The sequence below is a fragment of the Peromyscus eremicus genome, chromosome 16_21 (assembly GCF_949786415.1).
Source record: "Peromyscus eremicus chromosome 16_21, PerEre_H2_v1, whole genome shotgun sequence".
Taxonomy (NCBI): Eukaryota; Metazoa; Chordata; class Mammalia; order Rodentia; family Cricetidae; genus Peromyscus; species Peromyscus eremicus.
Genome location: NC_081432.1, coordinates 2,632,577 through 2,702,993, shown reverse-complemented (window position 1 = coordinate 2,702,993; position 70,417 = coordinate 2,632,577). Strand labels below are relative to the sequence as shown.

General features: G+C 50.6%; 3 protein-coding genes and 1 long non-coding RNA gene across 44 annotated transcripts in view; 2 read left to right on the top strand and 2 right to left on the bottom strand.

Annotated features, from left to right (window-relative positions):
• Tsbp1 (testis expressed basic protein 1) overlaps positions 1-10,482 on the top strand; it is a 74,949-nt gene extending 64,467 nt beyond the window's left edge. For all 40 annotated transcript variants that reach the window (XM_059281369.1, XM_059281366.1, XM_059281365.1 and 37 more), the window contains 2 exons: positions 1,443-1,457; positions 9,613-10,482. In XM_059281369.1, coding sequence (XP_059137352.1) covers positions 1,443-1,457; positions 9,613-10,244 — 647 coding nt within the window. In that variant the 3' untranslated portion in view covers positions 10,245-10,482. The remainder of the gene's footprint in view (positions 1-1,442; positions 1,458-9,612) is intronic.
• Positions 10,483-19,475: 8,993 nt separating this feature from the next.
• Positions 19,476-28,206, bottom strand: LOC131893803 (butyrophilin subfamily 3 member A2-like). 2 transcript variants are annotated; one of them, XM_059243895.1, is made up of 9 exons: positions 28,122-28,206; positions 25,490-25,840; positions 24,059-24,340; positions 23,745-23,945; positions 23,521-23,541; positions 23,411-23,437; positions 21,627-21,653; positions 20,486-20,512; positions 19,476-20,131 (listed from the first exon to the last, which is right to left on the bottom strand). In XM_059243895.1, the coding sequence occupies exons 1-9, from the start codon at positions 28,204-28,206 to the stop codon at positions 19,476-19,478; spliced, it is 1,677 nt and encodes a 558-aa protein (XP_059099878.1). The 2 variants fall into 2 exon arrangements, with proteins under 2 accessions (XP_059099878.1, XP_059099877.1); XM_059243894.1 differs by lacking the exon at positions 23,521-23,541 and having other exon boundaries at positions 23,411-23,475; positions 23,741-23,945.
• A 15,084-nt stretch (positions 28,207-43,290) lies between these two features.
• Positions 43,291-69,488, top strand: Notch4 (notch receptor 4). Its single transcript, XM_059281373.1, has 31 exons — positions 43,291-43,359; positions 43,657-43,662; positions 44,096-44,175; positions 44,317-44,612; positions 46,256-46,603; positions 46,701-46,823; positions 46,923-47,159; positions 47,279-47,434; positions 48,266-48,460; positions 50,821-50,934; positions 51,546-51,659; positions 51,727-51,849; positions 54,838-54,997; positions 56,487-56,632; positions 56,879-57,031; positions 57,607-57,724; positions 57,950-58,037; positions 58,486-58,636; positions 59,050-59,234; positions 62,740-62,992; positions 63,220-63,332; positions 64,116-64,639; positions 65,073-65,456; positions 65,556-65,731; positions 66,113-66,338; positions 66,476-66,557; positions 66,662-66,800; positions 67,353-67,648; positions 67,954-68,101; positions 68,548-68,645; positions 68,801-69,488. The coding sequence occupies exons 1-31, from the start codon at positions 43,291-43,293 to the stop codon at positions 69,410-69,412; spliced, it is 5,913 nt and encodes a 1,970-aa protein (XP_059137356.1). The 3' UTR covers positions 69,413-69,488.
• Positions 53,715-62,407, bottom strand: LOC131926084 (uncharacterized). Its single transcript, XR_009383439.1, has 4 exons — positions 61,708-62,407; positions 57,490-57,628; positions 57,207-57,285; positions 53,715-53,947 (listed from the first exon to the last, which is right to left on the bottom strand). It is a non-coding gene; the product is annotated as an uncharacterized LOC131926084 (long non-coding RNA).
• Positions 69,489-70,417: the final 929 nt, after the last annotated feature.

The following is a 70,417-nucleotide window of genomic DNA, read 5'->3' as shown; positions in this document are numbered from 1 at the left end:
TGAGACAAAGCCACCCTGCTGAACCCCTCTTAGTTAGCTTGCAAGACTCATGCAGGGGGGAGGGGTTAAAAAAAAAAGACTCATGCAGAAGTCACACACGTGGACAAATATTTCTATTTAATCAAAAACTATGCTAATTTTTTGCCTTTTTCCTTAAAGCAAGACCTGGACCACCTGTAATAGGAAAGCTCTGTGTAGTCAAAAGTTTCTCTGGTCCTGCCCAGCCCCACGGTCCCATGTTCCTCCGGCTCCGAGGTCCCTCAGCCACTTATAATCATTCAGAGGCTTAATATTGTTTACAAACTGTATGGCCTATGGCAGGCTTCTTGCTAACTAGCTCTTATAATTTAAATTAACCCATTGCTATTAATCTATGTTTTGCCACATGTTCTGTGGCTTACTAACCTGATGGCATGTTGTTTTTGGGCAGCAGGCTGGCGTCTCTCTCCAGACTCCGCCTTTCTCCTTCCTGTCTGTCTCCCTGGATTTCCTGCCTGCCTCTAAGCTGCCTTGCCATAGGCCAAAGCAGCTTATTTATTAACCAATGGGAACAACATATATTCACAGCATACAGAAAGACATCCCCCAGCAGTCCTGTGTTCTCTTCAATTGTGTCATCACTAACTTCCTGCGGACGAGTCCCAGTGTTAATACTATGAACGTACCAAGACCCAACATTTCTATTTCTGACTGTGTTTATTAGCTTTTCAGAATCCCTTGCTCTCCAGTTTCCTGTTTCCCTACTCCTGTTCCCAGCAGCTGGCTCCATTCTTAGCTATCCACAGCCATTTGGAAGTGATAATTGAAATTGCTTAGTACCTGGTGTGGTGCTGTAATGATAACTATTCATTGGGTACTTACCTTGTGCCAAGCAGTGAACTTGCTGCTTAACATGCATATACATTGTATCAGATAAGTCGTTACTTACTCCTAACATACACAGGAGGAATTATAAACTAACATATTGTACCACAGTTACTCATACTAGGTCTCCGTAGCTGACTGTCTGAGAAATAATGGCCACCATCCCTCCTGCCCCCACGCAAGATTTATGCTTATGGAAGAAAAAAGAGAGTGTGCTCTAAGAGGAACCTAAAAACAACTGAGCCATAATAAAAATATTACAGGTGAACACAATTTTTCCAAAGAGGTAAATAGGAAGAGGGATAAGAAAAGAAATGTAAAAATGTTAACTTGGAATTTTCAAATTTCTAGGGAGTCTGGGGAGAAAAATCTGGAAAGGCAGTGGCCTCTCCCAGAGATACCCCTCTCTCCAAAAAGGTGCCCCAGTTAAGAGCTGCCAGCGAATGTGGTGGATTCTGAAGAGAATGCGGCAGTCCCTCCCAGTCCTTCTGCTAGAATTTGTTGCATAGTTTAAGAAGTAGCTGTGTTCTTTGTCTAGAAACTGTGTGGTCGTTTATGTATCTGTTTCTTTTTCACAGTCAGACAAGATCCGGGTAAGTGCTGTGTCTGCTCGATGATCCTGGGGTTAGTTCCTGCACCTGCTGCCTCTCTGACCCTCAGACCTTCAGTCTCTCTTATTTTATATTGAACAGCTTCCTCTAAAGTCACTGGTAAATATTTTAGAAACTGAAAACCCTACAGATTACAAGTCAGACAATGTGCTTCCTGAAGGTACCTTGAAGTCAGATGTGCTCCTTTTGAATATTTTTAACTGGGTTATTTTATTTTTAACTTATTTGCAGTGACACAATAATGTTCGCATTGATGGGCTACTGTGTTACTTTGTTGTATGTATATGTCATGTTGTCAGCACATCCAGCTGGTCAGCACCTTCGTCTCTCTATGCAGCATCCTTTCTTCGTTTAGTGCAAGCCTGTTATCCTCTGCTGGCTCCTTCTAAAATACATAACGCTTTGCTGGAAGTCCCCCTACTACAGGATGCCAGACATACTCCTGCTGTTCTGAACAGTTTTCAAAATTGTCACCTATGAAAAAAATGTCATCTGCTGTTTTTCTTGTTAGAGTTTATGGGTAATTGGGGTTTAAAAACAAAAGAAAGAAAGTAAGAGATGGTGAAATCAAATTGAATTAGCAAAGTTAAGTCAACTGAGATGTTACTCTTTTACTAAAAAATTTTTTAAAATATGGCAAGCCAGGAGAGATACAGCAGGGCCAAGAGAGAAAAAGACTCATCCCTCCAAGAGTTCACTCATGCAATTGAACATTTCTGACATGTTTCATGTCCAAGGAAGTTGAAAGGCAGAAAGTAGTTCACAGCTCCTACTTCTGACCACTAACAAAAACCTCTTAGAACTTGAATGTGTGTTTCTACCCTCACTGAAGAGGACCCATGAGCGTCGCACTCTCTGAGCTGGCTTTACCGACTGCTGCGATTCTAAGAAAGTCCTGTTTGTTAAGTATGGCACCTGCTCAGTGCAGGCTTGTCTGTCTCCATGTTAGGGTAGATTACAAGGCCTCCCGAGTATCAGAATTTCTTGGTTTTTAAAGCATAGGGTACAGTGGACTATTGGAAACATCAACATGATGGTATTTTCCTGGCAAGTAAAGTGTCTTGCTAGAAGCAAATAAGTTTTTACATACTTAAGAAGAATTACACTCCTACAAAATGTCCTCTACCCCACATGCATGCCATGGCACACAAGTGCTCAGAGAGGGGATAAAAAGTAAAAGGGGACTTCTGTAAGACATCACAGGTCACCTGCTGGTGCCAGGCAGGCTCCCCAGCCCTGCACCAGAGTGGCCCAGCTTGCTGGGCCTCTGCATGTAATTCACAAAGTTCTGCCTCATTTGGCCAAAATGGAATGAAACTGGCAAACAGAAGTTAGAGCTGGGCAGCATCTCCTGAATTTGCTCTCCTGACTCTTCCACAAAAAGACGCATTTTCCAATAATAGAGGCAAGAGATGAGAGGGGAAGCAGAAAAGTCCTGAGAGACAAAGTAACACAACAGAGCAAAAGCCCAAGAAATGGAGTTTGTCCAGCTTCTGCAGTACTTCATTTTCCAGAGGAACTGGATACCAAAGGGGAAGGGCTTGTCTCTTTTTCACCCTTTCAAAATGACTACATCAGTGTAAGAAAAAACATACTGCAGCCACTTGTTATGAAGGGGTGGGAGGGCCTCTCCTCAGCCCAGAATCCTTGTCTGGAAAGAGCTTATCCTCAGACTTCTGTCATCGTTTCTGCTGCCGGTGTCAGTCCACACTAACTGTCTGTGTTTGGATCTTAGCCCATGTAGCAGTGCCTATCTGTAAGTGCATTTTCTTTTCATCAATCTGGTAGAATTAGGGATCCCAAAATGGGGAGAATGCTGACCTAACCGATCTCTATTCAGTGGAATGCTTCTATTTGTGAATGCCCCAGCATGTCCTCTTAATGAGCAATCTGTTATTAGAAAGGTAAACAAACACTGAAAGACTGAAGGGAAAAAATCCCCAGAACAAGTTGCTAACAGCTTTGCTTTTCCTATTTTTTTTAAATTATTTAATTTTATGTGCATTGGTGTTTTGCCTGCATGTATGTCTATGTGAGGGTTTAGATCCCCTGGAATTGGGGTTACAGATAGTTGTGAGCTGCCATTTGGGTGCTGGAGAAGAGTCCTCTGGAGAGCAGCCAGTGCTCCTAACCACTGAGCCATCTCTCCAGCCTGCCAACAGCTTCCCATAAGAAACAGAAGTTTCCACGCTTCTTTCAAGAAGAAAAGCTATGGAGGATGATACACCAGATACGGAGATAGCCAGTGAGGGGCACAGGGCACACAGACTGAAGGAGGGAAAGGAGGCGGATAAGTGTGGCCAGCTCACTGACTGCTCCACATTAACGTCCTACTGGGTGGGAAAAGGGAGCCTTATACAGGGCCGTCAGTCACATCAGACTAGCCCCTCCCATTAGAAAACACCCCTGCTTCCGGGGAGGTCTGGCGCCAGCAGAAGCACTAGCAATGGTTAGCTCTAGGGAAAAAAAAAAAAAAAAAAAAAAAAAACAAGGAAAGAGATTGGAGCCTTGTTCAAATGTTCTGCTAACATGTTTTTGTTTCATGTTGTCCTGCCAGTTACTCTCGTGCCTTTTGGTAAGTTCATTATTCATCTATTTCTACATTTCAGTATCGTTTAGAACCTTTCCCAGAAGTAAAGGATTTTAGATACACGCTTTCCAACTCCCTTTCCTCTCTGTTGTCTAGACCCCTTAAGTACTGAAGAATTGACTGTCTAATCTGCACAGTGACTAGCCAGCAGCGAATAAATGGAACGGAGACTAAAGATGGACATTAGGGCCCTGCGTGGTGCTGTTCGCTTAATGCAAAGAGAATTCAGGAATAATTAATGCTGATGCAGTTTTGATAGAGATCTTGCTTTCACACATGGCTAGCCCTTTAGAAAACAAACGTGCCACGTGCTATTAAGTACATTAGAGTACAGGGTCTTAATGATTCCAGTTGTAGAAACATGCTCTATGGAGTAATCCTAAATATGGGATATGTCTCTCTGGGGCCTCCTTTAGCATAATTCCTAGTAGAGAATTTTGAAGAGAAATCCTTCACCGCTGAATGCGGAGTCTGTTTCTCCTTATTGTTTCCTGAGCAATGTGTGTTTTTACACTTTTCTATCATCTGTCTCTCCCAACGTAGTCTTAGCTTTTCATGTGACAGTTAGGTCAAGGTGACAATCCCACCACTCCATTAGCAGGGGAGTTGGTGTCGTTCTGCTCTCAGCAACGCTTTACACACTGTGGTGCAGGGCTCCTGATACCGCAAGTCGTGAGTCCTTCAGTGGGCAGCATTATGCTCTCTAGGTAGACATTAACTGCTGCAAGCACTTTGTGAGGGAACTGGGATTTTAATCAAATGATAAAATCCTCGCCTATTAGCATTAAGTCAAATTTTGTTTAGAACACTAGGGGGAGCTACGACCCCAGCCCGGGTGACGTTCTCTCTCTCGTGAATTCGCCCACCTTTTAGCAGCTCTCGCTATCCTCCCTAAGCCCATAAAAAGCGCTTTTACCAGATGTTTGTATTTCAACTCTTCCCTAAATGCCCTCTGAGCAAAGATGAAACCGACATTGCTCATAACTACTGCACACGCCCAGCTGAAGGTCAATTCCTGCTGCTGCGGTTCTGGTTTCACACAGTTCTTATGAAGTTGTGGGGTTATTGAGTTTTCCTCAATCGTGACATGAGCTTATCACAAAACCCAGAGAAATCTTAGAGACAATTCATGCAGTTTTGAATTAAAGATAAACTGAACTAAGCAGTGGGGACCTTGAAGGACATGGTGAAAGGTAACGAAGAGGCTAGCCAGCCAGCAGGCTGACCCCATGAATGAAGGAGCTTGCCACTGAGACTGCAGCCCAAGTTCAATCCCTGAAACCTAAAGGTGGGAAGCTTTTAGAAGGCCCAGTGACTCCAGGAAGCTTTCATCTGACCTCCACACACACCATGGCACATGTGTGCCACACACACACACACACACACACACACACACACACACACACACAGACATACACACCTAATTAGAATTTTTTTTTAAAAATCATTTTCTTTCTTAATTATATTCTCATCCTAAAATATCTGGAGTATTCTTCCACAACTCTTCCCAAGCCAGCTTTAGAATTCTTGTTAAACTGTAGCTAGAGTTTTCCTGCCTGGCCCACGGTCAGGGCAAATCTCTCTCACCCGCCAGTCCCACAGCCATTCAGACCCGATCAAGTAAACACAGAGACTTATATTAGTTACAGACTGTATGGCCGTGGCAGGCTTCTTGCTAACTGTTCTTATATCTTAAATTAATCCATTTCCATTAATCTATACCTTGCCACATGGCTCGTGGCTTACCGGGATCTTCCCATGCGGCTTGTCATGGTGGCGGCTGGCAGTGTCTCTCTGACTCAGCCTTCCACTTCCCAGAATTCTTTTCTTTGTCCCGCCTATACTTCCTGCCTAGCCAATGGCCAATCAGTGATTTATTTACTGACCAATCAGCAACACATTTGACATACAGACCATCCCACAGCATTAAACCCCAGAGATTGCCAAAAAACAGAAACTGTAACCAAAGTTTAGAGACATGAGCTTAGGTTACAAATGAGCTCCCTGTAAGTGTACAGAGAACACAGTGATGATGTTCCTGAGTACGAAGAAAGAGAGAAGCGCTCATGTTAGGAACCTGTCAGTCTCCTAAAAGTCATGACACTTCACTTTGCCTTGGCCAAGAATTTTTTTTTTTTTTTTTTTTTTTGCATTTTATGAAGAAAAAAAAAATGGCCATTACTCCTATAACTGATCCCACAGGCCATAAAGATGCTGTGGGCTCCTAAGTCATTCACAGGGGTTCAGACTGGCTATGAGATCATAGCATATTCTTGGAGGATAGAATGTCTCACTAAGTCCTTCCTCTAGTGTTACAAGTGGGGTCTTAATGGGAACCTAGTACGTAATTTGTTTTAAAACTAATCCATTTTCTTTTCCTTTTAAGTGTTTGCACCGATAGGCTCCGGTAAGTCCAGGTCTTCTCTTTTAAGCTTCCTCTGGTGTGGGTAGCGTCCTTGGCCTCCAAGTGCACTGGCGCTTTCTGAACTGAACCACTGAGCTCAGAGACACAAATAAATTTCCATCCCTTTCCCTCCGTGTTTGCTAGTGTAAGTTTAAATAATTTTATCTATCTGTCTCCCCTGACCGTGTGTCTCTCCCATCCCTCCACCTTCAGTATTCTCTGAGACACAGTCTTGAAGTTAAGCCAGGGGAGAACCTCTACGCTAGCCTAGGGATCTCCCATTTCAAATCAAAACTGAGACGTAATTAAGGCTAGTGAAGACAGGGGGTGCAGCCTTTTATGCCAAAGAGCTGAGCTGCTCAGGCATCAGGCACAGGAAACCAAATGTCCCCCATCTCACCCAGCGGAGCTCAGACAACAGTGACATGGATTCCGTCAATGCAGGGGCCCAGGGTTTGGGAAGGAAGGAACACCCAACATCAACTGATGATGTGTTTGCCTTTATCTCTTTCAGTTCACAGTCGGGGACATTCAGTAAGTTTGTATCATTCCCTTGTCTTCCTGTTTCTGTGATTATCACCCTTGAGTTTCTGTCCCCGAATCTTCTTGAATTGCAAATCCTTCTATCTGAAAGAGTCATTATGTCTCAAGTGGCTCCTTATTGTTTCGGTTTTGGATCCTTCTTGTCTATTTTCCTTTTGTAGTAAGACACACGATCTTGTCGCTGATTCAGTTACTGTGGAAGACTCTGGTGGAGCACATGCCAATACACAGTTCAGTGATTCTCAGCCTACGGTCACCACCCCTTTGGCAACTCTCTATCTCCCCCAAAAAATTACATTACAATTCATAACAGTAGCAAAAATACAGTTAGGAAGTAGCAACAAAAATAATTTTATGGTTGGGGGTAACCCCAACATGAGGGATTATGTTAAAGGGTCGCAGCATTAGGAAGGTTGAGAACCACTGATACAGTCTGTTATAATGGGAGCTGCTTTCTCTGTGCTGTGCCATCAAACTGATTGTTTTTACTTAAGATGAAAAATACTCTCAGACTGACAAAACATGTCTGTCAAGACACGATGATGATTGTAACCACCAATCAATTAGAAGAATGGGATTTTAGAGTAACTTGTGGAAGAGTAAGGGAAGGCAGGAAATGCATTCAGGTAGGACTGCATCACTAGCCTGAGTAGGTGGACCTTAGCTCAGTGGGACAGAGTAGTCTTCTCTGTGAGCGGAGGATGGAAAGAAAACACAGAGGTCAAGGACTCTGGTTGCTTTTCAGAAGGCTTGAGTTTAGTTCCCAGCACCCACACCAGGCAACTCCCAGCTGCCTGCAACTCTACCTGGCCTCCTAGAGCACACACACACACACACACACACACACACACACACACACACACACGGCACATGCTTTCACAGATGTAAGCACATAAACAAAAATAAAAAACAATTTTCTAGAGAAAGGCTGTTGGAAAGTGGGTTCTCCTGGAGTTTGAAAATCTCCCCTAATGTCTCTTATGTGTTTTGTTTTTTTAGCACTGCCTCCAATGGGTAAGTTCTTTAACTATTCTCAACTTAGATATTTGACGTAGTTCACATACTTTCTGGACTGGACAGTTCTACTCCCAAAATTGAGGCATATAATCCTCAAATACCCTCTTGTTCAAAATCTCCTAAGACTTCTAGTGTCTGCTTTGCTGCGCGGGGGAGGTAAAGTCCTGCAAAAGGGCTGTAACACCTGCACCCCAACCACCTTCCGAGAGTGAGCGCCAATGAACATCTCCTCACTGGCCTCGAGCACAGCGTGAGGAAAACTCATTCCGCATTCCGAACCCCAATAGCTGTTAGAGCTCCTCTCTTTTTGACAGTGGAGGCCCTCCCTTCTTCCTCCTGCCTTCTAAATGACTTTATTGGACAGGCAGGAGGTATTGGGCCCCTGTCCACACTGCGCCTTCCTTCTCCAGCAAGAATCCTCACGGTTTACTTTGATAGCCTAGATACTTCTTTTTTCTTGATTTAGGGAACCAAACCACTAAAGAGAAAAAAAAAGAAACAAACAAAAAAAAACCCACAAAATTCTTACCCAAAGCTAACAAGTTGAGTTCTATAAGAACACAGAAATGGATGCACAGGAGAGCTGGCTTACCCACACATCATTAAAGGGACCTGAAATTTTGACAAATGAGCTAGCATATATTTCAAGTAGTCTAAAGTGATATTTAGAGCTGAACTCTGGAATCTGACTAGCAGGCTCAGTTCCCAGCTCCTCCGTCAGCAACACCTAGACACTCTGATTCCACCTTCATCTGTAGAACTCTAACAACAACAGGGTCTGGCTTGTCTGGCTGTTGTGAAGATGGGACTGTTTTATTTAATGCTCAAAAAAGTGGGTGCCGGGCTGAGCTGGAGAGAACAGCTCCATGGTTAAGAGCACTTACTGCTCTTGCAGAGGACCTGGTGCCCTGAAGCTCCATGGGTCTCACAGCTGTCCCTGACACCAGATCCAGGGACTGGCACTCTCCTCTAGCTTCCAAGAGCACTGATCACATGTGGTGTGCTTTCATCAAAAACACACACTTAACACAAAATAAATAAATCTAAAAATGTATGGAGAGTGGGTGCTTGGAATGTGATAAAGGCAATAATTATCAGCTAGTACTATTATTACTTTTACATGATGAAATATGCTTTTTGTCAACAGGGACAGCACATTTGAGTTTTCTTCCATTTTAAAAGATAATCGTTTCTTCCCACAGTAAATCTTATCTGATTTCTTCCCAAGCTACAAGCTCATTATCCCCCTTACCACTATTCATTAGTCTTAACCTACCGAACAAACAGCCATCTCCTTCCCATTACATTTTACCTTTCTCTCACTGGCCTTCCAATTTACTGAAAAGAATCCAGAATTTTATCAATAATATCTGTATTTTATTATTAGTTATCAATACCTACATTATCTAATATCTAGGTCACATTAATAACTATACTATGTAATTTCCACCATTTTATATTTTGGGGGAAATCTTCAATGACCCTCAGTTTGTTGGTTTTAAAGTCAGTCTTGGGGGAGGGGGAAAGGAATTACTGGATACCTGAATCACACGCTTTTGCTGTATATTCAGTTCTATTCCTAGGTTGTGATGGACCGGAAGAGGGACTCTTGCTAGAAGGATGCAGGGACTCACTGAAAAAGAGAATGATTGGAGGTCCTAATGAATCCTACACAATGCTGCACAAGAGAGAGATCAAACGAAGGGTCCGGCCGGGGATGGGGCTGCAGTGCGAGGGCGAGGTTCCGATGATGGATCAGATAGGAGCGTCAAGGAGGCGGGACTCGCCAAGAGGACAAGACTCTCAAGTGAGGTTTGACCCAGGCCTTCCACCCGAAACCATGTGGTCTGAACCACCACGGTACAGAAGACCTGAGTCCAAGATGAGGAGGACCAACGACGCCATGCTGAAGAGACAGGGATGGCAGGGCGAGTGCCCAGTGACCGAACATGAATTCGAGTACCAATACATGAAGACTGCTACGCCTCCTGCCTCGTGGCCGCCCCAGAGAATGGCCTCAAATGCTCCACCTCCCGCAGCAAGGCCATCCAAGACAGCGGCCCCAGCTCCTGAAGCACAACAACCCCCCGCAGGAGGGGCCCCAGCAGAAGCACCCGCGGCACCACCACCTGAAGGAAATCCAGGAGGGGAAGAGGGTGATAAACCCAAGACAGAGAAGAAGAGAAGGAAGAGCCAAGGTGGAGAAGAAGGTTAAGAATAGCGTAAAGCCGGGCCACCACCGTGATCATCGGGCATAAGCTGTGTCTCAGCCCTCGCCCCAGAGGATCATGGTTATAAAATCCTCAAGACATCTTTGTTTTCTGCTATTCGGTTTTTCATTATTAGACTTCCCCGCCACAAACTTCATCTTCCAAATTTTGCTTTATAAGTCAATATATTTAATCCAGTGAAGAAAGATGGTGTTTTCTGAAATAAAACGTCTTTATTAAATATCTAATAAGTTCCTTTGACAGTGTTCCATCTCTAGCTTACCAAGTTGACCTTATGATCTTGATGGCTACAAATGCTCTATTAGCCATAAAAAATTATAGAAAATAAAAATCAGAGTTCCTGCAACCAAGTAGTTTATGACAGAGACGGTGACAATGTAAGCATAATCATTTTTAAGAGTCAATTTTAAGATGTCCAAAAGTAGTTTAAATAGACAGTCTGGTAAGAGTTTAGAAATAAGAGGGTCAGAAATCTCAAAAAAGAAAAAAAAAATCTGTCCCTTTGATGGGGAGAAAGCAATGGCATGTTACAAATTGACAAACAATGGATTAGATGTAGGTACGAGAGAGCAGAAGAAAGGCAAGGGGGTTTGAGGCACGAGGCTATGCCCCCCCCCTCCCCGGGCACACACTTGTGTACAGCTGAGACTCACGGGGCACCTGAGGTGGGGTTCTGAAAACGATGGTGGAAAAGGAGTTTCTAAAAACAAACCTGAGTTTACACTTTCCCCTTTGGACAACTGAAAAGCTTCTGGGGTATTTGAGACAAGCGACTCGGTAAATCTGCTTTGCAAGCAGTGTTAATCTGGTGACTGTGCAAAAGAGATGGGAAGACGTGGCACGCAGGTAAGTGATGGACAGCTCGCCACAGGGGCGGTCTACAAATGAATGGCGTGGGAAACATGCCGGAATAGTACCATCTGATCAAAAGGCGTTCTCTTCGTGAGACTAAGGGGACTGATGAGGGGCACTGTGCAGGCTTACTGTGAGAAAGTGGTGTGGTTAAAATAAAAGGAACACAGATTGTTGTTTGTTTTTTTAAATTCTTAATCTACGTAGATCACACAAAGAGGCTAAGATATCTATTGTGACCCTAGGCACGATTATTCAGCCATTCAATAACCTTACTTTTGAGACCTCTGGAAAAGGGAGACTCTTTTGTTAGCAGTTAGAGCAGCTTGGTTGCTCATGTGAAAATTCTTTCTTTGGGGGCTGCTGAGGAGGCTCAGCAGTTAAGAGCACTGGCTGCTTGTGCAGAGGGCCCAGATTTGACTTCAGCACCCACAGAGTTCACAACCTTCAGTAACTCCAGTTCCAGGGGATCCAATGCCATTCATGAAATAAAAGGTTCTCTTTTTTAAATAAATAAAAATAGAGCCTGTGTAATGGCATGTTTTTAATCCCAGCACTAGAGAGGCAGAGGCAGAGTCAGGCATAACTCTGACTCTGAGGCCAGCCTAGTCTGCACAGCAGTTCTAGGCAGCCCGATATACATAGGGAAACTCTATATCACTAATAATCATACTCTAAATAAAAAATTTAAAAGTACTTACCTTCAGCAGGAGACATAACCCAACACAGAGCTGTGAGGGGCTCTTTCCTTTTCTCGTGTCCTCTGAATTTCTGTCTTCCTGTCCTGTTTCAGAAAGAGAGTGAGTAGTTGGCTGGTAAGATGGCTCACTGGGCCAGGGCCCACATGATGGAAGGAGAGAACTGACCTACACACACACACACACACACACACACACACACACACACACACACACGCACGCACACGCACACACGCGCACACACACGCGCACACACGCACACACACGCGCACACACACACATGCACACACACATACACACACACATATGCACACACACACATACACACACATACGCACACACACACGCACACACGCACACACACGCACACACACATGCACACACACACATACGCACACACACATACGCACACGCACACACACACACACACACACACCAGCAAACAGCTGTGACTGGAGCCGGAAGAGGCTGGAGTCGGGGTGCAGGGGGTGCAGGGGGCACGTGGAGAGACACGCCGCTGGGTCAGACCCCGGCGACCCGCACCAGCGCCCACCCCCAGCTGGCCACATCCCTGAGTCCTCCTCCTGAGTGCCATCCTCCAGCTAAGCCGCTGCCCGCACCAAGTTCTCCCGCACATGCTGCCCATCATTGTCTTCTGCTCTTTTCCCTTTTGTGCCCACCGGTGCCCCCTCAATACCTTCTTCCAGGTTCCCATCACCGCCTTCTTCCAAAGTTCTCTACCTTCTCAGTAATTCTGTCACTCACTGCCTTCCACCCAATTCCTTCCCATCCTGGACCTAATTCCCCCTCACCACCTTCCCGACTCAGTTTCCCCTCATCTTCTCCAAGTGTCTTTCCACACCCATTTCTCCCTCAGCTTAAGTCATTTCCTCCCCTCACTTCCCTCCAGCTACCCAAGCCCCCCTTCACCCTCTCCCTCCCTCAGAGGCCCACCTCATCCTCCTAATCTTCCTGATTCTCCTGCCAGGTTCCCCTCAGAACTCCCCACATCACAGTCTTCTGCTCTGGTTGGTGCTTTTTATGAACAAATTTCCCTCAGTTTGTTTCCCCTGGTGTCTGCTTATACCCCTCCTCCACCATGGCTAGCTCCACATTCCCTCCTCAAGCTCACACCATTCTCAACCCAGGAATCCCACTGAGTCAATCCTCTCACCAGCGACCTAAGCGACATGTCCAGCTGCTAATGGCCTTTCTCTCTTCCCTAATACAGACCTGCAGTCTCCAAGACTCTCACCAGAAACCTCATTTACATGAAAGGACACATACCTAACCCCTGTCCACACTATTGTCTTCTGCTGTTCTCCTCCAAGGAATCTCAGAGCCACACTATAATCTCACTTATCAAAAGGAGAGGGTGTGAGCCGGGGAGATGGCTCAGTGGTTAAAAGCACTTGTTGCTCCTGCAGACCTGAGTTTAATTCCCAGCACCCACATGGTAGCTCACAACCATGTGAGACTCCAGTTCTAAGGGATCTGATGCCCTCTTCTGTCCTCTGTGGGAACTGCATGCACATGGTGAGCACACATACACACAGGCGAAACATTCATACACGTAAAAATAAATCTTGCCTGGTGGTCACACCTTTAATCCCAGCACTCAGGAGGCAGAAGCAGGTGGATCTCTGTGAGTTCCAGTCCAGCCTGGTCTACAGAGTGAGTTCCAGGTCAGCCAGAACTGTTACAGAAAGAAGCCCTGTCTCAAAAAAAACAAATAACTCTTTAAAGAAAGAGAGAGAATGGCCTGTGGGGAGTGGGGGAGAGGTTGTTAGCAACCTTTTAAGATGTAACTTGAGAACCAAAATGCTGAACACTGAGACAGTATCTGACTGCTTTCAGGAGCCAGAAATTAGGCATGCCTCACTTCACATCGCTCCCTAGAGGAGCCAGCACGTGTTTGGGTATGTCTTACTTTCTCTCTTGGAGAAGCCCAGGCCCACGCATTTGAAAGTGCCTTAGTCTCTTTCCCTGCATGCCTCTCTTTCTCCTAACCCTCATGACTAAAGCCTATACTAAAAACATTTTTTTTTTAAATCTCCAACTCTGCTTCAGAACAGCTCACCCGTGATCCTGACCTGGCCTGAATCGAGGTCCCGTGTTAGTCAGGGCTCTCTAAAAGATGAATATATACAAAGAGAAAGGGGATTGATTGGCGGGGTTTATGGGCTGTGTTCTAGCTAGTCCAAGAATCCTACTGAAAGTCCAAGAATCCAGTAGTTGTTCAGTCCACGAGGCTGAGTGTCTCAGCTGGTCCTCAGTATGCACCAGAATCCCGAAGAAGTGGGCTCTAAGGCCAGTGAAGGAATGGACTTGCCAGCCAGAGTGAGAGCAAGCAGCAAAAGAGAAATCCTGTTTACATAGGCTACAGCAGAAGGTGTGGCCCAGATTAAAGGTGGATCTTCCCACCCTAAAAGATCCAAATTAAAAGTGGGTCTTCCCAAGCCAGGGCGGTGGTGGCACATACCTTTTAATCCCAGCACTCGGGAGACAGAGGCAGGCAGATCTCTGTGAGTTTGAGGCCAGCCTGGTCTACAGAGCGAGATCCAGGACAGGAATCAAAACTACACAGAGAAACCCCATCTCAAAAAAAAACAAAAAATAACAACAAAAAAAAAAAGTGGGTCTTCCCACTTTGGGATTTGATTAAGAAAACACTCTACAGGTGCACCCGATGCTTGGGTTTTAGTTAATTCTAGTTGTAGTTAAGTTGAAGACCAAGTGTAGATGTCACAGTCCCCAAAAGATTAGAACTCCTCAGGTAGCTAAGGGTGAGAGCATGGAGCCACTGTGTGGCAGCCCTGTCCACTGCTGACAATCCACCCCTCTCCTTCTCCTCACTCCCACGTCCTCCTCTGCACACACAGCCTCATTGAGACCCAAGCCTCCCCCACCCACTCCTCATCCTTCCCCTAGACAATGACCCCAAAGCTCCTCCCTCTCTCCAAACCTCATTTCCCCACCCCTCTCCTCCCTCCATCTTGCCCTCTATTCCCTCATCTTCCCTCACCCTGAAGTCCCCTCCCTCTCACAGCTACCCAAAAGGACTAATGGGGGAGGCTGGTGGACACTGTGGTCAGCCTGAGCATCTGTAGGAGGAGACGTTGGGGTCCAGATGTTGTCCATACCTTACTCTACACAACCATGAAACCAACTTTCCCACAACACCAGTTTTTACTTTAAAAGGCTCAGTAGAATTACTAAATAAAATAGTTACTTTGTAAAGGCCAGTTAACATTTTCTGTAACAGAACAAATTATATTCCATCTCAACAACTCAATTCTGACTTCTTGTTACCAAGGCAGTCATACATATTAAAAAAATGAGTTACACCACTGTGTTCCAATATAACTTTATTTATGGGTAATGAATTTGAATTTCATCTTTTCTCATAGCACAAAGTACTATTTGACATTTTGCAACAAATAAATGTTCACATCAGTTCACAGCACACACACACACACACACACACACACACACACACACACACGACAGTCATATTAAATTTGGCTCATAAGAAATAATTTTGCAAACTCTGCTTGAAGAAACAACTATTAACAAATTAGAAATGTAATTAAAGGCTGGGCGGTGGTGGCGCACGCCTTTAATCCCAGCACTCGGGAGGCAGAGCCAGGCGGATCTCTGTGAGTTCGAGGCCAGCCTGGACTACCAAGTGAGTTCCAGGAAAGGAGCAAAGCTACACAGAGAAACCCTGTCTCGAAAAACCAAAAAAAAAAAAAAAAAAAAAAAAAAAAAGAAATGTAATTAAAGAGAAATTATTTAACTTGATAAATGCTGCTTACTTTGGGTTGTTCTTGGTTTTGTTTTAAAATACTAAGCATTGGACCCAGGGCCTCATATGGATGGGTCAAGTGCTCTACCATGGAACTATGTTCTTGGTACTTAAATTCTGGACTCTCCAACACATTTCCCAAAAAGAGGTGATATGCACTCTGTCTCAGTTAGGGCTTCTGTGCTGTGGTAAAACACCACAACAACCAAAGACAACCTGAGGAGGAAGGGTTTATTTCAATTACACTTCCATATCACAGTCCATCATCAAAGGACGTTGGGACAGGAAGTCAAGCAGGGCAGAACTGATGCAGAGGCCATGGAGGAGGCTGCTTCCTGGGTTGCTCCCATGGCTTGCTCAGCCTGCTTTCTTACAGCACCAGGGACCAGCAGTTCAGTGTTGTGGAGTATTATTTTAACTACGTAAAGGTGCATTGCATTTGTTCCACTTTGCCTGTCTAAGGCATCTGATTGGTCTAATATAAAGTTGAATGGCCAATAGCTAGGTGGTAGAGGGATAGACGGGGCTGGTGGGCAGAGAGAATGCTCAGAGGAGAAGGGGGAGAAGAAAGGGAGACACCTTGGGGCAACCAGGCAACCACCAGCCAGACACACACACACACAGAGTAGGAGATACAGAAAGAAAGAACGGTAAAAAGCCCTGAGGCAAAATAAAGATAAAGAGAAAAAAATTAACATAAGTTATAAGAGCTAATGGACAAGCATAAGATAAGGCCAAGCACTCATAACTAATAGTAAGTCTCCATTTCATGATTTGGGAGCTGGTTTGTGGCCCAAAAGAAAGCCTGCTACAGTCCAGGGATAGCACCACCCAAAACAGGCTAGGCCCTCCAACATCAACCATTAACTAAGAAAATGCCCTTCAGGCTTGCATATAGGCAAATACGGGGGCATTTTCTTAATTGAGAGTCTGTCCCTCTTTCAAAATGACTCTAGCTTATGTCAAGTTGACATTAAAAACTAGCCAACACACACTCTCATTAAATTTGGAAGAAAATAGACCCCGCAATTCTAGCATAAACTTCCATATTAGTTATTAGGCAACCTATAGAAGGAAGAGTTTATTTGGGCTTACTGTGTAATGGGAGCCCACCAGAAATGATCACTCAGACACTTCACACCCAACTGAAAGCCTTCATCCCAGCTGGCTGGGACAACACCCAAGTACTCAGAGACCCAGATGGGACTACACCCAGGTACTCAGGGACCCAGATGGGACTACACCCAGGTACTCAGGGACCCAGATGGGACTACACCCAGGTACTCAGGGACCCAGATGGGTCTACACCCAGGTACTCAGGGACCCAGATGGGACTACACCCAGGTACTCAGGGACCCAGATGGGACTACACCCAGGTACTCAGGGACCCAGATGGGACTACACTCGGGTACTCAGGGACCCAGATGTGACTACACTCGGGGACTCAGAGACCCAATGGGACTACACTCGGGTACTCAGGGACCAGGACAGCACTACACTCAGGTACTCAGAGACCCAGATGGGACTACACTCGGGTACTCAGGGACCAGGATGGCACTACACTTAGGCACTCAGGGACCAGGAAGGGACTACACTCAGGCACTCGGGGACCTGGATGGCACTACACTTGGGTACTCAGAGAACCAGATGAAACTCCAAGTGTCCAGAGTGTAGTGCTTTTGAATGCAAAAAACAAGTCCTTAGCAATTTGCTCAGCAGTTGGGGGTGGGGGCACTTCACATAAGCATGCAGTTTGACAGAAGCTAAGATAAGCTAGCTGGGACATTTTGACCTGGGGTTCCTATTATACAGTCGGGTTATTCTCCATGGGACTCTCCATCAAAGAGATCAAATTCTAGTCAAATTTGAAATGTTCTCAGCAAGAAAACCAGATGGAGGAACCTCTGCACCATCTTGTTCTGTCACAAGTTCTCCAGAGGGACAAGAGTCCATGATGACAGGGCAGAAGCACAGTGGTGTAATGGAATAATCCTTTTATACAGTGGGAAAATGTGTCACACTTATTGGTTTAATAAAAAGCTGAACAGCTAATACCTAGGCAGGATTTCTGGGCAGAGAGGACACTGGGAAGAAGAAGGTGGAGACACCAGGAGACACAGAGCAGGTAGGATGGGCAATATGGAGGTGAGGTAATCTCTCCCCACAGAGAAGAAAGTAAATTAATAGAAATGGGTTGGTTTAAGTTATAAGAGCTAGTTAGGAACAAGCCTAGGCTATCGGCCAATCTGTTATAATTAACAATAAGTTTCCATGTGATTATTGGGGAGTGGACAATCCCAAAAAAAGACTAACTACACAGTGGCTAGAGAGAGGGCTTATGTCTTGAACCATACACAGGAAGCAGAGAGAGCAAGCTGAGCAGGATGTATGGTTTTGAATCTTCAAAGCCGACCCTAGTGACACACTTCAAGGCAATACATCCCAAACCTACCAACACTACAACCAACTGCAGACCAAGTATCCAAACGTATGGGACTATAGGGGACATTCTCATTCAAAACACCACACTTGGCTACAAAGAGAGTTCCAAGCCAGCCTGGGTCACATGAGATCTTGTTTTAAAAGATAGTTAGATAGACAGATAGATAGATAGATAGATAGATAGATAGATAGATAGATAGATAGAACAATAAACAGTTAAAATATATAAAGCCAATTTTTAGAAAATATTGTCATAGCTATATGTATATTTGTGTGTGTGAGAGAGAGACAGAGACTCAAATCTAGAAATCAAAGAATTTATGCAAGAAATCGTTGACAGACTGATATAAAGATAAGACTGATTCATGGAGACTTGATGAACAGGTTATTGTCTACAGAGAAGGGTCACTGAAAGAACTATCTATAATCTAGTAATCCCACTACTAGGAACAAATCCAGAGAACAGGAATTCAGGTGTCAGAGACATCTGCTCCATCATATTCACTCTAGCCACTGGTCACAAGATCCAACACACAGGGTAGACCCTAGGTGCCCATGGCCAGATGAACAAATTAAAACAATGTCCATTCAGCCCTTGGTCCAATTCATGCCAAATGGTATGAAACCTAAGAAAATGCTATTTAACACCAAAAGTAACATGCCTTTCCATAGTTCAAACAGTTGAAACAATAGTCTGCTGCCTGGACACAAAGCAAGGACTCCCTGTTCCCACAGTGACAGCCTCAGAGTCACACTTGAGAGCAGTGGGTCACAGCTCCAGGCCCTTCCAGGACTCATCCTGGGAGCTTAGCCTGTGGCTTCTATGTAGCAGGAATCTTAAAAGTTCTTATTAATAAAATCAAACCTGAGGCCAGTTATTGGGGTCAATGCTGGTAGATCAGAGAGACAGAACAAGCCACAGCTACCTCACCTCGCCAGATCCTCAGCTGGTCTTGTCTCCTCAGACTGGAGGCCTCTGAGTCCTCATCCAGAATGGGTCTCAGCTGAATTGCTTCTCAAAAGGCTGAATGCTTAACCAGCCAAAATGCTTAACCAGCCAAATGCTTAACCAGACAAATGCTTAACAAGGCAAATGCCTCTAGTTCCTGGTCCTCACGCCTTATATATCTTTCTGTCTTCTGCCATCACTCCCTGGGATTAAAGACTCACTCCCTGGGATTAAAGGCGTGTGTCACCATGCCTGGCTGTATCCTTGAACACATGGATTTCTGCCTCTGGAATGCTAGGATTAAAGGCATGTGCTACCACTACCTATCCTCATGTTTAATATTGTGGCTGCTCTGTCTCTGACCCCAGATAAGTTTATTAGCATGCACAATATTTGGGGGAATACAATACCACACTTGTACATTCCCACAAGGACTCACACTGACAACATAGAGGTTGTATCTGCACTATGGGGGCAAAGTGTCACTGGAAAGAGGGAGGAATTGAGATTCTTCCTCTGGGAGAGAGTCAACAACTCTAGAGCCTAGGGTGAGCCCCTCCCTTTGGGAACACAGAGACTCCTTCAGAGAAGGCAAAGTGCTAATGGGCACAGGGAACTCCTCAGAGCTGAGAATCATTGAAACATCTCCAGACTTGAGCCTGAAGTATGGAAAAAGAGTCCCAGAGAAGGAAGCCTCATGGAAGGAGAAAATGTGGGACATGTCACTCATGTTGTAGAAGGAAATGTCACCTTCACTGTAGTCCACAAACACCCCCACTCTCTGGGGAGCTTGTCTAAGGGATAATGAAGCCCTCCCACTGTCAACATAGGCCCAATAGCCACTATTAGTTCGTCCCACGGTCCAAAACCCCCTTTTTGGACACTCTGAGTACCAGCCTTGCTTCTCCACATCTTCCCTCCAGACGCCCAGAGTCCACTTGCTGAATACTCCATCCTTTATCTTCACCTCCCAGTAACATCTTCCAGAGGAGATGCCTTCAGTGCCCAACACACAGATGGGGCCTTCCAAGTGCATAATGGTATCTCTCCAGGTCACACTCATCCTGTCCTGAGAGATGGCAAGGTTGGCATGGGCAGAGTCTGGATCCAGAGTGACAGACCCTGTGGGAGAGTTTCCAATCATGGGAGGTCCTCTCCAGCCCCCAAACAAGGCCACAGCTGTGCCACCTCCACCTCAAAGCCTCCTAGCTTCTTCTAGGGGGACAAGTCCCTCACAGAAGAGCCTGTGGCTCAAACCCATGCCTTGCAAGCAGGGGAAGGGAACAGAAGGCTGACCAGGGGTTACAAAGTCACAGGGTCCTTGAGAACCAGACCCAGCTTAATGGCTGTCCCTCTGCCTCCCACACCACCACCACTGAAGCTGTCACAACCTGGAACACCACAGGGGACTGAAGGAGAGACCAGAGCCATGGGAAGACCAGGAAGAGTGTCCCTAAGGAAGACAGAGTCACTCACAGGCCTGGAAGTGTTCCTTGCGCCAATCTACAAGAGAAGCACAGGTCATGTGAGGGATTTCACACACTACACCGATCTTCTCGGTGGCTGTCTTATGAAACACAGACCTGGGAGGTATGGGGACAATGTACCTGTTATATATACAAACACACACACACACACACACACACACACACACACACACAGAAATACACATACACAAACACATATAAATACACACACATACATACACAGAGATACACATACACACACACAGAAACACATATGCGCACACACACACAGAGACACACAAAAATACACACAGAAAGATGCACACATACGTATACACATACACACACAGAGACATACACATACACACAAACACACACATATACACACATATGCATACAGAGAGACACACATATACACAGACACACACACATATACACATACACACACAGAGAGACATGCATACATAGAGACACACAAACACACACATATACACTTACACACAAAATCTTGGGAAGGGACAGAGAGGGTCTTGTGATTTTTCTCTCCTAATAACCAATAATTCTCTGTAAATCAATGGGAAAGGGACTTCATGAGCCCATCCCTACCTCCATGAAGAAAATTAATGGCCCAGTCTTGTGCAGGTCTGCTTTGGGGAGTCACAGATTCTGACAGCTCAAGAGGACAACAGCTACACTGTGCTGACTAGCTTCTGTGTCAGCTTGACACAAGGTAGGGTCATCTGGGAGGAGGGAATATTAACTGAGAAGATGCTTCCATAGGATTGGCCCGTGGGCAAGTCCTTTGAGCATTTTCTTGACTGATGATTGATGATGGATATGGGAAAACCTAGCCCATGGTGGGCAGTGGCATCCCATGGACAGTGGTCATACAGTATATGAGAAAAGAAACTGAGCAAGCCAGGAGGAGCAATCCAGTACGCAGCACTCCTCCATGGACTCTGCATCAGCCCTAAGTCCAGATTCCTGCCCTGTGTGACTTCCTGCCTTGACTTGCTGTGGAGATGGACAGGAAGTGTGAGTCACACACACTTTCCTCCTCAAGTTGCCTTTGGTCATGGTGTTTCATCACAGCATGGGAAACTAAGGCATGTTTTCTGCCCAGACCATAGCATTCTACTATAGTCACGTACCTGCATACAGCTGGGCCTTCCTCCAGGCTGTAAAGGAACATATTCTCCTGAGAACTCAATCAGAACAGCCCCAAGAACAGTCTACTAACCTGTCCCTCCCTCCATTCTTAAGGTGAGGACAGAGGACTCTAAGGAGCTGGCTCCTGCAAGATGCAGAGGCACCAGAGGATTGTGGGAAATTCCCGGGATCACGGATGGGAAAGATGGTGTTGTAGGCTAGTTCCCCCACTGATCTGATGCTGTGTGGCTTTTTAGCTGTCAAATGTATGACTTTACTTCAAAACCCAAAACGTAATAACTAAAATAATAAAAATAAAAGTATTCTATAATTATTCAGCTTCACTGTTAATAATCAAAACCTACTGTGATGACTTGAAAGAAAATGGCCCCCAAAGGGAATGGCACTACTAGGAAGTGTGGCCTTGTTGGAGTAGGTTGGTCTTGTTGAATCAAGTGTGTTACTGTAGAGTCTGGCTTTGAGGTCTCATATATGCTCAAGTAAGACAAACCACTTCCTGTTGCCTGTGAGTCAAGATGGAAGAACTCCCCTCAGCTTCTCTCTAGGACCATGTCTGCCTTCATGGTGCCTTGCTTCCTGCCATGACAATGATGGACTAAACCTCTGATCTGTAAGCAAGCCAATTAAATGTTTTCCTTCATAAGAGTTGTCATGGTCATGGTGTCTCTTCACAGCAATAGAAACCCTAACTCAGACACCTGATGTGTGGGAAACTATATGAGAGAATAAAATGATTATACAATTGCCAAAAAAACATTGTGCCATCAGCACTTTTTGAAAAGGTATATTTGGAGATGTGCTGGAAAAGGAGAATGTGTATAAAACATAGACAAGAAGTGAGTTCTTGGGTGAAGTGCCCAGTGTTCCTCATGTAAAATATCTCTAAAGTGAGGCATCACTACACCAGGAGCACCCAGTTTACCATCCCTTCCCACCAAGGTCAGCAATCCAGCCTCTGCCCATCACTTTGATCCACACCTTCAGAGGTAAGGAAACAGACTCCCCGGAGGATTAATGTGGAATGGGTGGAGGTCATACTCCATTTGTGATCTCGTTTGCTCATAAACACCTCGTGCTGGTTAGGTTTTTGTCAGTTTGGCACAAGCTAGAGTCATCTCTAAGGAGGGAGCCTCAATTGAGAAAATGCCCCCATCAGCACAGCTGTAAGCAAGGTTGTGAGATATTTTCTTGGATGATGATTATTGTAGAAGGGGCCAGCCTACTGTGGACAGAGCCATGCTGGACAGGTGGTCCTGGAGTGTTATCAGGAAGCAGGCTGAACAAGGGGTTGGGATTAAGCAAGTAAGCAGCCTTTCTCTGCGGCCTCTGCTTCAGTTCCTGCTCCAGGTTCCTGCCTTGAGTTCCCGCCCTGCCTTTCCTCAGTGATGGACTGTGATGTGAAAATGTGTAAGATAAATAAACCCTTCCCTGCCCAAGTTCCATTTAGTCATGATGTTTTATCACAGCAATAGAAACCTAACTGAGACATCTTCTTTAATGAAATTTAAATACTGTGGTTTGGCTCTGAGGTGCAGACAATAGTCTAGAGCTAATGGAGCCAAAAGTCAGCAATATTGTAGACAGGAGTAAGACCCAGGGCACAGGACACATCCAGGAGTCACATGTCCTCCAGCTCTGGGCTTCCCCTTCCCTGAACCTTCCACTTCTGTCTCCCAAAGTGGTTCCCATTCTGCCTAGAAAAAGAGAGGGCACACCTGACCATATGTGCCACAAGGAACCATGGGACATTGGGACAGTCACTCACCAGCCCTGTAAGCTGCCTTCCTCCGATCTGAAAAACAACACACAGCAGTCAAGTGAGCTACTGGGCTACTGAGGGGATACCCAGGGCTCAGGAGGAAAAGCATGACTCACCAAGCTCTTCCTGGAGTGTGCCTGAAAAACAGGGAGAAGAGGTCTGTGCACTTGACAGAAAAACAGGAAACACAATTATTTCCTAGTGTCTAAACTGAAGACGACCTGACCACCCCAGCACTCCAGCCATCCTCTCTGGATTTTCTTGGCCACTGACTCTGATCCCCGAACACTGCATCGTCCTGGGGACGCTGGCCCAGTCCTGGGCTGCTGTCATGACTTACTTGTGGTCTTCAGCGCAGCCTCCTTTATCTGCTGGAATGACTCCTGCCCATGCCGCAGATTCTCCCATTCCTGCCGCAACTTCAGCTTTGCTAAATGTTCTCTTCTGAGAAAATAGCATGACCCTAAGACCAGAAGCCCCATCATGGTCACACTCACGGCAAAAGCTGGCATCCAGGGAGAAGCCTGAGGAAAGAAGGGCTCTGTGGCCCAGGCAGAGAGCCAGTGAGGGGCACACCTGAGGACAGTCAGCCCAGCACACTCCAGGAAGGCCATCCACTTCCCAAGCTCTGTAGGAGTGAGGAACAGCCCTCACCTGGGATGAACATGGCCATGGCCTTCTCCTGGCCCAAGATGGGATTGAAGGTGGAACAGGTCACATTCCCCAAAGAGCTGTCTCTCACCACCAATGTGGTCTTCATGCTGAACAGCCCCTCAGCATCCTCAGTGTGCTTCTCAGAGGATGCTGGGAGCCTCTCCCCTCTGGAATCTTTCCACTGCAGCTGGGGCTTCGGGTACCACCCTGAAGTCATGCACACCACACACACACCACCGTCTTCTGGACCTTTGATGTGTACTTCAGGGACAGAGCCCATCACTGCAGGAGGACACATGTGAAGACTTAAAAGACACCTTGGACTCAGGTACACCAGGATCACCTATGTGTCTCATAAGAACCTTTCCCGGGACACATAGGAATTGAAGAGGAAAGGCACTCCTGGGAAATGCCCAACAGAAGAAAGATAACAGGGTCTACTATGGGGGACAGAGCACAGGCCACTCTTTGTTCAACCACAAGATCCAGAGGAAACAGAAGAGATTTGATTCTGGGAGCCCAGATGTAGAAACTATCGCTCCATCTCTCCATTTCCACATACCTGTGACCCCTGGGATAGCAGGCCCACACCCAGCTCCCCGCTAGAGAAGACTAAACCCTGACATCCTTCCTTACTCAACTCACTCATTTGTCTTGAGCATTGATCATCATTTAACATTGACTTCTCATTGGGGCATTGATCATCATTTAACATTGACTTCTCACTGGGGCATTGATCATCCTTTAACATTGACTTCTCATTGGGGCATTGATCATCAATTAACATTGACTTCTCATTGGGGCATTGATCATCAATTAACATTGACTTCTCATTGGGGCATTGATCATCCTTTAACATTGACTTCTCATTGGGGCATTGATCATCCTTTAACATTGACTTCTCATTGGGGCATTGATCATCCTTTAACATTGACTTCTCATTGGGGCATTGATCATCATTTAACATTGACTTCTCATTGGGGCATTGATCATCATTTAACATTGATTTCTCATTGAGGCACTCTGATTTTTCTGCCTACTCCTCTAAAATATGAATTTCCATCACTGGTATTTATATGACACTGGCGGTGTCTCTGGTCCCCAGAGCAAGGACCAGCACAATTTGGATTAATGGATGTAGGAATGAGTCCCTGTTCCTCATATAAAAATGGGGGATCAAAAGTAAATAAAAGTAAAAATGATGGACCAGAGGCACGTATGGTAGACAATGCTTATGAGCCCAGCACCTAGGAGGAAGCAAGAGGATCTGGCATTCATGGTCACCCTCCACCACACAGCTGACTCAAGGACAGCCTGCTCTACATGAGACCTCCCCTCATTCAATAAATTAAGGAGATGAATGACATGATCCCTTAGTTTCCTCCCACACAGGTCACTCAACATCTTTAGAACAGGGATCAGTTCACCAACCTGCCACCTTCAGTTCCAAGATGGCCTCTTCATAGAAGAGACCACGTTTGAAGAAGCAGATGTATATCCCACTGTCTGGCTCCCGGACATTTCCAATGCGCACAGCAGCCTTGCCTTGGTGGAATTGGTCCTTCACCAGCCAGGTCCGTCCTGAATACTCAGCCATCTGCTCTTCCTTCTGCTCTTGTTGGTTCCGATAGACAAATACTGCCTCTGAGAATCTGGAGCGGAACCACCTCAACTCCTCCATATTCTCCACACTCATGACTGGAAACAGGGAGCAGGGAAGTATGGCTTCCCCACCTGGAGCAGCCACAATGGGGTCTGAGGGACCAAACACCAGGAACTCCTCTGTGGACACAGATGTAGCAGTGAGGGGGCTGAAGAGACATGGGTCAAAGCAGAGAACACCCACAGTAAAGTGAGGATCCTGGAAGCAGGAGGCAAAGGCTACATGACGTTGTTCTAGGCTTTGTGGATTAGGCATCCAAGATTAACATACAAGAAATCTTCAAACTATGGCAGTGTAGCCCATAAACCATGGTAGATGTTGTAGAAAATGTGGGAGCCCGTTCTCTGGTTCCTCGTGGCTTTACCCCGCAGGTCTGCATAGAGGATGATTAGGACCATGGGCCTGAGTGCAGGTGTCTGGGATGGTCTGCACTTGGCTGTGCTGGGGGAGGAGGTTTTTTGCTCCACCCCTTGGCGTCTCTATAAAAACCCTGGGGCAAAGACAGTCGGGCCCGTTGGAAAAGTTTCCAGGCCCTCTCGAGGCTATCCTTTATTTTCTATCTGTTTATCTCCGCAAGATTCTCCGCAATAAATCCTCCTATCTAATATTTCCTGCTGCTCGCACTCAAGAAAACTCTGGGGAGCTGTGAGTAAACGCCCCACAAGAATATTATTTTAAGGTGTGTTACTTTTCTTTATGTTGCATTTGTTTAACTCTGTGAAGATGTGCCACTGTGCCTGTCTAAAACGCCTGATGGTCTAATAAAGAACGGAACAGACAATAGCAAGACAGGAGAAAGAACAGGCAGGGCTGGCAGGCAGAGAGAATAGAAAGAGGAGAAATCTGGGGAAAGGAAGAGGTAGACAGAGAAGGAGGAGGACATCAGGGGCCAGCTGACAAGCTACACAGAAGCCACAGAGAAAGAAACAAAGAAAGAGATATAGAAGGAAGAAAAGGAAAAAGTCCAGCAGCAAAAGGTAGAAGGGATAATTTAAATTAAGAAAAGATCGCCAGAAACAAGCCAAGCTAAAGCCGAGCATTTATAATTAAGAATAAGTCTCCATGTGTGATTTAGGTGGGAGCTGGGTGGCAGGCCCCCCAAAACAGCACAAACAAGCAACAACAGTAGAAACTCTCTCACCTGTCGTGCCTGTGGCCCCAAAACCTTCCATTAAAAAAAATCACTTGTGCATTCAATCTCCAGCTTGAATGCACCTGTTCACCAGGGTGCCTTTCAAGTAACTGGATCTCAGCCCGGAGTGCCAGCTTCAGTAGGTCTGAGATAAGCTTAAGATCATGCATTTGATAAGGTCCCTGCAGATGCTCACGCTTTGAGACACACTTGAGAGAGGTAGAACTCCTTGATGTTTGAATCACACCCAGAAAACTCCCAACCCCAACCCTGAATTCAGTCTATCAGCCCACATCTTTCTCCACTGAACTATATGTGAACTTTAAAACATAGAGCAAGAGGCTGAAGAAATGGCTGGGAGCACTGGTTACTCTTCCAGAAGACCCAGGATCAATTTCTGGTAGTTCACAAACGTCTATCATACTCTTTCAGTCTCTGTGGGCATCAGACGTACATGTGGAACACAGCCATACATTCTGGAAAAACACCCATACACATGAAATGAAATGCATGGAGCCAAAGGCAATGTCTGTAAAAAAACCCAAGAGCATTCCCAGAGCCTCAGTCAATTCTTGATAAAGAACAAAGATAACCTATGTCACTCTGAGTGCCCTTGGCTCTCTAGGCCTGGAGGACTGTGATTACAGGCACTGTGGGCCCCTAAAGAGCTACAGACACTGGGGGACCCCAAAGAGCTACAGGCATCACTCTGTGCTGCTCCATTTGGCTCTAATCCACTGTTGCCACTCAACAGACCAGGACTCCTGCCTGATGTCTCCCACCTCCACTTCTGTGACATGAGTCAAAGCCCTATTGCTGCCCTGCTCAAAGCTCAGTCCTGACTCTGCATCGTCCACGAGAGATCACCAGGACCCACAGGGCTGCTCCCACCTCAGGACCTCCCACACTCAGCTCCTGCTTCTCCCTCCATGGCTCACTCTGCTCCTACCTACCTTGGCCTCTGCAGCTCCTCACAGCCCAGGCACACTGCCAGCTTCAAGGCTATGGTCCCAACTATCCTCCCCAGGTACGGTGTGGCTATGGAGCTCGGGCTGGCCAAGGACTCACAATATTTCTGTCTCATTCTCTCCAATGCTGATGCAGAGATGCTCAGCCTAGATTTTTGTTATTAATTCACTATAAGGGAAAACTATGAACATCCTGGATCCCAGGTATTAATGAGTCTCATACACTTCTGAACAGCCAAGTACTCCACAGATCTCACTCACTAGAGGGAGCCATGGGAAGGAAGACCAGGACACACTCACTTGTGGACACCCAGGTAAGCAGCTGGGCAAGGACAAACAGGCAGGTGAAATGGCGGAGCAGAGCATGTTGGCAGCAATTTTCCATGTCCTCAGAGCTGGGGAGAAAAACAAGTATGATAGACGAAGACCCTTGGGCAGCAGGCAGGAGGCAGGTTTCACCCAGATCTTGAACACTTCAGCAAGGAGAGAATCATCAGGGCTGGTGTCAGCCCCACAAGACAAAACACATCCCTACTAACAGGGGTGAAGAACCCAACAGCCCAACACTGACAAAACTCCATGCCCCAGTTCCTCTCAGCCCTGCTGAACAAGACTGAGGAACTAGGACATCCAAGTCATCTGAGAGGAAGCCTTTCCTTTCCTTCCCTCCCATCCCCATCCACAGTGCAGCCAAACTCTACCCTGCCATTCTCAACACCTTGAGGAACTCAGAGTAGACACCATCACCTCAGCTCTCCATTATCCACATACTGCCTGTGACCCCCGAGACACAGAGCCTCTGTCCAGCCCGTCCCTCAGGAACAGCATGGCTGCCACCTGTGCCTCTACCCTGCCATAATTGTGACCAGGCATCATCTGGGCAGCTTCAGAGACAGACATGTCTCCCAGAAGGTGTGGTGACCCTCACAAGTGCCTTGTCCTGGCATTTGGTTGTGGCGTTTGTCCATACTTCAGTCCCAGCCCAGTCCCTCCATGGTTCCAAGCCATCACCCTACACTCAGCAGGTGCCACACACACATGTCCACTGACAGGTTTGGCCTCATAGTCTCTGTCTTTGATAAAGACCCTACATGGTGAAGAAAGGCTTGAAAAGAACATAAACAAACCCTAGTCTGCCCCAACCACCTGCTGTCTAGAAGGGTGGGGGAAGGGGAAGCCTAAAGTCCTGAGAAGGACAAACGCAGGGACCTGTGAGCTGTGTCCAGGCTCAGACACCAGGGATGTGACCTGCAGGGACTCACTGAACACAATCTCAGCTCTGGTTCCTTCCTTGGGCCCACAGGTGTCTTCAAAGCCAACCTACCTGCTTCTCTTGGTTCCCAGCTCTGGAAGACTGTGACTTCATGGGGGACATCTCAAGGCCTCAGGGGACCCAGCAGACCTCAAATCTTCCTCCCAGAGTTCAGATGCTCCAAGATGAGCTCACAGCTCTAAGCTCAGCTCTCCCCAATGCCAGGCTCTGGTTTCCACATCTCCGACAGGTTCGAGGTTTCTAGGCAGCAGACAAGAAGCAGAGGCTGGCACAGCCCTCATGGCCTCTACAAAGACTTTGACACGGCCTGCTTCAGCAGAGCCCTCCCAGTCCACAGAGCAATTGGAGCTCAGGCCATCAAAACTGAAAGCTAAGGTAATGGGAACTGGGTGTGTTTCCCTCTGCGTGTTTCTTTCTCTATCAGGAAAAGGAGAAAGTCCACCTCACCACCCATCCCTACCCACCCCACCCAACCCAAGCCCTGCCCCCTCCAACCCTGCCTGCTGGGGAGATCCTGAGGTCTCCCCATGTTATGGAAATGTCATGAGGTGACAGGAGGAGGACAAAGACACCTCACTGAGTCTCTGTTCAGCATCAGGAGCTGGGCTGCACTCACCAGAGTTATGTCAACTCCTGTCACAACTGCAAATGGACGTGATGTCAGGAGCCCTGTCCAGCTCCAGTAACCGAGAGGAGGGGAGGTAGGTCTTCCAGAACCCTGTTCTCCCTGTCCCCACCCCCATCCCACCTCATCCCCAGCCCTGCCAAACCCCCACTCCAGGCATCACAGAAGGGACCTTGGACCCCAGGAGCCTTGATATTACAAACTTATCTCCTCCTGGGTCCCCAGCCTATGACTTCCACGTGGGGTGGGGGATGGGGGTGGAAGGCAATGACAGGAGCAGATCAGACATCTGACAGGACACTGAGGGGCCTGACTGGGGTGTCCACTGTGTCCTCCCCTAGGGATCGGAGACACAGCCAGTGGCATTGACAATAAGCACTATTACAGAAGCCACAGGGGACTGTGCATGTGACACAGGACCCTGACACTGTGTGGAGGGTGACATGCCTGCCAGCTCAGCACTCAGGAGGTGGAGGCAGGATAACCAGGAACTCAAGGCCATCCTCAGCTACATAGAGTTCAAAGTCAGCCTGAGCTTTGTGAACCCTGTCTCAAAAGGTGGGGGGCTGAATGAGGAGGAACACACCTTTAATACCAACACAGGCATAGCAGAATGATCTTTGTCTGTTTTTAGTCCAGCCTGGTCTAAATATTGAGTTCCAGGCCAGCTCGATAGGAAAAAAAAAAAAAAGTGAAAAAAGAGAAAGAAAGAAAGAAAGAAAGAAAGAAAGAAAGAAAGAAAGAAAGAAAGGAAGGAAGGAAGGAAGGAAGGAAGGAAGGAAGGAAGGGAACAACAAAAGAAGTGAGTGGCAATGTGATTAAGCAGACTATGAAAGCACTGGCCACCAAGCCTGACAACCTGAGTTTGATCGCTGAATCCAGATAGAGGTAGAAAGAGAGAATTGACTGCTGTGGGATAATGCTCTTGTAAACTGTAAAGATTTTTCACTCGAATTGGTTTAATAAAATACTAAGTGGCTAGCAGCCAGGCAGGAAGTAAAGACAGAGTGAGCAGATCTGGAGAATAATGGGAAGAGGAAGGGCAGAGTTAATGAGTCACTAGCCAGACACAGAGGAAGTAAGATGAGAATGTCAGATTGAGAAAAGGTACCAAGCCATGTAGCTAAACATAGATAACAATTATGTGTTAAAATAAATATAAGAGCTAGTCAGTAAGAAGCCTGAGCGACCGGCCAAGCATTCATAAGTAATATTAAGTCTCCGAGTCAATTATTTGGAAAGTGGCTACCAGGTATTTGAGAGTTGCTGACTGGATACAGATATTTCCGCCTACAACTGACTCCTCCACCATCCTATGACTTCTGTGTGTGAGCCATGACATGGACACACTGGTTCTCATTTGCCTACTCACACTCATGCACACACACACACTATTAGATAAAGAATGTTTTGAATGTTTATTTTCATTCTGTGTGTATGCACATTTTCCTGTGTTCATGCATGTGTGCCTCCTGTGTGCCTGGTTGCCGCAAAGTCAGAAACTGAAAACCTGAGCAGCTCTGTGGGTGCTAAGAGGTGAATCCTGGTCCTCTGCAAGAGCCGCAGGCACTCTTAACCAGTGAGCCATCACTTCAGCCCCATAAATAATTTTTGAATTGGGAGGTAAAAGACTTCTCTCAAGTGGTCCTTCTCGACTCTTTCCACACTGTCCTTTGTAACACGAAGAGGAGACAGTGGAAACAGCAGTGAGGCGGCTGTGGCAAGGACGGCATTGGTGTGATGGCAGGAACACCAACAGCAGCAGAAGTAACCAGGGGAACTAAGGAGAGAGGCCTGAGCAGAAACCACAGGGGGCAGAGACACTGAGGGACAGCTAGAGTGGAGAGATGGTGAGAGTGGACAGAAAGCTGGGGCAGAAGACAGACAGACGGACTTGAGAGCCAACAAGGAGAATCTGCAGACCCCAGTCACCAGATGAGATCTGGGAGCCACCAAGCTTCTAGAGTCAAGGCTGCTGGGGCTGGAGAGACAGTTCAGAGGTTAAGAGTCCCACTGCTCTTGCAGAGAACCCCCAACTCTGTAACTGACCACTACTCCAGGTCCTGGGCATCTAGCTCCCTCTTTTGGCCTCCATGTGTACCTGCACTCACACATGCACATACACACACATAGGCACAAACATATATACATAATTTAAAATAAAACAAAATAAATCTTTCTCAAACAGTCAGGGGTCCTGGCACTCTAGGCCTGAGAGCTGCAACACCTGCCATGTGTGACAATGTGACACTCACAATGGTTGGAGCTGAGGATCCAAACACCCAGAGCCCATCTCAGGGTTTAACACCAGCATGTTACCTGCTGCTTCTGCCAATCAAACACTCCTGCTGAAAGCCGAGCATCTCAAAGCCCTCAAGTGCAGGAATTGCTGCAGCTGAAGCCCAGAGCAAAGGCCAGGTGTGGTGTAGCTATAATCCCCAGGACTCGGGTGTAGACACAGAAGGATGAAGAGGTGAATTCAGGTCATCCTCAGCTACAGTGAGTCTAAGGCCCTGTGCAGCCAGGGAGGGATTTTCTGACCATCCTGGCATGCTGGACAGCATGAGTCTCTCCTACCACAGAGCCTCCCTGAAGAAGCGATCACAGACAAATCCCTAGGCACATGTTCACAGGCACTTTATTCTGAACACCTTCTCCTTCATTCCAACGGTTTTTTGGTGTAAGACTATGATATTTGGAGACTTAGCAATGGATAGAAACATACCCATGACCATCGGATACAGAGACAAACAGAGTTGAGTCTGCCCCTAAAGCCAGGTGAACTCAACAGGGGACCACCAGACTGGGACATCCATTTGGGGAGTGCTCCACTGATTTAGGAGGTGGAGGAGAGCTGGAGGTACATTAGAACTTCTACTTAAGAGCCTTATTCTCCCTTTTTTGCATGTCTCTGTATTTCTTTTGTATAATCTCCATGCTGTGGTCCATATTTGTGAGCTGGGAGTTCTAAACATCTTAGTGGTAAAAGGCATTTAGAGGGCTTGAAGAACATAGCATCTCAGAGTAGGACCAGAGCCTTCAGGATCCCTCAATAGGCTACCCCGAGGGTGTATGAAATGCTAGGTCAGGTGCTGGAGAGATGGCTCAGCTGTTAGGGATGCTCTTGCAGAGGATCCAAGTTCAGTTCCCAGCACCCTCATTGGGTGTTTTCAACCACCTGTAACTCCAGCCCCAGGCATCTTGTGCTCTCTGGGAGCCTCGGCTGGAAACTGCACACACGAGGCACATCACAGCGATATATACACACATACACATAAGTAAAATAAAAATACATCTGTATATAGGTTTGTTTTTATTCTGTATTGCTGTGAGATGATCTGTATGTCAAGTGTGTTGCTGATTGGTCAATAAATAAATCACTGATTGGCCAGTGGCCAGGCAGGAAGTATAGGCAGGACAAGAAGGAGAATAAAGCTGGGAAGTGGAAGGCTGAGGAGAGAGACACTGCCAACCACCACGATGAGAAACAGCATGTGAAGATGATGGTAAGCCATGAGCCACATGGCAAGGTATAGATTTATAGAAATGGATTAATTTAAGCTGTAAGAACAGTTAACAAGAAGCCTGCCGTGGCCATACAGTTTGTAAGCAATATAAGTCTCTGTGTTTACTTGGTTGGGTTTGAGCGACTGTGGGACTGGCTGGTGACAGAGATTTGTCCTGACTGTGGGCCAGGCAGGAAAACTCTTGCTACACTGTATATTTTCTATATATGCCACTCAGGAAGTCTCAACCGCATTACCTTAGCCTCTGCTGCCCCCTTGTGGCCAGAATGTGACAGAGTAGCCAGTTCTCTGCTGTAGTTGACCACTGATTTCCCTGATAGGCACTTTGCTGAGAAATGGCAGTGGTGTGACCCGGTCATGGGTCCAAGGAGAAGCCTATTTGGATCTGTTATAACTGTCTCTCCCACTGTGGTTGGGAACGTTGGAGGAAGTGACATTGGTGACCAGAGATCCTTTCTAGCAGATTCTCACAGCTGGGCTCTGAGGACACAAGAGGGCAGGCTAACCCAAGGCTATGAGAAACCATGAACGCACTCCCAACCTCACCATCAGCACCAGCCACAGACCAAACATGCCAAGGAGAGTAGGCCGTGAAGAGATGGGACAGCCCAGTCAGCCAGCTGCAGGGCCCATCACCTTGGGGTGTCAGTCTTCATGGCACACTGCAGCCTGGACCCGCCCACACACCTCACACCACCAGTCCTCTCAACCCTCAGAGTCTGCTTCTTTCCCCACAGCAGGTCCTGGACAGGCCCTCCACCGATCACACCCATGTCACACTTCAGCTCTATTACCTCCCACTCACACCCTTCCGGTCTTAACCCCCAGCCTCCTGACCCAAACCCACTCTGCCTCCCTGAGCCATGGCGTTGGCTGCCAAGGGCTCGCTTCCTCCAGAGGCAGGGAGCTCTCTGGTTCAACGGCCCCCTACACTCAGCAAGTGCTTGGAAAGGTTCAACAGAATGGTAGAACGACCGTCAAGAAATGCAGATAACCAAGCCCTCTGGGTCCCTGGGAGATGAAGCTTGAAGACGTTTACTGAAAGCCAAGTGTTTTTGTTTGTTTTATTCATCCTGCTAATCATGCTGACAAATTCATATATGCTTATAAATGTTTTAGACTTACAATGTGTCATATATTTTAATTCCTTCCTCATATTAGATGGCAGCACAACTATTTTCTTTCCATAAAAAATAAATAACTCATCTGAATATCTTCAACTTTTGCCTATTTATGCAATTATTTCTAAATTTAAAATAGAAGATTTCAAAATTAACCTTTATTGGACCTTGTGTATCCAACAAAAACTGTTCAAGTCTATTCTTAGGGTGTGACAAATCTTCCTGGGAAAGTGGTAACCCCAAAAGCTTCCCAGCCAGGGGTCTCGTAGGACAGTAATCGACACTCACCAAGTACCCCTAGGGACTAGCTCATCCATTTCCCTCAACCCTTTACCAAGCACATACTCCCTATCCCAGGCTGTCCCCACCTCCTCTGCCAAAGCCAAATAGCGTGACAATCAAAGGGACTGGCTCGCTCAATGACTTGGGGTGTGGGCACAATCTGCTTAAGGGCACACTCCATCCTTTCTGGATCCCAGCTCTGAGGAACAGGGTGTTTCCCTTAACCATCCCCTCCTCCTAGGACCGACTTTCCAGAAAAGACCCATGTTGTCAAAGATAATGCCACACTCGATTTTAGCTAGTGTGATGGAAGTCAACTCTCTTCAGTAACTTCTGGCCGGCCGAGGAATGTAAGCTGAGCTTGGTTCCTCTGTGTGCAGAGGACATGGAATATGCAGGGTATGATGGCCGGTCTCCATTATTGACTGACTGGGTGGCAAATGGCGGAGGAGACACACCCCTGGGAGAGTCTGTTCCCAAGGATTATGTAACTGAGAAGGAAAGAGCCACCCTGAGTGTGGTCACCCCCTCCCACGGCGAGGGTCCCTAGGAGAATAAAATGGGAAGAAGCGAGCTGAGCCCCAGCATGCACCTGGCTTCCCGACTGCGGGTGGGATGTGAACCACACCTGACAAGACTTTAATCCCCTCAGACTTGAGCTGAAATTAAGTCTTTCTTCCTTACGTTGCTTCTCTCGGGCACCTGGTTAGAAAGAGAAAAACAACAAACTCTCGCGGAGGTTCCGGGAGAGGGGGGGCGGGGTCTGAGTGAGACGCAGAAAGGGTTGACAGTGTAGAAGTGCCCGGGGCCAGCAGCGCGAGCTGACGTTAGCATCCTGTTCTCCCAAGAGCAGGACACAGAGGCTGTCCTTCGTGATGACTACGTGTCAAAGGAATGATCTTGGGCCTTTGGGAGGTGTTCTGAGTTGCTTTTTTTTTTTTTTTTTTTTTTTTTTTTTTGAGACAAGGTTTTTCTGCGTCACATCTCTGGCTGTCCTGGAACTCACTCTACAGACCAGGCTGGCCTCAAACTCACAGAGATCCGCCTGCCTCTGCCTCCTGAGTGCTGGGATTAAAGGCGTGCGCCACCACCGCCTGGTTCTGACTTGTATTTATAAAGAGAACCCCTCTGAGTCGGTGCCAGTATAAGGCAGACGGGGCTTCGCTGTTGGGTGATGGTTTAAGACAAAGTGTAATCCTTCCTGGCAGCTTTGAGCCTCCCAAGTCTGCACTTTAAGGGGATCTGGGTCACCTGAGGGACACCGGCTTTTGCTGCTCTGGTCAATTGAGTCTCTGACCAGTTGAGAGCTGAGGTAGGAAGGCAGAGTCCCCACGTACCCACCATTCTTCAGTTCTCACCGTCGTGAGGGACCAGCACCGTGAGGTCAGCTCCAGAGCCACTGTCCTCTGGCGGCCACTTCTCAGCCTCCATGGGGCCAGAGCAGACTCTGGACAAAGAGCAGATACCTCATGTGAGATGTGGGTGGGTCCTCTGTAAGGAATCAGACTGTGGAGAGACAGGCCACATAAAGGCTCTCTGAGGAGGAGAAGGTCACTCAGGAACTCAGGAAGGGAATATGGCTCATGTCTGTTAATAAAAAAGGCAACTCCAGGGGCTGGAGAGATGGCTCAGAGGTTAAGAGCACGGACTGTTCTTCCAGAGGTCCTGAGTTCAATTCCCAGCAACCACATGGTGGCTCACAACCATCTGTAATGAGATCTGGTACCCTCTTCTGGTCATACATGCTGTATACAAAGTAAATAAATAAATCTTTAAAAAAAAAAAAGGCAACTCCAGTCGTTACGAAGACTGCCGTTTCTTGATTACTCACTGTGTGGGAGACTCCTGTATAACTCTCCAGAGTCCTCTACACCAGCACGTTATCTCTTCCCTAAAGATGAAGCCACTGGGTGCGGCTGAAAGAAGAACCCAGAGACTCTTAAACTTTTCCCACTCACAGCCCATTTCACCCCCAAGACGTCTGCACAACTGAGAGAATAGAAGGTAATATAAAATAGATACGTTTCCTCCAAATTAATTACCTACTGACATTATGTCATTCATTTTAAAATAATTCTTTGGTGTGCATCTAATTTTACCATTATTAAAGGCAAAGCCAGCAGTGTATCTTGTACTGCCTAATTCGTTCTTTCTCTTTTCCAAAGACGTAGTTTTTTTTTTTTTTCTGGTTTTTCGAGACAGGGTTTCTCTGTGTAGCTTTGCGCTTCTCCTGGAACTCACTTGGTAGTCCAGGCTGGCCTCGAACTCACAGAGATCCGCCTGGCTCTGCCTCCCGAGTGCTGGGATTAAAGGCGTGCGCCACCACCGCCCAGCGTAGTTTTATTTTTTATGTGTATGTCTGAGTACCTACATGTACATGTACCACCACGTGCATGCAGTGTCCATAGTTGCCAGAAGAGGGCGTCACATCCCCTGGAACTGGAGTTACAGGTGATTGAGAACTGCCATGTGGGTGCTGGGAACCAAACCAGAGTTCTCTGCAAGAGCAGCCAGTGCTCTTAACCACTGAGCCATCTCCCCGGCCGTTAATCTGGTCTCTTCGGATGCACAAACCTGCAGCGGTCCAGAAAGATAGGTATAAGTTAGACTCCGTGTGTAACAAGACAGGCCACCACAAGCCACACTGTCCCAAGGGAAGAGATGGCACTGAGCTGTGCAGTACAGTAGCCTCTAACCTGATGATTCTCCTCAAATCCATTTAAATTAAAGGAAACTGAGGAGGAGATGTAACTCAGAGGTAGAGCACTTCGCTATGGGCAGTGCCCTAGATTCTACTCCCAGCACTCAAACGAACAAACAAAGGCAGAGGTAGAGAGGGCTTGCCTCACAAGCACAAGATCCTAGGTTCAAACCTTAGCACCGCATAAACCAGGGATGGCATTACACACCTGTGGTACCAGGACTTGGGAAGTAGGAGACAGAGGGTCTGAAATACAGCATCACCCTAGACTACACGGTGAGTTCCAGGCCAGCCTGAGCTACGTGAAATCCTGTCTCAAAAGTAAATTAAAGGGGGTTGGAGAGATGGCTCAGAGCGTTGGCTGCTCTTCAAAGTACGTAGGTTCCGTTCCCAGAACCCACATGGTGACTCATAACCATCTATGACTTCAGCTTCAGGGGATGTGATGCCCTCTCCTGGCCTCTTTGGGTACTAGGCATTCAAGTGGTACACAGACATACAGGCAGGCAAACACCCATACACATAAAAGTAAATTAAAAAAAATAATAATGTGGCTGGGCAGTGGTGGCACACACCTTTAATCCCAGCACTGAGGAGGCAGAGGCAGGTGGGTCTATGAGTTCAAGGCTAGCCTGGTCTACAAAGTGAGTTCCACGACAGCCAGGACTACAAAGAGAAACTGTCTCAGAAAAACAAAGAAAGAAAGAAAGAAAGAAAGAAAGAAAGAAAGAAAGAAAGAAAGAAAGAAAGAAAGAAAGAAAGAAAGAAAGAATGGGCTGGAAACGTGGAAACGTAGCTCAGTTAGAAGGCTTGCCTTATGGATACAAAGACTTAGATTTGATCTCATTACCTCACAACCCAGGCACCATGGTGCAGACCTGGAGTCCCAGGGATTGGGAGGCAGAGGCAGGTTAGTTCAAGGTCACCCTCAGGTATTTAGCAAGTTTGAGATGGAATACAAGAGACCCTGCCTCAGATAAATTAAAATTCAAAGCTTAGGTTCCTCAGTCTGCAAGCACCCTTCAAGGTCATCACCGACAGGAAACACTCCCATTCCCAGGACAGAAAGGGTCACTGGGCGGTAGGGGGAGCTGAGCCAGCTCCTGGGCCCTGGGGGAAAGGGAACGGAAAGGCCAGCTTTTGTTTGGTGCCACTTCCTTTTCTGCTTCCGGAAAAACTGAATGGACTTTTCTGAAGAGCCCCGATAGTGTTTGATGCATTGAAAAATACTTCAGTAGAATTCCGGGGACACAGGAGGGAGCCTTGGGGGTGGTCAGAGAGCATCACCAAACTTGCTTTGGTGGGAAGGAACCTCCATCTCAAGAGGCCCAAAGTGGGGGGTTAGGCTTACAATGTAATGCTAACTTGAGAGGCTGAATCAGAGTCAGGAGGATCACAAGTTCAAATCCATGCTCCACTACATAGGAAATTTGAGGCCAGCCTGGGCTACAGGAGACCCTGTCCAAAAAAAAAGAGGGTAGAGAGATGGCTCAGCAGTTAAGACTTCCTGTTCAATAATGAGGACTGGAGTTTGGATCTTTAAAAAATGCAATAACCGGGGCTGGAGAGATGGCTCAGAGGTTAAGAGCACTGACTGCTCTTCCAAAGGTCCTGAGTTCAATTCCCAGCAACCACATGGTGGCTCACAACCATCTGTAATGAGATCTGGTGCCCTCTTCTGGCCTGCAGTCCCATATGCTGTATACATAATAAATAAATAAATAAATCTTTTAAAAAAATGCAATAACCAAAATGTAAAACCCCATAGGTTGGCTCCACAGCAGGATAACGATTATAAAGTGACCCTAAAGACACAAGCCAACTTGATCTGAACAGCAGAAAGAAAATAGTTGGAAAAGTGGGGATGGGTTTGGAGATGTGCAGGACTGTCACAAAAAGAGCCAGTGTCATTGTCATAAGGAAAAAGGAGAGGAAGGGAATCAGCATCTCTGGAATCCACGTCTCACCACGAGTGAAGCGGATGCTGCCTTCCTGTGGGTATTTCATGGAGTAGCGTGTGCTCAGGGGGTCCTGCTTCACGCAATAGAACATGCTGCTTCACGCAGGAGAACATGGTCAAGCTCAAAAGCAAGCTAACTAGACAGAAATTCTTACTGGTACCAAATACCACATCTAAAAAGGACCCTGGTCTTCCCTCTTCCTCCCAATAGAATCAGGTTAGTTTGTTGGTTATAGGATTTATATTTAAATATTTGGGGAGGGTGTGTGTGTGTGTGTGTGTGTGTGTGTGTGTGTGTGTGTGTGTGTGTGCAGGTGTCTACAGAGGTCAGCAGAGAGAGTTTGATCCCCTGAAGTTGGAGTTAAAGGCTGTTGCAAGCCACAGGACAGACACTGGGAACAAACCCAGGTCCTCGGAAAGAGCAGCCAGTGCTCTTTCTTTCTTCCGTTCTTTCTTTCTTTCTTCCTTTCTTTTTGTGTTTGTTTGTTTGTTTTTCGAGAGAAGGTCCCTCTGTATAGCTCTGGCTTGGCTGTCCTGGAACTCAATCTGGCCTCAAACTCACAGAGATCCACCTGCCTCTGCCTCCCAAGCGCTGGGATTAAAGTTGTGAGTCACCACCGCCCACTCTCCAGCCCCAGAGCTGGGTTTTACAATTCTATTTTTCAGTCCTTCAGACCCCAATTCTTGGAGACTTTGCTGATTGTGGACCTCCCAACTAGATCACAAGGAAGATAAAATAAATTGTATAACCTGAGAGTTAGGTGGTTAAAAATAATCATAATAAGGAAAAACAAACTAACTAAGGGATGGGAAGCATCGGTGAGGACTTCTGGTTTTGGATCCCGGAGGCAGCAAGGGACCTTTTAGAGAAGGATCCAAACTCCTGGGAAGGTCCTCCTGGCAGGAAACGCCCACACGAGCGCTGCCCTTCTTAACGTGGAAAGTTCCTGTAGCTGAAGTGTGAGTGATTGACAGTTATCCTTCTCCAGGGTTACACAATGAAAGAGCAGTCAATAGTCTGATGGCGGCGGCGGAGGAGGAGGTGGCTTTACACCGCTGTCCGCTAGCATGTCACCCTCCCTACAGTCATGATGCTCCCCAGGCATCTGGGTCAGCGCCTGGGAAGCCACCGGGAAACAGAAGGAGGCGCTAGGTGAAGTAAGGTCCGAGAAGTGAGAGGTTCTCAGGGACCCAGGAGCAGCACAGGAACCCTGAGCCCGATAAAGCGAGACAGCCTGAGCAGCCCCCACACTGCCCTGCACCCACACACTCTTGGTTCCCCTTCTGCCTCGCCACTTCCCTGTCTCCATTACCATTTCTCCTTTTCTCACAAGCTCCAGCCGGTGCCCCCGGCTCCTTTCTAAGCACTGTGAAGCTGGCAGCGAGGCCGGTCCTTTTCCCACCAGGCCTCTGCAGTCCCGCCAGAAACCAGATATCTCCTCCTAGTTTCCCTTTGCAGCTCATCACACCAGACGCCCCATCGGCAAACCAGAGGAGGAAAGGCGGGGACTTCGGACCCTGGATCTTCCCAGATCTCCTCAAGTAGGAAAGGTTATGGGAAAATGACACATCGATAGGACAATGGGCTGAAAGCACAGACAGGAAATGCACAGAAGAAACACGGAAGCCATCACACATGTGAAAATAACGTTAACTCTCACAACAAATGTGGTGGGGGTTGTCTGTTTGAAAAAAAAAAAAAAAACTGTCTGTTTAGAGATCGAGTCTTCCCACACTGGCCCTAAACTCCAGTTCTCCTGCCTTAACCGCCCAAATGCTGGGACTCCGGGTGGTGCCTGACGCCACACTTGGCACAAACGCAGTTTTAAAGCACAGTGAGCTATTGTGGTGAGAAGAGGAATTACCCAGGGCCCGTGAGAGTAAGACGCACAGACGCCGCTGGACGAGTCCTGCACCGGCAGCTAGAGGGCGATAGCCAGGCTTTAACGACCACAGCTTGATTCCGTGGCTACCGTGGCTCAGGAGTTTCACTTCTAACAGCTAGCCTAAGAAAGCAGGCAGCCACGCGTACATGAGCTCTAGAACATTTACTGTAAAATAGTTGACGGTGTTTTAAAAGCTGAGACACTCCTTGCCACGTCTCCATAGAACACTATTTGAAGTGACTTAGGGCTCATATGGTAGAACCCTGGGCCATCATTTAAGAATGGTGATGGGGACTGGGGGTGCAATGGAACTGAGTAGTGGGCACATGCTTATCACATATGAGACCCTAGGCTCAATACTGAGCAACCCCCCCCCCCAAAAAAAAAACACCTTAAACACCAGGTATACTCAAATTTTAGAACAATCCACAAAACCAGATAACTGGCTAAAATGCCAATATAGAGCTATGGATGTGGCTCGGTGGACAGGGTGCTGGCCAAGTGTACACAAAACTCAGGGTCTGATCTCCTCCAGCAGTGTAAACGGGGACATCAGTGCACACCTATGATCCTAGCAATTAGGAGACAGAAGCAAGAGGACCAGGAGCTCAAGGTCACCCTCACCTACATAGCAAGTTCAAGGCCGGTCCGGGCTACCCTGGCAGGGGGTGGGGGCACACTGGGGCAGTGTTCCCAGCAGGGCAGGTGATCCGTACTGCAGCCAGCATCCAGGATTTCTCAAAGCTGAGTGACCAGCTCCTGCAGACACTCCACCACCCTGGGCCCGGTTCCCAGTGTTACTAGTGTTACTAGAGGAACTCCACCCATGACTGACCCCAGGGCTGTACCACCTCCTCAGGAAGACAGAATGAAGCAGGCCTTACAGCATTTAAGAGGCTGAGGCAGGGAGACTTGTGAGTTTGAGGCTAGCCTCCACCACATGATGTGTTCCAGGCCAGCCTGGGCTACATACAGATTGAGACCTTGTCCAAAGGTTTTTTGGTGTTTTGTTTTTGGAGTTTTTTTATAAAAATAAAAGGAGACAAAATGAACTTTTCAAGGCAACAAATTTTCTTTTGTGTTGTTGTTGTTGTTTTTTATTTTTTAACTTTTATGTCTTGACTGACATCCTGACCGTATCCCAGCATCCTTTGTCAGGGAAGAAGGCAGAGGTGGGTGAAATACACAGTGTCCATTTGTTATTGGTAATGACGATATTTTACATTCTTCTCTGAAGGAAGGCCAAGATGTCCCCCCACTCTGTACTAAAGCAGCCCGGCAGGCTACGGGTGTGACTCACTGATGGAGCATTTGTGTGGAACACAGAAGCCCTGGGTCCCATCTCCACTGGGGTGTGGGCTCAGCATTGGCTCCATTCCCCAGAAAGACATTCAGGCATGGAGTCACGTGCCTATGACCCCAGCACCCGGGAGGCAGACACAGAAGGATTCCCACAAGTTCTAGGCCAGCTGGGACTACACGCACAGTGAGATCCTGTCTCAAAACACCTTTTTAAAAACAATACCCCAGAAGGGGTCAAGGGAAGGCCTGGAAGTCCCCTGGGTTCCCTCTGCCAAAATGACCCGTTTTAATTCATGACAAGTTGCTGGTCCTTTGAGAAGTGGGTGTGCCCATACCAGAAGTCAATCATTCTCACCTCGTCCCAACACCTCTGTCTCCACATCCTGCCCTTCCTGGGACACAGTGGCAGCTCCCAGTCCTGTAAATGAGAAACCGGACCGACAATTAAAAAGACAGGGCACCCCCACCCCTGCCCTGGGCCCTAGGAGCAGACCGGTTCCTCCTCCTCCTCTCACCTGTCCGCCAGCCACACTGTCCTCTTCTCAGGGGCTGTCAGCAGACAGAGGCCCCCCCCCTCACCCTCCCTTGGTGTTCCTTCACATACACAACCCCCCCATCAGTAGGGTGTCCAGGACATTGTGTGACTCAGGAAACAGCTCAGACTGAGGCGTGCGGCAGGCCCAGAAGGAAGGAGGGGCGGTGGAGCCAGAGGAGGTGGCCTTGCCGGGCCACAAGGGCTCTGAGGGTCCTGAAGAGGGAGAGGAGATCCGGGCCAGGGGCAGGCGCTCTGGAATGCAGCCCCGGTCCCTGCTGCTGCTGCTGCTGCTGCTGCTGCTGCTGCTGCTGCTGCCCAGTTTCCCAGTCATCCTGACCAGAGGTGAGGCATGCCAGAGGTGAAGGGGTGGGGACATAACTCACTTGGGGAGATGCTTGGTGAGGTCAAGGAAGAGGGCCAAGCCCCAGGCTCTGAAGGGACACTGGAAGAAGGAGATTCTGTGGGAACGATCTACAGGGAATGATGACTACCCCAGGGGCTGCTGAGGAATGGGAAGGAGGGTACCCACCCCAGGGAGAAGCCAGCTGGCCCTGGGGTAAGAGGCAGAGGGCTCTTGGTGTGGGACAGACAGGAGAATAAGTTGACTGCCTGCTACAGGGAAGAGAGGAGTGAGGAGCAGGAGAGAGAGACACAGAAGGGCCCACCAGGTCCCTTTCTGTCCAGCTGTCCCCATCCGCAGGGGCTCGTTGCTGGCCTTTCCTGAAGGAAATCCCTTAGGCGTCTCAGCCATTCACCTCCCAGAAGCGCCCTTGGCTCCCTCCTAATCCCAGTTGTCCCGCTTCCGGGGGATGGAGCTGGGCTGAGCTTGGGAGACTAGAGAATAAACAGGAAGGGGGCTGGAGTAATAACAGAAGTCCTGAATGGAAGAGACCAAGGGACCATGTGGAGACCCGGATGGGGTGTGAGGGAGAGGGTATCATACAGCAGCATGCACCTGGGCCGCATGGGGCTGCGGGTCACTGGCCTCTAAGGAGCACCGGAGTGGAGGAGAGAGCAGTCACGGGTCCTTGGGCTCCCTCTCCTCCTGTCTCTTCCCCAGAGCTTCTGTGTGGAGGTTCTCTGCAACCCTGTGCCAACGGAGGCACCTGCCTGAGACTATCTCGGGGACAAGGAACCTGCCAGTGAGTGTGGGAGTGGGAGCTGGGGAGAGAGAGGAGGGAGAGCAGAAAAGCGGGGTGAGGAATGAGAAAAAAGAGAAGACTGGGGAGGAGGGAGAGACGACGGAAGAGGGGCCACTGGCCTGAAACGTCCCTCCACCCCAGGTGTGCCCCTGGATTTCTGGGTGAGACTTGCCAGTTTCCTGACCCCTGCTGGGATTCCCAACTCTGCAAGAATGGCGGGAGCTGCCAAACCCTGCTTCCCACACCCCCAAGCTCCCCGAGCCCCGCTTCTCCACTGGCCCCCAGCTTCTCCTGCACCTGCCCCTCCGGCTTCACCGGAGAGCGATGCCAAATCCATCTGGAAGACGTCTGTTCACCTTCTTTCTGTTCCAACGGGGGCCATTGCTACGTCCAGGCCTCTGGCCGCCCACAGTGTGCCTGTGAGCCTGGGTGGACAGGTAAGCACCTAAGGAGGCATGTGTTCATCAGTCTTCCTGAGGCTGTGACAAACACCAGACCCAGCTCCCGGAAGGGTTTGTGCTGGCTCACGGTCTGACGGTTCCACTGCCTCACAGTGGGGGAGTCACGGTGGTGGGAACAGGCTGGAAGCAGGGTGCTCCTGTTTCATTTCTGTTGCTGTGATAAACACCCTGACACAAAGCAGCACAGGGGAGGGAAGGGTCTGTGCGCCTTACATTTCCAAGTGCCCGGCCATTACTAAGAAGTCAAGTCAGGAACCCAAAGCTGCCAATCACAGCATCCACCATGGCAGGCAGCGAGAATAAGACCATCCTTGCTGGCTTGCTCTCATCTAGCTTTCTCCTGTCTTATGTAGTTCAGGACTCACCTAGGGAATGATGCTGCCCACGCTGGGCTGAGCCGTCCTACACCCATTAACAATCAAGACGATCCCCAACAGACACGCCCATGGGCCAACCTGATCTAGGCAATTCCTCCATTGAGGCTTTCTTCTCAGGTGACTCTAGGCTGTGACAAGTTGGGAGACAAAACTAACCAGCCCACAGATGGAGATGAACACGGTGCTCAGCTTGCTTCCTTCTTCTCATGCAGTCCAGAACCCCCAATCCAGGGAATGGTGCCGCCCACTTTTAGAGTAGGTCTTCCCACCCCACTTAACCCAACCTAGAAACTATCGCACAGACACATCTTCTTCTGGCCTCTACGGGTATCAGACACACACGTGGTACACAGACATACAGATATACAAACATACATACACGCAAAACACCCATACATGTGAAAAAAATATGTAAAGTGAAAAAAGGAAAAGGAACTGGGGACAGCTGGACCATGGCTCCGTGGGTAGCACCTGCTGCCAACCCTGACAGCCGGAGCTCAGCCCCTGGGATCCGCAGGGCTGGAGATAGCAGCTCATTTGCTAACGTGCTTGCCTGGCCTGCTGCGTGGATGGAGGGCTGGGCTCGATGCGGTGGTGTGTACTCCAGCTGTCGTGGCACACACGCACACCCATACTCAGGAAGGAGAGGCAGGAGGATCAGAAGTTCAAAATCAGAGCAGATGTGGTGGTGCACACCTTTAATGCCTACACTCAGAAGGCAAAGGCAGGAGGATCTCTCTGAGTTTGAGTCCAGCCTGGTCTATATAGCAAGTTGCAGGACAGCCAGGACTGTCTAGAGAGACCCTTTGTCAAAAAAAGAGGGAGAGAAGTTCGACGTCGTCTTCAGATTCGTGTCGATGTGGGTCCTTGCCTTGAAGAAAACCAAAAACTAAATAACAACGACAAGAAATCCACTCAGAGAGGCAAAGTGACCCAGCAGGGTGCCACTGAGGTTTTTCACGCCCCCCCCCCAAGAAGGTCACTGCAGGGAACCCAAGTTCCCAGGTACACCAATGTGTAAAACTCCACTGTTAGCTACTTTCCAAAGCAGAAGATACGAACAGTCTAATTACAACCCTCCTGACGCACAGCAAAGCTAAGGCAGGGCATGGAGCACCAGGGCAAAGAGGGTGTGAGGATAACGGGAGAGACAGGAAAGGAAGGCTGAGCTGTGCACACAGAATGCTGAGCCGGCTAAGCTGCATAACATCCCACGCACTCCACCCCTGTGCCCTGCTGCAGGTGAGCAGTGTCAGCTCCGGGACTTCTGCTCAGCCAACCCCTGTGCCAATGGCGGCGTGTGCCTGGCCACATACCCCCAGATCCAGTGTCGCTGTCCACCTGGCTTCGAGGGTCACACCTGTGAACATGACGTCAATGAGTGCTTCCTGGAGCCGGGACCCTGCCCTAAGGGCACTTCCTGCCATAACACCTTGGGTTCCTTCCAGTGTCTCTGCCCTGTGGGGCAGGAGGGCCCACAGTGCAAGCTCAGGAAAGGACCCTGCCCTCCTGGAAGCTGTCTCAACGGAGGGACCTGCCAGCTGGTGCCGGAGGGAGACGCCACCTTTCATCTCTGCCTCTGTCCCCCAGGTAGAGTCTCCTGGCAGCTCTCCTACACCCCTCTCTCTGAGCAGGGAGGGTCCTCTCTCCTGGGTGGGCTCCGTGGCTGACCCCATGATCCTGTCAGGTTTCACGGGTCTGAACTGTGAGATGAATCCAGATGACTGTGTCAGGCACCAGTGTCAGAACGGGGCCACCTGCCTGGATGGGCTGGGCACCTACACCTGCCTCTGCCCAAAGACCTGGAAGGGTGAGTTGTTCAAAGCCAGTTCATGGCAGCAGCAAGGCCTGCCCCTGGCCTCCATCCTCACCGAGGCCAGCCCTTGTCCCCTCTCTACACCCCCTGCAGGCTGGGACTGCTCTGAAGACATAGACGAATGTGAAGCCCAGGGTCCCCCTCGCTGCAGAAATGGTGGCACCTGCCAGAACTCAGCTGGTGGCTTTCACTGTGTGTGTGTGAGTGGCTGGGGAGGCCCAGGCTGTGACGAGAACTTGGACGACTGTGCGGCTGCCACCTGTGCCCCAGGATCCACCTGCATTGACCGCGTGGGCTCTTTTTCCTGCCTCTGCCCACCTGGACGCACAGGTGCAGGCAGGGGATGTAGGGGTGGGGTGGGGCATGGAGGGCAAGAAAGCTCCTGGGGGGGGGGGGCAACAGGGAGTCCCAAGCAGCCTGCAAGAGCCTTGCCCCTCGGTCTCCCACAGGCCTCCTGTGCCACCTGGAAGACATGTGTCTGAGCCAGCCATGCCATGGGAACGCCCAGTGCAGCACCAACCCTCTGACAGGCTCGGTCCTCTGCTTATGCCAGCCTGGGTACTCGGGACCCACCTGCCACCAGGATCTGGATGAGTGTCAAATGGGTGAGGATTCCCCAGCAGAGCCCCTCGGAGGCCAGCCCGGCCTCCGTTCTCAACAGAGGACAGAGCAGACGGTTTAGCAAATCGAAAAATTGAACCAGGCATGATTTAGTGCCACGTAAGCCCACATGCCTGTAATCCCAGAATCCAGGGGGGTCGAAGCAGGAGGGAGCCTCAACTACATACTGAGTTCCAGGCCATCCTGGGGTTCAGGAGAACAGCAGGTGGGGCTGGCCAGCTGGTCCTATGGTTAAAGCCCTTGCCACACAGGTGTGAGGACTGGAGTTCAGATCCCCAGAAGCCAACAGGTGGCAGGTGCCAGGTGGGCGTGATGGCCCTCTATACTTCCAGCCTCAGAAGGCAAAGACAGGCACTCCCCAGAACAAACTGACTAGACAGATTAGCCACACCTACAATGTCTGGATCTGATATAGAGACCCTGCTTCAGTAAGAAGTGGGTAGGGGAACAGCCGAGAAGGATTCCCAACATCAACCTTGCACCTTTGTATTCACACACATTTGGGCTCAGCCATACGTGTATGCTCACACACGTGCAAACACATAGACACACAAATGCATACCACACACACACACACACACACATACACAAAACGCTGACTTTCTGTGAGTGAGTCTGGACGTGGTCAACCCTTCTCCCAGTGCTCAGCCCTCCAAACCCCTCAGGTTGTCCCTTCGTCCTCCGTTATAAATACACAGCCCCCTTCCCTGGTCAGTCCCGTCTCCACAGACAGCCCCCACGCCTTCCCGAGACTCTAGCCTCCTTGTCCTTCCAGCCCTGGCCTCTGTGGACTCTCAGCTCTTCTCTCCTCCCAGCCCATCAAGGACCCAGTCCCTGCGAACACGGCGGCTCCTGCTTCAACACCCCCGGCTCCTTCAACTGCCTCTGCCCACCTGGCTACACGGGCTCCCGCTGCGAGGCTGACCACAATGAGTGCCTGTCCCAGCCCTGCCGCCCAGGCAGCACCTGCCTGGACCTACTTGCCACCTTCCACTGCATCTGCCCACCAGGTACAGCTAGCCGGGTGGGGCCGCAGGTGGGAGAGACGGAGAACTGACTTCAGACCCAGGGGGAATTGCCAGAGTGACTGGCCTCAGTTTTTCCCAGCTAAAGCTGGGGTACCCGTGGCCCCTAGGAGAAGGGGGGCTGCCCTGTCTTGAGGCCGCGCACTGCATAATCCAGGGGCAGGGTACTCCACCCACTCCAGGATCATCACAGAGCGTACATCCTGATCCACTGTACACAGTGGCCCAGACAGAAAAAGACAGAATGACAGTACATTTGCCGCTTTGTTCATACCAGCCCAGAACGTCCCCCTTAATTACACACTCTCCCAGGGAGAGATGAAGTGTCAGCCCTTGAAATTCCACATGGACGGTGGGGGGGGGGGGTGTGCAATGGGAAAGGACTGCGGCACGGCTGCCCAAACTCCCGCCCACGCGCAGGGCTGCCCACACTCTTACCCACGGGGCTGCCCACACTCTCACACGCGGGGCTGCCCACACTCTCACACGCGGGGCTGCCCGAACTCTTACCCACGGGGCTGCCCACACTCTCACACGCCTCACACGCGGGGCTGCCCACACTCTCACACGCGGGGCTGCCCACACTCTCACACGCGGGGCTGCCCACACTCTCACACGCGGGGCTGCCCGAACTCTCGCCTGCAGGGCTGCCCACACTCTCACACGCGGGGCTGCCCACACTCTCACACGCGGGGCTGCCCGAACTCTCGCCTGCAGGGCTGCCCACACTCTCACACGCGGGGCTGCCCGAACTCTCGCCTGCAGGGCTGCCCACACTCCCGCCCGCGGGGCTGCCCACACTCTCGCCCACCCGCGGGGCTGCCCACACTCTTACCCTCGGGGCTGCCCACACTCTCACCCGCGGGGCTGCCCACACTCTCACACGCGGGGCTGCCCACACTCTCACACGCGGGGCTGCCCACACTCTCACACGCGGGGCTGCCCACACTCTTACCCGCGGGGCTGCCCACACTCTCACACGCGGGGCTGCCCACATTCTTACCCGCGGGGCTGCCCACACTCTCACACGCGGGGCTGCCCACACTCTCACCCGCGGGGCTGCCCACACTCTTACCCACAGGGCCGCCCGCGCTCTTGCCTCCATGCGAGAAGGAAGGAGAGAGCAGTGAACACTGTATCCTCATTTCATAAATTTAAAAACCGGACACAAAGAGGTGGAGTGAGACTTGTCCAAGGTCACACTGTCAGTAAGGAGCAGAGCCAAGATTCAAACCCTGGGCTGCAACGGTTTTAACCACTCCACTGCTGGAAGCCGAGCAGCACCCAAGCATCACGGCTCAGGCCACACAGACAAGCACAGAGAAGTAGAGAAACCGCATCCAGGGGACAAGTTACAGGTAGCAAGAGGTGTCAAGGCTCCTGGGAAAGAGGAAGGGACAGGGAGGTCGGAAGGCTGACTGTGAGACCATTGAGGCTAGGGTGAACTTAAAGGTAAAAATGGGAGCAACTCTGCTTCTGGGGTGCCTTTATTCAAATCCTCCTACTCCAGCACCAGCACCACCAGCACCATCACCACCACAGCTCCCACCATCACCACAAACCACCACCACCATCATGACTACCGTTACCATCATCAACAACAACACTACAAACACCACAATCATCAACACCACCATCACCAACACCACAACCACCACCATCACGATCACCACTGCCACAACCACCCACCACCATCACATCACCATCATCTCTACCACAGAGACAACCATCATCACCATCACTACCACCATTACCATCATCACCAGCAATAACACCATCATCACCACCATTACCACAACCATCACCATCATCAACAATACTACAACCACCACAATCATCAACAACAACACCACAACCACCACCATCACATCACCATCATCACTACCACATTGACCAACACCACTACAACCACCACCATCACCACCACCACACCCCTGCCAGGATCCCTGTTCCCCTGGCACAGAGGCCTAGATGGCACCTGAGGGCTGAATCACCCTCCAGACAGATGCCCACTTTCCCACTGGACTTCAAGAATCTCCGGGCTGGGCAGCCCACCAGGTGAGCCCCACCCTCTAGGCACACAGAAAGGGCTTCAAAGGGCACTTCCTCTCGGTCCTCTGCAGGCACCCTGCTCCCTGAGCCTGCAGACCTGGGGGAAGCAGTCACACCGCAGAGCAGCTAAGCCTCAGGGCTCATCAGCGCAGCACAGGCAGGCAGGCCACACTGGGTTTTACTCTGCGATCCAAGGCAGGGCTGCTGCAGAGCGCAGGGGTCCCGGGCAGAAAGCCCAGTGGCCCCTGGCTGAGCCTGGCTGGGCCCACTTCTCACCACGTCTGTGTCCTCAGGCTTGGAAGGGAGGCTCTGCGAAGTGGAGACCAATGAGTGTGCCTCTGACCCTTGCCTGAACCAAGCTGCCTGTCAGGACCTGCTCAACGGCTTCCTGTGCCTCTGCCTTCCTGGTGGGTGAAGATTCGGTCCAGCCAACCTCGGTCCCCAGGGAACCTCTGGAGGCCAGCACCCCTTCGAAGGCCCCTCCTTCTTGGCCAAACAGTCTGTTTCTCCCACTCCTTTTCAGCACCCCAAACTCTTCCGTCTTGTCCCCCAACCCTCCCTTGCTTCCTCCCCACACTCGCCTCTGTCCTGACAAGGCGCCCCTGTCCTCTGTGTACTGCCCTGCACGTCCTCGGGTGGAAGGCTGGCTTTGGCCACCACGGACACAGAGAATGTCTCCTTCCCATGGTAACATGAGGGGTTCTTTATCAGTGCTGGGGAGGCAGGCATGAGTGCCTAAGGCAAGCACTCTACCTCGGAGCCATCCCCCAGCCCAGGCGCCATTGCTGCTCCTACTCCCTCACTCTACACAGGAAGAAATGGGAACGGGAGGGAAGCTGGGTAGCTTGCCCACAGCACAGAGCCTCACAGCCAGCAGGCGCTGAGCTCCACTCTTTCTGTATTGCTTCTGTTGCCGTGCCCACCCACCTTGAGTCTCCTCAGAAGACGCACTTTTGTTCACGCTGCGCCTCCCTGCATGACCGTGAACACCGTCCCTTCCCACCCCCTCCCCTGCCAGGATTCACCGGTGCCAGATGTGAGGAAGACATGGATGAGTGCGGTAGTGCCCCCTGTGCCAATGGAGGGCACTGCCAAGACCGGCCTGGAGCCTTCCACTGCGAGTGTCTCCCAGGTAAACTGAGGTTCAGACCTGGGGAGGGGACCATCGGTGCAGTCCCTGACCCTCCCCCATGCCACAGGCTTTGAAGGGCCACGCTGTGAGACTGAGGTGGACGAGTGCCTGAGTGACCCCTGCCCCACAGGAGCCAGCTGCCTTGACCTCCCAGGAGCCTTCTTCTGCCTCTGCCGTTCTGGCTTCACAGGTCAGGAGACAGGGAAAGGACTGGGAGGGTGTGTGGGGGCCACTGGAGGGTGTGTGGGGGCCCGCTGGAGGGTGTGTGGGCCCACTGGAGGTGTGTGGGCCCACTGGAGGGTGTGTGGGCCCACTGGAGGTGTGTGGGCCCACTGGAGGGTGTGTGGGGGCCCACTGGAGGGTGTGTGGGCCCAGTGGAGGGTGTGTGGGCCCAGTGGAGGGTGTGTGGGGGCCCGCTGGAGGGTGTGTGGGCCCAGTGGAGGGTGTGTGGGCCCACTGGAGGGTGTGTGGGCCCACTGGAGGGTGTGTGGGGGCCCGCTGGAGGGTGTGTGGGCCCAGTGGAGGGTGTGTGGGGGCCCGCTGGAGGGTGTGTGGGCCCAGTGGAGGGTGTGTGGGGGCCCGCTGGAGGGTGTGTGGGGGCCCGCTGGAGGGTGTGGGGGGGCCCGCTGGAGGGTGTGTGGGCCCAGTGGAGGGTGTGTGGGCCCAGTGGAGGGTGTGTGGGCCCACTGGAGGGTGTGTGGGGGCCCGCTGGAGGGTGTGTGGGCCCAGTGGAGGGTGTGTGGGCCCACTGGAGGGTGTGTGGGCCCACTGGAGGTGTGTGGGCCCACTTGGAGGGTGTGTGGGCCCACTGGAGGGTGTGTGAGCCCACTGGAGATGTGTGGGTCCACTGGAGATGTGTGGGCCCACTGGAGGTGTGTGAGCCCACTGGAGATGTGTGGGTCCACTGGAGATGTGTGGGTCCACTGGAGGATGTGTGGGCTCACTGGAGATGTGTGGGCCCACTGGAAATGTGTGGGCCCACTGGAGATGTGTGGGCCCACTGGAGGTGTGTGAGCCCACTGGAGGTGTGTGGGCCCACTGGAGGGGGAAGAGCCCACTGGAGGGGGAAGAGCCCACTGGAGGGGGGAAGAGCCCACTGGAGGGTGTTTGATGTTCGGGATGTGAAAACAGAATGAGAGGACGCCCCTTAAACTAGTCAGTGCAAAAGGTACTTACAGTGAGAGCCGGAAGTGTGACTCGGGGCAAAGACCTTGCCAAGTGTTCATGAGTCCCTGGTTCAGTCCTCAGCACCACAGAAAACAGGTCAGTGTGACCAACTGTAAACCTGTAAACCTGAGTTCAAAACTCAGAGCCACATGAAGGTGACGAGGAGAACTGACTCTGCAGGTGTCACCTGGGCAGTGCCAAAGGCACACGCCTGCCAACACACACACACACACACACACACACACACACACACACACCATACCACCATACACACACACACACACACACACCATACCACCATACACACACAGATACACACACACACACACACACAGATACACACACACACACAGCACACACACCATACCACCATACACACACACACATACACAGATACACACACACACATACACAGATACACACACACACACAGATACACACACACACACCATCATACACACACACACACCATACCACCATACACACACACCCCATGCACACAAATACACACACACGCGCGTGCACACACACACCACCATACACACACATACACACACTCACACACACCATACCACCACACACACACCATACCACCACACACACACCATACCACCACACACACACCATACCACCACACACACACCATACCACCATACACACATACACACCTCATACCACCACACACACACCATACCACCATACACACATACACACCTCATACCACCACACACACACACCATACCACAACATACACACACACAACACACACATTACACCAACACACACACATCTCATACATCACATACATACATATCTCACACACACACCAGACATCACACACATCATACAAACACACATACCACACACACATCACATAAACACACACACTAAATGAATAAGTAATTTTAATTAATTTAGTAAATGTCACAACAGCAGGCACAGATGCAAGACTGACGGTTGGTCGTCAGGTAGCTTTCAATCCGATGCAGGGTGAGCGCACTTCCTGTTGACCACGGCTGAGTGACGGAGAGAGCCGAGGGTCCGATAGGTCAGTCGGGCCCTTAAACTTTGAGTCCACCTGTGACCCCTTTTCACTCAAGAAATTTTATTCAACCTCAAACCTAAAAGTATATAAAGTAAGTATATCAATCAAGCATGCACTGAAAACAAATCATAAAGACACTTACTTTAAAACAATTCTTTGATATACACATAATTTGGCCATTTGCTGAAGACCAATAGAAAATTTGCACACTTCTGAGATGGATCTGGCTGTTTGTGGAAGACAAGCCAGATAAACTAACCTGCTGCTCCATGCTGAGGACTGAGAACAGGAATATATGAAGTCTTTGTTTCCTATCATTAAACTGACATAAACTACAAGATGGGAAACTCCGTGTGGACCGTAAAAACACCACAGTGTATGACACATGATAATGTGTCTGGCCGGCTTTGTCATCGTCACTGTGGGTAGGGACACATGCAGTAGAAAGTGGGGTGGTCTGTGTGTTCAGAACCAAGGCTGCATGCAGCTGCTGCATGCAGCTGCTGCATGATACAAGCATCTCAGGCTCGTGTTGCGTTTGATTTTTGAATTAATTTTTAGTCATTGTATGTTAGAAAAACTTTACTGTTGTCGAAATTTTTGCAACTCCTACATTCAGTTATGAGCCCCGTGTCTTTCCTTGGGAGCCAACACGGACTGCAAATGAAAAGGCTTTGAGCAGGAAGTGGCCTTGAGAACAGAGCAGGTCAAAACAGAAGGCCAGGCACTGTGCTGAAGCTGGGAGGGGAGAGGGGGGAGCTCCACTCGGGGAGCTAAAGGAGACCTAGAGCTCAGGAAGGAACAGGGCAGGGATGTAGGGAAGACAGTTGGTGTCCCAACAGAGACCAAGAAAAGACAGGTGCATGGAGAGTGAGAAAGCCACGCCTACCGGCCTTTGACCCTTCGGGACATACAGGGGCTTCCTTCCCACTCAGACTCACTTCCCTCTCCCACCCACCCACACAGGCCAGCTCTGTGAAGTTCCCCTGTGCACCCCGAACCTGTGCCAACCTGGCCAGCAATGCCAAGATCAGGAAGACAGAGCCCACTGCCTCTGCCCTGACGGAAGTCCTGGCTGTGTCCCTGCCCAGGACAACTGCACCTGCCACCATGGCCATTGCCAGAGGTAACAGCCTTCGCCATGCCCTCCTCCCCATCAGCCTCCACTAGGACAGAAGAAGACAGCGTGGGGCAGGGTGCAGGCCAGTGGGACGCGGCCTGATGGGGAACAGGAAGGAGATGGCAAGCTTCCTTGGGAAAGAGAAAGGGAGACACAGCTGATGAGTGGTCCCTGGAGGGGAAAGTTTGAGCATCATCAAGGTAGCAGAGGAGCACTAGAGGGTCAGGGCAGAGAGAAAAGCATACATACCAGGGCTGCTTCATCTCTCGTTAAGTAAGTATCTATTGGGCAGCTTTGTGTGGACACTTCCTGACACAGAACTAGCCAGGTTATCACATGACTGCAATCCAAGTCAAGGCAAATGGATCATGCAGCTTTGAGGCTGGCCTGAGCCACAGGAGACCCTGGAGAGAAATAGGGAGGATATGGATATATATATATATATATATATATATATATATATATATATATATATATATATATATATATATAGAGAGAGAGAGAGAGAGAGAGAGAGAGAGAGAGAGAGAGAGGGTGTTCAGTTGGTAGAGTGCCTCATCCACAGCTACATAGTAATTTGAAGGTGCCAGCCTGGGCTACCTAAAATCTTTTTCTTTTTTTTTTTTAAAGGAGTGGAGCTTGGATAAATGGCTCAGTGGTTAAGAGCACTGGCTTCAGGGAGCCTGCATGGGACTGAACTAGGGCCCCTGCATGTGGGTGACAGTTGTGTAGCTTGGTCTGTTTGTGGGGCCCCTAGCAGTGTGACCAGGATCTGTCCCTGGTGCATGAGCTGGCTCTTTGGAACCTTTTCCCTCTGGTGGGATGCCTCGCTCAGCCTTGATGCAGGGGAGGAGCTTGGTCCTGCCTCAACTAGATATGCCGTGATTTGTTGACTCCCATGGGAGGCCTTACTCTTTCTGAGGAGTGGATGGGGGAGCAGAGGGGGTAGGAAGCAGGTGGGGGGGAGGGAACGGGAGGAGAGGAGGGAGGGGAAACTGTGGTTGGTATGTAAAATAAATTTTTTTTCTTTTTTTGGTTTTTCGAGACAAGGTTTCTCTGTGTAGCTTTGGAGCCTGTCCTGGAACTCGCTTTGAAGACCAGGCTGGCCTCGAACTCACAGAGATCCACCCGCCTCTGCCTCCCGAGTGCTGGGATTAAAGGCGTGTGCCACCACCACCCAGCCATAAAATAAATTTTTAAAAATTAATTTAAAAAAGAAAAAAAAGAGCACTGGCTGCTCTTGCAGAGGACAGGGATCTAGATGGTGGCTCACAACCATCACACCTCCAGTTCAGAGGATCCAACATCTTCTGGCCTCCACAGGCACCGGGCACACACATGGTGCCCAGATACACATGCAGGCAAAATACCCATACACATAAAAATAATGGGTAAAAGAGTTCCTTAGAATGGAAAGGAGGCAAACAAGAGTCCCAGAGACAAAAAGGAGAAGGGAGGGAGAGAGAGGGACCCTTCCCCTTTTCTTTATGATCAGATCCTCATGTGTGTGTGATGCCGGTTGGACTGGGCCAGAATGCGAGACCGAGCTTGGGGGATGCATCTCCACACCCTGTGCCCATGGGGGGACCTGCCACCCCCAGCCCTCTGGCTACAACTGTACCTGCCCCCCAGGCTACATGGGTGAGTCTCTCCCTATCCCATGTACACTCCAGCCTACAGCCCCACAAGTCAAAGCTGCGGCGCTGAGCTCTGCGAGGGGAACTGAGTGTGGGCTGTGGGGGGACACAAGTGATGCTTGGGAGGCAGAAGGAAGAGGTTGGATGGCACAAGGGATTATGGGACAGGGGTGAGAAAGGAAATGAAAAGCATAAAGCAAGACAGTAGAGAGGAGAACCCCACTTTTTCAGAGCTCACCTGTTCCCTCAGGGCTGTCCTGTAATGAGGAGGTAACAGCTTGTCACTCAGAGCCCTGTCTCAACGGTGGCACCTGCAGCACCAGCCCTGAGGGTTATTCCTGCACCTGCCCTCTAAGTCACACAGGTCCCCACTGCCAAACCGTCATTGACAACTGTGTGTCTGGTGAGTGCTGTCCTGGGTTGTGAACCACAGCAGGTGGCGGGGGCTGGGCACCGTGTGGGTGATGTTGAAATTTTAACTGGAGGCTGGGGATATAGTGCAGTTGGTAGAGGGCATGCCTAGCACCCATAAAGCCTTGGATTCAACATCCAGCACCACAAGGCATGGTGGTGCTCACCTGTAATCCCTCAGGAGATGGGAGCAGAGAATCAGGAATTCTAGGCCGTCTTCGGCTATATGTTCTGTTCAATGAGACCCTGTTAAACAAATAGATTAGAGGTTGAGATATGGCTCAGAGGGTCAAGGCCCTTGCTGCCAAGCCTAAAGACAGGAGTTCACTCCCCAGGACCCACACGGTAGGAGTGAACTGACCCCTCAAGTTGTCCCCTTACCTCCACATGCCCATTGTGACATGTACATAACCCCACCATATAAATGTAAAAACAATTTTAAATAACTACCTGGACAGCAGTAAGTTGTATTGGTGAGAGGTGGACAACTTTTGTGCTGGGTGTGACCAAGGTCACAGGCCAGGTTACAGGCATGGAACCCAACCCCTCACAGACTCCTCTCTCCAGCCTCGTGCCTCAATGGGGGTACCTGTGTGAACAAGCCTGACACTTTCTTCTGCCTCTGTGCCACGGGCTTCCAGGGGCTTCGCTGTGAGGGGAAGATTGGCCCCAGCTGTGCAGACAGGTGAGCATGGTGTGAGCCCCCACCCCCAAGAAGAGCAGAGGAACCCTCAGCCCCTATTTCCTCTCTACCTCTCCTTGGGCTCTGTGCTACCACAGCTCCCCCACACTCTGGCTGCTCCTCCCCCAAGGAGCTGACCTACCATTTCCCCACAACCAAACTTGTTACCCCACATTACACACTCCCCGTCTCCCAGACCTTCCTACATACCATCTCTGTCTTGTCCAGCCCCTGCAGGAACAAGGGGACCTGCCAAGACACACCTCAGGGTGCCCGCTGCCTCTGCAACCCTGGCTACACAGGAAGCAGCTGCCAGGTGAGGTGCAATAAAGCCAGATGTGCCAAGTGGGAGAGGCTGAAGAGCTCTAGCTAGTGGGGTCTCGGGGACTAACGGGTGAGCGACAACGGGGAAACAGATGTCTAGGGCTAGCTTCTCACTGGGGTGTGAGGCGAAGGAGGAAGGAAAGCCAGGCATGGTGGTGCACACCTGTAATCCCCACACTTGGGAGACAGAGGCAGAAGAATCGAGAGTTCAAGGCCAGCCTCAGCTACATAGCAAGTCTGAGGCCAAGTCTGGGGGTTGGGGGGTGAGCTGGATGAGTTTCTGACCCTGCAGACTGTACTGAAACGGGAAGAGAGAAGTCAGAGAGGGTCATCGGCTCAGCCCTTCCACAAGCACGTCATCTTAGAAATGAGAGCTTTTGCTCATCTCTGGGTCCCAGGAGCACTGGCCTTCCTATCTCATATTCTCTTCCAACCCTCAGACTCTAGTAGACTTGTGTGCCCAAAAGCCCTGCCCACACACTGCCCGATGCCTCCAGAGTGGACCCTCCTTCCAGTGTCTGTGCCTCCAGGGATGGACAGGACCTCACTGTGACCTCCCCCTGTCCTGCCAGAAGGCTGCCATGAGCCAAGGTATCATCCCCAGGACCGACTGGGGAGCAGAGTCCTCCTTTGTCCCAGTCCCCAGGGCAGCCACACAGCTTGGGTCACAGCCAAAACAACCAAGAGAAACTAGAGTAACTTATTCTACAGTTCAACACACAGGACAGTCTTACACAGCTCCACTCTTACTATATTTAACATCAATAGCCCAGGCAAGACTCCAATGTAACACAATTACTAGCAGCATGTCTCACCTGGAGCCACTCAGCTCTACCATGGCTAGAGCGCCACTGGAGTGAACCCATAGAACCCAACAGCCAACATCCCACCTGCCCAGCCTCTTAGGGAATACTCTGTGGGGGGGGAGCAGGTGGCGGGGGAGGGGGGGTGTCGAGAACCCTTCCACCCAGCTTAGCTCCATCCCTTCCTGTCTGTCTTCCCAGGCATAGAGATCTCTGACCTGTGCCAGAACGGAGGCCTCTGTATAGACAGGGGCTCCTCCTATTTCTGCCAGTGCCCTCCTGGATTCCAAGGCAGGTTATGCCAGGATAATGTGAACCCCTGTGAGCCCAAGCCTTGCCAGCACGGGGCCACCTGTGTGGCCCAGCCCGAGGGCTATGCCTGCCAGGTAAGAGGTCTAGAGGAGCAGAGATGTGACAACACAGGAGGGTTGGTGAGAACCTAGCTTACCCAGTCCTCTTCTTCCACTGAAGCCAGGACCCAAACACCCACCAGGTCAGGCCATCCCACCCCCTCGTCTTTTCCCTTCACCTTTTTACAACCCTGCCTCCACATTTGTCCTTCTGCTGGTTCAGTCTTGACCCCACTGCCAAGAGGATCTGCTAAAACAGAGACTAACCTGTCCCTCCCTCATTAAGACCCCCAGGGACAACTTCTTCCAAAGCCCTGCAGGATATATCTTCCTGCCTGTCCCTCAGGCACATCTGCTCTGTCCCACCCCCTGCTCCAGCATCACAAAACTGTTTCTGCCTTTGAGCCTCATCCTCCACTCCTGCTCAGCCTAGAACAGCCCCTTCCCGACTCTACCACTGCAGGGTGACCTGGAGGCACCTGCCTCTGGAAGATGTCCTGTTTTCCTCTGAGCTGGAGGAGGGCTTCTCCTCGCTGGTCCAGGCCACTCTCCAGGAGAGGAAATGCCGGGATTAAAGCACAGCCAGTCTGAATCCTGTGCTCGGAAACACAACTGTTTTTTAAATGTTGTGTGCATGAGTGTTTCGCCTGTATGTATGTGCACACATGCACGCCCAGTACCCACGGAGATCAGAAGATAGATTCAGATCCCCTGGAACTGAGTTGCTGACAGTTGTAAAGCACCACGTGGGGGCTAGGAATTGAACCCAGGTCTCTGGAAGAGCAACGGTGCTCTTTTTTTTTTTCTTCCCAAGACAGGGTTTCTCTGTGTAACAACCCTAGCTGTCCTAGAACTAGCTCTGTTGACGAGGACGGCCTCGAACTCACAGAGATCTGTCTGCCTCTGCCTCCCAAGTGCTGGGATTAAAGGCGTGTGCCACCACGACCAGCAAAGAACTGTTTTTGTTTGTTTTGTTTGCCTTTGTGTTCTTAACTGCTGAGCCATCTCTCCTGTGCCTTACCCTACCCACCCCGCAACACTTCTACATTCTTTCTTTCTTCTTTTTCGTTTTTTGGGGTTTTTTTTTTTTTAGCCCAGACTGGTCTCAAACTCACTATGTTGTTTTGGATGACCATAAACTCTCCTGCCTCTACCTAGTCAGTGCTGGGATTGTAGTTATGCACCCCCATACCTACTTTATAGTTGTGGGGATCAAATGCAGGACCATGTGTATGCTAGTGTCCTCATTAGGGTTTCTATTGTTATGTGAATGAAAATGGGCGCAGTAAAGAAATAGCCATCTCATGAGTGAAAAGGGAAAAGTTTATTCCAAACTGCAATAGCTGTCTTCCAGGAAAGCAGGGAGAAGGGACAAAGGGGAGGTTTTCCAGGGTTAAATGGGAACTGGAGAAAGGGGGCCTGTGACCTGGGGTGGGGCGGGTGAGCAGGGACTGGGGGAGCCCAGAGCTAGCATTGACCTTGACAATAGGCACCACAGTCACATGTTAATGGAAGGGCCACAAGTTCCTCTTGCCAAAGATAAGGAAAATGACTCCCTTTTTAGCTAGCAGGAACTTTCTTCAAGCCCCTGAGGGAATGGGATCTTTTGTCTAAATGCGGACCTTGGTAAAAGGACTTTCTTGGGGGACTAGACACTGTGAAGAGATACCATGACCAGGCAACCCTTAAAAAGGAAAACATTTGTTTGTGGCTGGCTTACACTTCAGAGGTTTAGTTCCTTATCACGGCGGCGGGGAGCCTTGCAGCATGCAGGCAGCCATGGTGCTGGAGAGGTAGCTGAGAGTTCTACATCTTGACCAGCAGGCAGCAGGAAGAGACAGTGAGCCACCAGGCCTGGTTTGAGCTTCTGAGACCTCAAAGACCACCCCCTAGTGATGCTCTTCCTCCAACAAAGCCACACCTGTAGCTAGAGTTTTCCTGCCTGGCCCACCTCAGGACAAATCTCTGTCACCCGCCAGTCCCACAGCCGCTCAGACCCGACCAAGTAAACACAGAGACTTATATTGGTTACAAACTGTATGGCCGTGGCAGGCTTCTTGCTAACTGTTCTTACAGCTTAAATTAATCCATTTCTATAAATCTATACCTTGCCACGTGGCTTGTGGCTTACCGGTACTTTACATCTTCCTTGTCCTGATGGCGGCTGGCAGTGTCTCTCTCACCCAGCTTCCTGTTCTCTCAATTCTCCTCTCTGTTAGTCCCGCCTATACTTCCTGCCTGGCCACTGGCCAATCAGTGATTTATTTATTGACCAATCAGCAACACATTTGACATACAGACCATCCCACAGCACACACCTACTCCAACAAGGCCACTCCCTATTATAGGGGGCCATTTTTATTCAAACCACTACACAAAGCAAACTCTTTACCCATTTCGTTATGTGTCCCAGCATCGCCATGTCTAACCCTTATGAACATTAGGGACGACCCTGTCTCAAAAACAAAGAGAAAAATGTATCCTGGTTAGTGAACCTCTGTGCACTCACCATTCAACTCTACGTCCTCATGAAACTCCCTCCTCCAAAAGTTTCCAAAATGCCCTCCACGCATTCCTACAGCTCTCTGGATTCTCTGTGCGTCCATTTTCTCCGACTCTCCAAAGCCTCCCTCCTGGCATGTCATCTGGCAGAAGCATAGAACTAGGGACTTTGCCCTCACGAGCAAAACCACAGTGTGGCTCTGGGCAGAGCCAGTCTTGCTGTGATCGCCGCACCTGACAAGGCCGTGCAACTCTCCAAAGTATCTTCGCCTTCCTGCCAACTGTCTTGTTATCTGTGGAAAGAGGGTTAAAGGAGATAACACTTCTCTGCAGTTGCTAAGAGGAGGGTGGAAAGTTATGCATTTACACAATCAGTGCCGTCTCTCTGTTGACTAAGCAGCACAGAACAGGGATGAGCTCTTCTCTCCCCTTTATCTGCGCTACTTAAAAAACTGGCTCAGCCAAGACAGCAGTTGCCTCGCAGGCCTGGAGATCCGAGTTCAGATCCCCAAAACCCAAGTACAAAGCTGGGCTCAGCAGCACATACCTGTAATCCCAGTGACAGTGGATGGTGAGATGCGAGGCAGACCCTGGGGAGTTAGCAGGCCAGCTAGCCTGGCCTAAGCGGCAAAGTTCCCAGCCAATAAGAGGCCCTGTCTCAAACAAAAGGTGGAAGAGTCCTCTGACCTACACACACACACACACACACACACGCACGCACGCACGCACGCACGCGCACACACACACACGTCACAAGCAGGTATTCAAGAGACACTTACAGATCAATGTATAATGCATGAGAGGGGCTGGAGAGTCAGGTGGTAGGGGAAAGAGGTTTCACCAAAAATGAGGCAACGCTTAGTGTCACACTGTTTGGGACCGAGGGCTAAACTCTCTCACTGAACAGCAGCATGTCGGGTGACCCTGACACAGGCTGTGGTGGACGAGGAGTCCGGCTGCTGAGGCAGGAGGCTGGCAGTCCTCCTTGAGCTCAGCTCACCCACTGCCCTCCCCACCCCCCCCCCCCCCGTGTCTCCAGTGTGCCCCAGGCTATGAAGGACAGAACTGCTCCAGAGAACAGGATGCTTGTCGGTCTCAGCCCTGCCACAACCACGGAACCTGCACCCCCAGGCCTGGAGGCTTCCACTGTGCCTGCCCCCCAGGCTTTGTGGGGCTCCGCTGTGAGGGGGATGTGGATGAGTGTCTCGACCGACCCTGCCACCCTGCGGGCACTGCAGCCTGCCACTCCTTAGCCAACGCCTTCTATTGTCAGTGTCTGCCCGGACACACAGGTGAGGCCTGGGGTCTCTGGGGCACAGCGAGACCAGGAAAACCCAGACAGTCCTCTCCCAAAAGACAGCCTGGTGTTCTCACCCTTTGCCTCCACACCTCTCCCCAGAGAAGATGCCCCAGCATCCTCTTGCCCACATACCATGCGTTGAACCAACTGTCAGGAGCAAGGCAACACAGAGGCAGTGACTGAAGCCATGTGTGATCTCCAATCTCACCCCCACCACAGGCCGGCGGTGTGAGGTGGAGACAGACCCCTGCCAGAGCCAGCCCTGCTCCAATGGAGGGTCCTGTGAAGTCACAGCAGGGCCAGCCCCCGGCTTCACGTGCCACTGCCCCAAGGTAAGTGCTGCAACACCCATCTCCCTTCTCCCTACACAGATGAAAGGTAAGAATGCCAGAAACAGAGCCCCAGGGCGGTGAGTGGGAAGCGCTGGAGACAGAAAAACTAACTGGTGAGGGCCCAAGTTCACCGTGGTTCTCAGGAACAGGGAACGGCACAATCAGATGGCAGCACTTGGTGAGGCAGGCAGATCGAGAGTTCAAGGTCATCCCTGGCTACACAATGACTTTGAGGTCAGTCTGGTCTGTATCAGACTATCTCAAAACACAAAATGAAACAAAACCAGCCCTTCCTTGAATGGTTATAGACAAGTTCTTTAAACTCTGTGTGTGGGGACAGGTGTGAGTGAGGGGCTCCGGGCAGGAACTGGCTGAAGGCTCAGTTAGGACAACAGTTATACCTACCTTCATTATCCTAACATACCACTCATGGGCCAAACCCAGCAATCACCATAGCAAACACCTTCCTCCTGTTAACCCTGGGAAGGCAGGGGAGAGCCTATGACCCGTCCCCAAGGACACAGTAAGTGGTCGACAGCACTAGCCGATTAGTCTTCATGGACTTGGACCCTGAAACTGAGCATGGCTGCATAGCCGCACTTCACCCATTCCCACTAACTAACTGTGTGGACTCAGCTGCAACCTCCATTACGACTGCCTTGGTGCTCTCCCAGGTCCCTCTCGTACATGACAGTCTAGAGCCCTAGTGCAGGGTTACCCCAGCCGTTCGCCTCAGGGAAGACTGATGCAAGGTCCTTCTGTGTTCTCTCTTCTCTGCCACAGGGTTTTGAAGGCCCCACCTGCAGCCACAAAGCCCCTTCCTGCGGCATCCATCATTGCCACCACGGAGGCCTCTGTCTGCCCTCCCCTAAGCCAGGCTCCCCACCCCTCTGTGCCTGCCTTGGTGGCTTTGGGGGCCCTGACTGCCTGACACCCCCCGCTCCACAAGGTTGCGGGCCGCCCTCACCCTGCCTGCACAATGGTAGCTGCTCTGAGACCCCCGGGTTGGGCAACCCTGGCTTTCAATGCTCCTGCCCTCCTGACTCTCCAGGGCCTCGGTGTCAAAGGCCAGGGGCAAATGGGTGTGAGGGCCTCGGTGGTGACGGGGCTTGTGATGCTGGCTGCAGTGGCCCAGGAGGAGACTGGGATGGAGGGGACTGCTCCCTGGGGGTCCCAGACCCCTGGAAGGGCTGTCCTTCCCATTCCCAGTGCTGGCTTCTTTTCCGGGATGGGCGGTGCCACCCACAGTGCGACTCTGAGGAATGTCTGTTTGATGGCTATGACTGTGAAATCCCTCCAACCTGCACGTGAGCCTCCTGGAGCCCGGGAACGAGAGGCGGGATGGGGTGGAGGTGGGGAGACACACATGCCCGAGTTACAGGATGATCAGCACTGGACTCCATGGAGTTTCCATGCTAAGGAAAACTCTGGGTCCCGACCCAGAGGAATGGAGTGACTGACACTCTGGGGCACAGGCAGCCTTTGTCAGGACTCCTGAGAACTCCCAGGTCTCAGGCCTCAGCTTCCCTCCCCCAGACTTTCTGCCATAGAATACCTCCCCTAGCAACCAGCACTCCCAAGAGAAAGGGTCTTGGATCCTCTTTCTGGGAGAGGGGCAGGATGAAAGGTTGGTCTCAGGAGACTGTGTCAGTAGACGTCAGGGTGTCCAGCCACCACCCTTAGCATCTACAGTGGCAGAGGCCATGGAGAGGCCTGAGTCCACCTCTCCTCTACCCACAGCCCAGCCTATGACCAGTACTGCCAAGATCACTTCCACAATGGACACTGTGAAAAAGGATGCCACAGCGCTGAATGTGGCTGGGACGGGGGCGACTGCAGGCCAGAAGATGGGGACTCAGAGTGGGGGCCCTCCCTGGCCCTGCTGGTGGTGCTGAGTCCCTCAGCCCTGGACCAGCAGCTGCTTGCTCTGGCCCGAGTACTGTCCCTGACTCTGAGGGTCGGGCTCTGGGTGAGGAAGGACAGTGATGGCAGGAACATGGTGTTCCCCTATCCGGGGACCCGGGCCAAAGAGGAGCTGATCGGAACTCGGGATTCCTCTTCATGGGAAAGACAAGCCCCTCACACCCAGCCCCTGGGCAAGGAGCCAGACCCCCTCGGTGCTGGGTAAGCAGGAGATGGAGGGGAGGACCAAATGTTAGTTATTTAAATGGAGCTAGAGAAGGGGACCAGGGGCTAGACAGTCCCGATGTACCTTTTCTCCAGGTTTGTGGTGGTGATGGGAGTGGATTTGTCCCGCTGTGGTCCTGAACACCCTGCATCCCGCTGTCCCTGGGACTCCGGGCTCCTGCTGCGCTTCCTTGCAGCGCTGGCCGCAGTGGGAGCCCTGGAGCCCCTGCTGCCTGGACCCTTGCTGGCTGCTCACCCTCAAACGGGGACCAGTAGGTGACCCCTACCATTTCCCTCAACCTTTGCTCATGCCATCTCTGGGAGAGATCAGACTGAGAGCCTAAGGGGAACGTGGTCCCCCTAACACCTCTTCTTTGGAAGGAGTCTCCCTCTGGGCCATCCATTCAGCGGCCTCCCTATTTCCCTAAGAACTCTGTGCTAACCTCTGCCATAGTCCCACCACCAGCCTTGGGGTCCAGCTTATAAAGGAACAGTAACTATCACACATGCCACATCACATCCCATGGGCTCTCCTCTAAGCATCTTACCATTAACACACTTAACTACATGAGACAGGTGAGGAAACTGAGGCAGGCACTCCACTGGCTCGGTCTCACCAAGAACGCTCCCCCTTTGTGATTCTCTCCTACCAGGGCCCCCTGCCAGCCAGCTTCCCTGGCCTGTACTGTGCTCAACAGTGGCCGGGGTGCTTCTCCTTGCCCTAGGAGCTCTCCTTGTCCTCCAGCTCATCCGGCGCCGGCGGCAGCGGCGACAACATGGGGCCCTGTGGCTGCCCCCCGGTTTCGTTCGAAGGCCTGGGACACAGCAGGCGCCCCACCGACGGAGGCCCCCACTAGGCGAGGACAGCATCGGTCTCAGGTGAGACTGAGAAGGGCCTGGGATTCAGGGAGGGGGCGTCAAGAGTGCTAAGAAACACCACCGCACAAGTGCGGGCTTCTGGGGATGCTGGAGATGCTGATTGGCCCATATAACCCCTGCCTCCTCACCCCACCCAGGGCGCTGAAGCCAGAGGCAGAAGTGGATGAGGATGGAGTGGCCATGTGCTCGGGCCCTGAGGAGGGAGAGGAGGTGAACCAGGCGAAAAGGCTGGGGTGGGAATGGCCTAGAGGTGCCGGCCGCGGTGGTGAGGGTGGTGAGAGGACAACCCAGTGGCTTTCACTGTTCCTTGCTCTTACCCCAAGGCTGAAGAAAGGGCCTCAGCCTCCAAGCGCCAGCTCTGGCCACCGAACAGCGGCTGTGGAGAGCTCCCACAGGTGGCCATGCTGACCCCTCCTCAAGAGTGTGAAATGGAGGTTCTGGACATGGACACTCGTGGACCTGGTACACAACCAACCTAGACCAAAACAAAACAAAATCCTACCTCTGACCCTTTTAGAAGCAAAGCCCATTAGAATCCAAACTGGAACCTTTAGAACAGTGTGGCTCTCAGAGCAGAGACCTAGGACAGAACAGTACGACATGGGGGTCTGTCAGGAATGCAAAGTCAAACTCCTGGCAAGCTGAGGTGGGGAGCAGTCTAACCAAACCTCTAGACAAGTGTGACTCAAGTTCAAGCCTGAGAACCTTTGAGAATTAAAGCCTTCTTGCCCCTGTTACTGATGAGACACTAGGAGCTGGGCGTAGTGGTGAATCACGCCTTTAATCCCAGCACTTGGGAGGTAGAGGCAAGTGGACTTCTGTGAGTTTAAGACCAGCCTGGTCTAGTGAGTCCCAGGACAGTCAGAGCTACACAGTGAGACCCTGTCTCAATCCCTTTCTCAACCTCCTCCCACCCCCAAAAAAGGCAGAGCTTGCCTTCTGGCTGAAATTCTCCCAGCAGCCATGTTATTCTTGTTTTCTTCCCATTGACCTAGTATCCATTCTCACCCACAGATGGGGTAGCACGCCTGATGTCAGCAGTCTTCTGTGGAGGAGTGGAGTCCACCATCGTCCAAGGACCATGGCTGGGAAATCCTGAACCCTGGGAACCACTGCTGGATAGAGGGGCCCGCCCCCAGACTCACACTGTGGGCACTGGAGAGACACCCCTGCACCTGGCTGCCCGATTCTCTAGGCCAACTGCTGCCCGCCGCCTCCTTGAGGCTGGAGCCAACCCCAACCAGCCTGACCAGGCAGGGCGTACCCCACTTCATACTGCAGTGGCCGCTGATGCTCGGGAGGTCTGCCAGGTCAGCACTCACTGGGGTCCCTGCAGGAAGGAGGAGTAAGCTTGCTAGTAAAATGGAGAGGCCTCCTCTAGGGTTTGACAAAGAGGAAACCGAGCCGAAGACCTGAAAGAGGAAGGCGGCAGGGCAGCGACGGGAGAGGGGGTTGGAGGGCCTACCATTTAATCCCAGCACGGGAGAGACAGAGGCAGCCAGATCACTAGGAGTCCCAGACCTTGTCTCAAAACCAAAACAGACAACAAAAGCGTGAGGGGCCTGACCTAAGTCCGGGGTAACGCAGGGGTCACAGGCCCTTTCTGCCTCCCCAGCTCTTACTGGCTAGCAGACGGACTGCTGTGGATGCACGCACAGAGGACGGGACTACACCTCTGATGCTGGCTGCCAGGCTGGCAGTGGAGGACCTGGTTGAAGAACTGATCGCCGCCCGAGCGGATGTGGGAGCCAGAGATAAAAGGGGTATGACTGGAGCCGGTGTGCTATCGGAATGTCGGGCAGAGCGGGAATGAGGTGAGGTTCAAAGAGCAGGCGTAGCAGGGACAGACTAGAGGACACCCCTCCTGTGCTGTGGTATGGAGAGTTTCCCCTTCACCGTCAACTACACATCTTGCCTCAGTCCATGAATCCGGGATGGAAGAAGTATCGGCGGCGGGAACGGGATGGGGATACCCCGGTCCCACCGATCCAGAACAATACCCATTGTCCCTCCCGCGCGCCGATGACGTCACCAGGGCATCGCTTGCAGCCGACTGTCGGTTGCCAGGGCAACGCTTCCCGCCTCTGAGGAACCCAAGTAGCTCTCCCTCCCCCTCCCCCCCATCACCAAGGCCAGAACCCGTGGGAAACTGGAACGCAGGAGTCTGGTCCCCCAACTGCGGGGTAACGGCTCCCATGTGCTACCCTAGGAAAAACCGCACTGCACTGGGCCGCTGCTGTGAACAACGCCCGAGCTGCCCGCTCCCTCCTCCAGGCTGGAGCTGATAAAGATGCCCAAGACAGCAGGGTGAGCCCCTGCCGCAGACTCCCCACAGAACAATCCAAAAGCACGGGAAACCAGAAAGCTCCAAGGGGGCGGGCCCAGCGTCTGGCGGGAGGAGACTGACACCCGGTGGGCGGGGACTCTGACCGCCCCCGGGCTTTCCGGTCTCCGCCCCGCAGGAGCAGACGCCGCTGTTCCTGGCGGCGCGCGAAGGAGCCGTGGAGGTGGCGCAGCTGCTGCTGGAGCTCGGGGCGGCCCGAGGACTGCGGGACCAGGCCGGGCTGGCCCCGGGAGATGTGGCCCGCCAGCGAAGCCACTGGGATCTGCTGACGCTACTGGAGGGGGCGGGGCCGCCCATGCTGGAGGCCCGTACGCACGCACGCGCCGCGTCAGGGGGCGGGGCCGCGCCGCGCTGCCGGACGCTGTCGGCGGGAGCGCGCCCGCGCGGGGGCGGAGCCAGTCTGCAAGCTCGCACTTGGTCGGTGGACTTGGGGGCGCGCGGGGGCGCAGCCTATGCGCGCTGCCGGAGCCGCTCCGGAGGCTCCGGAGGCCCTCCCTTGCGCGGCCGCAGGTTTTCCGCGGGCTCCCGTGGGCGACGCGGGGCCAGGGCATCACAGGATGACTGGCCTCATGACTGGGTGGCCCTGGAAACCTGCAGCTCCGCCGGCAGTGCGCCGATCCCGCCTCCGAGCCTGACCCCATCCCCAGAACACGGATCCCCTCAAGTTGCCTGGGGTCTTCCAGTCCACCAAGAGGTGCCCTTAAACTCGGGTGGAGAGAATCAAAACTAGGCAGCTGCATGGAGGGAAGGGAGTGACAGGCAGTCTGGAAGACTCCAGATTTAGCATTATGCTTGCTTGTCTTCCGCATGGAGTATGCACAGCACTGGGAAGAGGGTTTAGGATGCCCGGATGGCACATGCCAGGCTCTTCCTGGAAAATAGAGCAGCTACAAGAGGACAAAGTGGATTTTGAGAATCCCTAGACCGGAACCAAGAACTGTCGGCAAATTGGGTGTAAAATGTTTCTTGTTTATGGTTTCCCAAAGGGAACCTCTGCGATCCACTACCCACAAGTAGCTGGCAAGTATTTATTGAGCACCTACTATGTGGCGGGCGTTGTGTAGATGATGAAAGGTAACCAATGGCCCCTCCAGCTGATGATTCCTTCCACTCCCTCTGCCCCTCCCACCAACCCCCCCAAGTGGCACAGGGATGAGGCGTTGCTCTCTACCCACTGCTATCTCTAAGAACCCCAAACTCATGAATAATAAAGCTGATTTAAAGTGTTACTCAATTTGTCTGGGGACCTGGACAGTGCACAGTGTTTGGGGAATTTAGTATTCTAGGTTCATCTATATAGGTAGGGGGCTTTTAAATATAATTAAGGGCAAACAATCTGGGGATCCCAGTTCATTTGGGGTATCATCTGAAGGCGAGAATCTCTAATAGTCAAAACAAATATACAAGGTGACAAATACTGTTCTTCATCCAAGGGCATTTAGCTATAACAGGAGATTCCTAAGGTCTCAAATAAAGGAAGACAGGAGGAACTTGAACTGGAATTTCAGCCTCATGGCTTTACCTCAATACTGATAAGCCTGTGATGTGCAGCCTTGAGGCATTCTGGAAGATTATCAGCCACCATTTATAGGGCATCCCCCATGTGCCAAGGGCCTCACTACAATTAACCCATCCTAATTCTCTGAGGTAAGTGCCACCAAAGGCCACTTTACCCTTTCACAAATGGAGGCACAGAGTTCGTTCACCTAAGATCGCAGGGCTCTCTTCATCCCCT

Coding starts and splice junctions, on each gene's coding strand:
- LOC131893803 (XM_059243894.1), bottom strand. CDS start 28,206: ATGGAAAATTGCTGCCAACATGCTCTGCTCCGCCATTTCACCTGCCTG. Junction 25,841..28,121: donor GCTTACCTGGGTGTCCACAA/GTGAGTGTGTCC, acceptor CTGTGTCCACAG/AGGAGTTCCTGGTGTTTGGT. Junction 20,513..21,626: donor GAAGGCCCAGCTGTATGCAG/GTACGTGACTAT, acceptor CTTCTCTTGTAG/ATTGGCGCAAGGAACACTTC.
- Notch4 (XM_059281373.1), top strand. CDS start 43,291: ATGCAGCCCCGGTCCCTGCTGCTGCTGCTGCTGCTGCTGCTGCTGCTG. Junction 56,633..56,878: donor CTGCCCCCCAGGCTACATGG/GTGAGTCTCTCC, acceptor CTGTTCCCTCAG/GGCTGTCCTGTAATGAGGAG. Junction 66,801..67,352: donor CATGGACACTCGTGGACCTG/GTACACAACCAA, acceptor TCTCACCCACAG/ATGGGGTAGCACGCCTGATG.